General features: G+C 42.6%; 3 protein-coding genes and 1 long non-coding RNA gene across 4 annotated transcripts; 1 reads left to right on the top strand and 3 right to left on the bottom strand.

Annotated features, from left to right (window-relative positions):
• Positions 1-5,038: 5,038 nt before the first annotated feature.
• On the top strand, positions 5,039-9,361 carry zgc:112970 (uncharacterized protein LOC541543 homolog). Its single transcript, XM_040012628.1, has 15 exons — positions 5,039-5,409; positions 5,576-5,715; positions 5,923-6,148; positions 6,261-6,336; positions 6,459-6,739; positions 6,819-6,857; positions 6,964-7,037; positions 7,143-7,220; positions 7,489-7,694; positions 7,776-7,875; positions 7,973-8,135; positions 8,238-8,344; positions 8,439-8,583; positions 8,721-8,847; positions 8,997-9,361. Exons 1-15 carry the CDS (start codon positions 5,362-5,364, stop codon positions 9,332-9,334), a joined length of 2,148 nt encoding a protein of 715 aa, XP_039868562.1. The 5' UTR covers positions 5,039-5,361; the 3' UTR covers positions 9,335-9,361.
• Positions 9,362-9,547: 186 nt separating this feature from the next.
• On the bottom strand, positions 9,548-13,039 carry LOC120721968. The gene is made up of 7 exons (XM_040012643.1): positions 12,552-13,039; positions 11,681-12,357; positions 11,143-11,188; positions 10,696-10,787; positions 10,496-10,606; positions 10,105-10,378; positions 9,548-9,784 (listed from the first exon to the last, which is right to left on the bottom strand). The coding sequence occupies exons 1-7, from the start codon at positions 12,564-12,566 to the stop codon at positions 9,578-9,580; spliced, it is 1,422 nt and encodes a 473-aa protein (XP_039868577.1). The 5' UTR covers positions 12,567-13,039; the 3' UTR covers positions 9,548-9,577.
• A 7,357-nt stretch (positions 13,040-20,396) lies between these two features.
• zgc:171929 (uncharacterized protein LOC100124596 homolog) lies at positions 20,397-29,771 on the bottom strand. The gene is made up of 4 exons (XM_040012656.1): positions 27,324-29,771; positions 26,962-27,191; positions 22,382-22,571; positions 20,397-21,706 (listed from the first exon to the last, which is right to left on the bottom strand). The coding sequence occupies exons 1-4, from the start codon at positions 27,421-27,423 to the stop codon at positions 21,384-21,386; spliced, it is 843 nt and encodes a 280-aa protein (XP_039868590.1). The 5' UTR covers positions 27,424-29,771; the 3' UTR covers positions 20,397-21,383.
• A 13,411-nt stretch (positions 29,772-43,182) lies between these two features.
• On the bottom strand, positions 43,183-51,626 carry LOC120722015. The gene is made up of 3 exons (XR_005693316.1): positions 50,874-51,626; positions 50,736-50,797; positions 43,183-43,870 (listed from the first exon to the last, which is right to left on the bottom strand). It is a non-coding gene; the product is annotated as an uncharacterized LOC120722015 (long non-coding RNA).
• Positions 51,627-61,597: the final 9,971 nt, after the last annotated feature.

Genomic DNA, 61,597 nt, shown 5'->3' on the forward strand with positions numbered 1-61,597 from the left:
TTCTCCCTATATTAAAGCTGCTATACAGAATCTGCAAAACAAACTGGGTTGAAACATTTTTGACCCTCTTTAACAACATTCCAACATAACATTATAATTGATTGGGGAGATTAAAATTAAGGATGTATTTTTATGTGGTTCAGCCACAACTCTACTAAAACCTCAGCCAGTAATAGGTAGGCCAACCTTCGGACCATCTAGTTGTCTGCATGTCTGCTGCAGTACATGCACCACATTTGCGCACTATCAGAAAATGCCAAACAGGTGGAGTGAGGAACTGTAAAGAGAAGCAGAGTGCTCTGTTTATATTCTAAAAAATGTTTTAAGCTTGTTTCAAAGATTCTGTACAGCAGCTTTCCATGTTTTCCCAAAAGCACACATACACTTACCGTACCTTATCAGGGTTTCTCAAACTTTTTACAGTGTGTACCACCTGAGAAAATGTCAAGCTCTCCCAAGTACCACTATGAAAGCATGAAACTCATAAATCTTACAACACAAAATTAGTATTAGGAAATTAGAAAAATTAGTATCTGCAGTAAAGATTTTTTTCATACACTGTATACATTGTACCATAGGCAAAGTCCCCTCCATTTTTATATATTTTTTAAATTAATATTTTGTACATTTGTACATTTCAGGGACTCTTCTGATTTTGGAGTGTATTTTATCTGTATTATATTATACATGCACATTAAAAGTGAATCTCTGTCCAAAAAAAAAAAAAAAAAATGCACTCAGTTTACTTTTTACTCACTATGAGCATCATTCATTATTCTCACCCAGTAATTAAGGTTACTGTATTTTTTTTTTTATTCCAATCCATTCTTCTTTTGCAGTAGTAGTCTTTTGCAGCATTTAAATAACCTTTATCTGTCACGGTTGGCTGTGTAGCAGGCAGGCAAGCAGGAGTGGTGGATCCAAAATACAGGACTCAGACACAGAAGTACAACTTAAAGCACAGCCCTATTGCTGGGAAAAACCTCTTACTTAACTAAACTCACCAAAAGACAAACAAAAACCCTGGAGGACTAAAACACTGGAACAGAAATACTAAACAAGAGCTGGCGACAAACCACTGGAAAGGCAAAACACACAGCTAGTTGAGGGTACGACACAACAATGGGTTGAAGAAAACACAGGGTTAATATACACAGGGTGGTAATCAGGGAATGGGCAACAGGAGGGAGACACAGCTGGGAGAGATCAGGGCTAACGAGACAGGGAGAGCAAAGCTGGACACACTGACATAAGACACAGACCTTCACAATAAAACAGGAAACCACACTTTACTAAGACATGGGCTAGACAGAGAGACGGACTTGACACTGAACAAAACCTACTAATATAATAATAAACCCAGTATCACAAAGTAAAAAGCATATAAATCATAATCCTGAGAAATACCACAAACACAAGAACTAATCCCTTAAGAATAACCGAAACATAGCTCATAATAATAATCAATAAAGCACCAGAGAAGGAAGACAGTCCATCATTCAAAAATAAGCCAAAACATAACTCAAAATGCTGGGTCGAACCGACCCAGAACCGTAACATTATCAGATTTGATGGTTTTGTTACAGACTTTTCAAAAAAGCGTTTTGCTTTTCTTTCACAAATGTGGGGATTAAATTGTGTTAAAATGTACAAAACAGTGATGTCATGTTTTGTGATGAGGACCAAGGCACAGAGAGACTTGATGAATTTAAGAATCTTATGATTTAATAAAGAAATTTGCAGACTTGCACTGAGATGGTAAAATTATGATTAGGATAATAAGGGAGATGAAGACAACAGACGACGAGGACAGGGAGAAACAGGGGTTTAAATGCACCAAGGAGACAGTCAGAGAGAACTCGGGACAATTGGAGACATTTAGGAATGCAGGGACTGACAGAGACAGGGAAGAAGTCTCATCATGACGAGTAAAGTTTATCTTGCCCGGCTGGGCAGCTCTCCGGGTGCTCAGCACCCCCAAAGCTCTGATCCTAGAATCGCCCCTGCATTTAATGTATTAATACAATAAATGTAATGTCGGACATATTATTATTAAATTATATTACCAAAGTGTGACAGACATTGGTCTCTTAAAGTATATTAGCTCACTGTTGTTTATCTGTCTCTCTGCCTCAGATGTATCACATACCAATGTGAACATTCAGTAAAAGTAAAAAATAAGATAAAATTAAGATTAAGAGGGTTCCTTAGTGTTGTGAGGAAAAAAAAAAGTTCTGGATAACTGCTTTTGTTGTGTAATTGGATTGCACTTTGTTAGGCCTCTACCCTAAGACCTGACCAACTTGGCCCATCCAAAGGCTAAGCTTCTGCTGGTCTAGCTCTTAGGGACACTGAACCACAGAAAGCCCCATGACCATGTTAAGGTGGCACTTCCTCAGGGGGAAAACTGAAAAATAAAACAAGAACAAATAAAATCAAATATTCCTCATCAGATTATAACAATTATTTACAATTTTATGGTTGATATCAAATATATTCAAACCCAACAATAACACTTCCCACTATTTGCAATATTTAAAAAAGTTATTAAAAAAAACAGTAAATTCACCAAATCTTGAAAAAAAACCCCCCCGAAAAATAGAATTAAAAAAATTAAATGAAATATCCATCCAGATATTTACAAACAACAGCATAAGATTATCCTAATTGGATGACCCAATTCTCAAATAAATTTGCAAAATAAAGTAAGAATAAAATAAGATCTCTCAATATAGCCAATATTTACAAAACTAAAAAGGGTTGGCATAGTAATTTTAAAAAAACATTCACCATGTCTTTTCCTACAATTCTCAAATTAATTTGTGTAACAAAACAGATTTTGTCTTGTTTTAAGATTGTTTGTTTTGCAAGGAACTGAACTCCACTCTCCTTTCTCCTCAATCCACTCTACAACAACAGTCTCCTGCTACCGTTACAGATTCATCCATATCCAAGTTATTTGTTATGGACGTCTCATGGGCGATGATCAGCAAATTCCGTTTTCTTTTTTGTAATATAGTATGATGACAAGGGGCTAGGACCTATCACAGAGCATTAACTTTCTCTTTGTGAGCTGCTGGAAGCTGGGGTAGAAAGCGAATGAGCTTTACTAAAATCGCTGTAATTACATCAGTATATGAAATGAGGTAACTGTTGAGTGCAGAGTTGAAAGCTGGTCCTCTAGATGGCTCTATGCAGCAGACAGGCTCACATGAACAAACATTTCTCTACCAGAGACTTTTAAGGGGATATTGCCCCCTCTTGGGCATTGCCCCCTCTTGGGAAGTGGCCTGGTCAAAGTCCTGACTAGGTCACTTCCCACAGGTCTGGCCCGGATCTGGTGTCAAGCTGGCACTGCTGGCTGACCTCTGGCATGGTAAGTGGTATGTCATCCAGATATGGGCCAGCTAACTGGCATTAATGGCACTGTTTATGTGAGGGCATGGCACATCTGACCCGATTGTGGTTTGGTTTATGTGGCCCAGGCTCATAGAAAACAGATCTGGCCCGGATCCGGCATCAAGATGGCACTTCTGACTGCCTGGTGTCATGGCAGGGTGTATGTCAACCAGATTTGGGCCAGGTCTAGCAATGATGGCACTATTTATGTTCCTATTTTCCTATTTTAGTTAGAAGACCAAAACTCCATGTAGCAATGCTATGGTAGCCAACGTTTCAAATGCAGGATTCCTGGTTCTTTCAGTCTGCATGTCAGACTGAAAGAACCTACTAAATGTAGTTGGGAAGCACTCAGTTGAGAGAAAGTGTGTGAATGTGGTATGAATGTTGTATAGAGCATCCATCCATCCATCCATCTTCTTCCGCTTTTTCCGGGGCCAGGTTGCGGGGGCAGCAGCCTAAGCAGAGAAGCCCAGACCTCTCCCCAGCTACCCCCTCTAGCTTATCCGGGGGCACACCAAGGCGTTCCCAGGCCAGCCGAGAGATATAATATCTCCAGCATGTCCTGCGTCTGCCCCGGGGCCTCCTCCTGGTGGGACATGCCCAGAACACCTCGCCCAGGAGGCGCCCAGGAGTCATCCTTGTCAGATGCCCGAACCACCTCAGCTGGCTCCTTTCGATGTGGAGGAGCAGCGGCTCTACTCTGAGCCCCTCCTGGATGGCTGAACTTCTCACCCTATCTCTAAGGGAGAGGCCAGCCACCCTTCGGAGGAAGCTCATTTCTGCCGCTTGTATCCACAATCTCGTTCTTTCGGTCACTACCCACAGCTCGTGGCCATAGTTGAGGGTAGGGACGTAGATCGACCAGTAAATTGAGAGCTTCGCTTTTACACTCAGCTCTCTCTGAGAGCATCACTGCGGCCGCAGCACCAATCCGTCTGTCGATCTCCGGCTCCATTCTCCCATCACCCGTGAACAAGACCCCGAGATACTTGATCTCCTCCACTTGGACTCTCTGTGAATCGCTACCTTATTGTGGTGGAGGGGTTTGTGTGTCCCAGAGATCCCAGGGACTATGTTGTCAGGGGGGGGTTTGCCCCCTGGTAGGGTCTCCCATGGCAAATTGGTCCTGGGACCAAACAAAGAGCGATTCAGAAGACCCCTATGTTGTATAGAGCATTTTGAGTAATCTGGGAGAGTAGAAAAGCACTATATAAGAATCAGTCCATTCACTGTGCAAACAGAGTTTTGTCATGTTACTTTTGCACTATTGCATTCCGGCACATGTTGTTATTACATGGCTTGATTAAGGTACACATTAATCAATTAAATCTAATGTCTGGGGCATCTGGGGCCAGAGCTGAAACTGTTCGGGGGCCAGAACTGAAACTGTTCTGGGCCAGCAGTGTGTCTGCAACTGGCCCTTGGCTACACAAAACTTACAGATACCCACATACCGCAAAGAATGACAGCCCTCTGGTATGGCGTTATTTTTGTGCCACTATTCTGAGCGCACGTAAAAAAAAATTGAGCGCACGTAAAAAAAAATTGCAGGTGCAAGTGTTGCATTTTGAGGAGAAATTTAGTTTGAGCTTACAAAAGCTGAATTTGAGTGAACAAAATTCATTGCTGCGTGCAAAAAACGTATTTCAGTGTTTGCGCTTGTCCATATACACACACAATAGCACCCCCTCTCGCTCAGTTTTTTCATTTGCGCTTGCTCGCAATGTGTTGCTTGCGCTCACAACATTCTCTGCTTCGTACGCTCAACTCTCTGTACACCGTTATAAGTGTGCCACAAAACCAACCAATCACAGACTTGGTTTCAAAAATTCTGATTGGCTCTTACGGTCTCCAATCCGCTCGCTAGCTACTGCTTTCCGGACACCGGAAACACTGTCCACTCAGTCTCGCTTCTTGCAGATAGAGGGATTTTTGATTTACTCTGCAGCTAAAGAAGAGATGGCAGAATCAAACAATGGCTCCAATAATACTACACCACAGTATCAGGTGAGTTTAATTTTTTTTTTGTGAATTTAGTAATTTGCTGTCCTTTCTGTTTAATATGCTGTGAAATTGTAGTTACAGATGCAGCTGTAGAGTTTAAGCTAGCCTTATGGGTAATTACCAGCGTAGTTGTCTTACTGAGGCAGTATATCCTAATCATGTTTTTTAGGGTAATGGTGCAGTTGAGTCAGCAGTAAGAAATCTGGTGTCTTTGCTGCTTAACAACATATCCACAAATCCTTCAGGGAGGCCAACAGAGAGTGGGCAGCCGGAGCCTAGAAATCTGACTATCCAGCAAGAGATGACAAGGTTTTTGCTTTTTTTGTGTGTTTTTTTTATTTTAACTTTTTGCAATCTTTTCTGTTAAAGTTATTTGGTTTGTGGATTTATCAACATTGATTTTTAAATTAAAATGTGCTATTAAGGACTGATGTCATATTTAATAACTTTATTAAACAATAACCCTTATGTTATGCAACACTGCATTTTTTAAACTCATGCATTTTCATCCCACAGATCATTTCCAGGATATTTCAAATCACACTTGAGCCGTGGTAAAAAGAGATGTTTAACATCTACTAAGCAGCTTGTTAAGGCAGGCAGTAAGACCACAGGCCTCAGTTTTTATTTGCTGTCAAAAAACACATCCTACACACCTTTGCCAGCTGAGGAGCTTGAACTCCTACAAGCTGGCATGGGGAGACAAACAGTGTCTCTTCCAGAAGATGGTGACCATGCAGAGGTAAGTTTGTGTAGTCAGTATTAAAATCAGTCATTGGCAGACGCATTTAGCCTGAATCATATGCCACAGTCCATTTAGTGTTCCATTCTGCTTAACTGTGTTTTTAACTAAGATTTCTAGACTTCTGGAAGAAACCTTTCCAAAAATGGAATATCTTTGTGGAGGATGGCTCTTGCATAAGGCAACAGGTTTGTTGTTAATTCAGTTTTTATGTATTTTTTTGGCATTCTTGCGTGCTCATACTGCATTATGATTATGTAGTTGATACTTTTGCTGCTTGATTGTTTATGCTATTTTTCTGTCAATAAAGGTGGCAGTGGTCGACGAAAGCTCACTGTAATTCCACCTGAAACAGAAGGATATTCTGTCAAAACACTGAAAGCTGTGTCAGGAGGTGGCAAATCCACTTTTTACATAGTACCTCTTCAGGAAACATTAGACACATCTCCTCTACCTCCCGACTCACAGCACTTTTCAAAGATGCCAAAGAAGATATTTTACCAGTGTAATGAAGTTATGCCTCTGCAGATGCTTGCAGTACACATCAATACGTGCAAAGGAAAATTCTCTCCTGATGAGACTGATGATGAGGTGAGACAATTTTGATGAAATCAAAATGAGCAATTTTGATTAAATAATATAGTATCACAATTACTGTTTTTTGATTCAGCAGGAATCGGAGTTATGCATTGTGAGAAGCAAATGCAAGGTAAACCTAGCACATTACTAAAAACCATAGTAACTACAATGAATTTTGTATTGGTAATGATCTTTTTCCCACTATGCCTAACATGTACCCATTTTTGGAATTGTAGGTTATTTGTCCAATATGCACTAAGGATTTTCCTGAAGATGAGATCACAGTCCATGCGAGTCTGTGTGGGGATAGGTAATCTTTTTTCAGCCGTTTATGAAAAAATGTTAATCAGTAACAGTCCACGCAAACATATGTATTTTTTTTTTTTTTTTTTTTTAAACTTTGTTTTGTCATCAGCTTTCAATGCATGGTGCCTGAAGAAAATGACCAAACTACAGGGACACCAGCTCAAACTTCAGTATGCACAACAGACAGGTACTTTTTGCTCTATTATAGTTCATATACACACTATTATGCAGAACCATTTGTTAAAATTATGTGTAAGATCTTTTACACAATACCTGGGGTTTAATTTCATATAAAACATTTTGTGACCACACTACTTTAAATTATCTTTAATGGTTGTTGCACAGAACATGCTGCAATAATTTCTAATCACGTTTAATGTGGTAGCCTCTTTTAATCTAAAGATGATTATTTTTCTTTGAGAGCTTAGGATGTTTTCTACCCTGTTTTTGTTAAGCGTGGAAGATGTATTGCGTTGCCTTGAACAACAAGTCGACACCACAACAGAATTTAAGTTGTGTGTGGACAGAGAAGACCTTCCAGACAGAGGCATTCTCCAGTGGCAGAGAAAAAAAGCTGCATCTCCCACCAGTGTTCTTAGGGTGGTTTTCATTGGAGAGGCAGGCGTGGATACAGGAGCACTTAGGAAAGAGTTTTTGAGTGGTGAGTTGCCTATTACCTGTTTTGTCCTAGTATCAATAAATAATGGATAACTTAAAAATGCGGATATTTTTTGTATGAAAGACATGATTTCAGGTATTGAAAGCAGATTCTTTGAAGGACTTGAGAACAAGGGCAAAAACCCCAAGTATTCTCTGACCGATCTTGATAATGAAAACTTCAGGTTGGTTACATACGAGCTTTGTGTATTACATTTAATACGCATCCGATATTTTTGTAAATGTTACCTGAAAATGAATTATAATCATTTGTCTACACAGAACTGTTGGTGAAATAATTGCAGTCAGCCTCGCCCAAGGAGGCCCATCTCCTGCCTTTTTCAAAGAATGGTGCTACAATTTCCTCTGCTCAGGAGAGGTTGATTTCAGCTGTCTGTCTAAGGAGGATGTTGCAGATGTGGAATCTTCCCTGCTCATCTGCAAAGTGAGCACCTGGTTTAGCTCTGGCACATGATATATTATGAGTATGGTGTTTTTAAACACTTTTAACCTTCTGTATTTCCTCTTTCACATTATACATTTCCAGGTTGAAGATGCAGCAGACATACAGTCTCTGATGATGTGGGCTGATGAAATTGTCAGCTGTGGATACACAAACCAGATAAAGATGGAGAGTAAGGAAAGCATGATCCGGTAAGGGAGAAAAAAATCAGAGAGATCATTAACCCACCCCCCCATCCCCAACTAGTTTTTCATTTTGTTTTTTTTTTTGTTTGTTTTTTTTAAGTGCTATTGTCTTACACTCTACAACAAGACTGATTCCAATGCTACAGCAGCTCCGAAAGGGCATAGAACTGTATGGACTTGTGAACCTGATGGCTGTAAATCCTGAAGCTTGCCACAGTTTGTTTGTTCCTGGGAAAATCCTCAAAGTAAGTATTAACATAGCAGCTTCAGTCTGATCCAAAGACAGTCCACTTATCTGTACTGTAGTTATCCTGTATTTATTTATTAGTTTTGAATGAACAATATATCTATAATATAATCTACTTTATTTCCTTATTTACAGCCAGACGCTGATTTCATTATGATGAGCTGCCAACCACATTTCAGTGAAAAAGGGACATCTAGGGAGAGAACTGAGAGGAAGATCATAAATTTTTTGCAAGATTTCTTGCAGGAGATTGAAGTATCAGGTACTATATAGTATTAGCTGTATATACCTATAGTATTGTTTAAATACCGTATGCATCTGTTAAATATTTTTGCTTTAACATGCAGGGCACTAGAAAGTATTCTTAGTTGTTAATTTAAAACATTGTAATCCAGATTGCTTTTTATTTAGAAAAGACTTCAGAAACATTTTCAAACATCACAGATGGAAACACAGGCGGTGCAGGTGGTGAAAAATCAGAGTCTCTTGCTGTCCACCATGTGCTCCAGTGGATGACCGGCCAGTCCCATGTTCCCATCCTTCCTGATGAAAAGAGACATTTCAAAATAACATGCAAGTTTGACCATGAATGTAAGGAGCGGCTGGGAGATCACTCCATTTGTTACCCAGTTGTGAGTGCATGCACTTGTACTGTGACTTTTCCAGTGCAGCATCTGGACACTTACACAGTGTTTAAAACCATAATGAGTGCAGCAGTTAAATATGGTGGTGGATTCCACAGAGTTTAACACATTGTTGTCTTGTAATTTGGAAACTAAATGAGTAAAAATGTTTCTAAACATTAGCTGTTAAGATGTTCGTAGCCGTTTCATGAAAATGACAAGACTTCAAAACTTTGTGTAGGGTCTTACGTTGATAGATAATAAGCAAGTGCTTTGTTTGCTTGTCTACTTGTAATCTGAATGTTTTAGCAAAGAAATCCAGTATTTGAGAACTTAAAAGAACGTTGACTTTCACGTCCATGTTAAGTGTCACTGTTGGTTTGACACCTGTAGCAAGAATTGTATGTACAGGTCACGACCGTGTGACTCAGAATGTTCCAAGGGATTAATAGTTCTCTGAAGCCCCTCCAGGGTTTCCTCATCCAGTGGGCATTCAACTTCAGGAACCACAACTGTGCTGTTAGATTCTTCTTGCAGTACAGCACTCTCCCAGTCAATGCCTGGATCCCAAAGCTCCTTCAAATCCACAAACATATATAATGGTCATTATTCCAGAATAGGTACTTTTGGGAGGAATGTTATTTTGTGTAAGCGTTTTTTCCATTAAATACAACAATTTAAAAAGAATGCCTTTGTTTTCATGTTCTTCTTACTGTAATTTAGATTAGTGGTAATTGATAAGCAAGAATGTATAAAATCACCAGAAGCATCTCCCAGATGTGCTACAAGTGTTTAATTTGTTAATTTCAGAAGAGCACAGTTAACTGCTAACTAAAATTTTGAAATTCAACATTTAAATAAATAAAAAAAAAAAAAATCAGATTATGATCTGGTACCTCAAGTCTCTCGCCCTCGTCCAGCTCATGTAGATGTCCCATACACCAGAGCTGTTCAGGAGTGAGACCACCTTCTGTCCTGAGGGGATGATTATTCCATCCTCCAACAAAGGTGACAAGATCTGCTCGGAGTCGAGGGACAAAGATGTAGTGGACACCAAAAAGATGAATGACATCTGAAATGTCAAGCAGGCCATCCTCCTCGAGTGAGTGAAGAATATCATGGTACTTGCTAGTGACTGCAATCCAGACATCACGCCAAAGTCGTTCTACTCTGTAAATACATTTGAATTTGGATTTCAGGTATTTCATGCTTCAAATCAATATCAGAACTGCTACAACAATCTACCCATGCAGTCAATAATAATATAAAAAACATCAAAAGACTAACCTCTGATTGTGGACACTCTTTCCAGATATGAAACTCGCTCTCCCTGTTCCTCTTGTGGCAAACATGAAATGTGCAATGTCCAGGTTTTCTACTCCTTGATCTGCCCTAACCCTATGATAAAAATACATTTTTAAGGAGTTTTTAAAGTTTTCTTTAATGAAACTTGTTGCTAGCATATAAATTAAATCAGGACATAAAACCTTGATGGCAAGCCGTGAAGCTGGGCTGATCTCAGGAAAAATGAGAATGCAGTTTTTGCCCTGTTGTTAGTTGCTGCATCCAAGTACAGGACCTGCAGTAAAAACAAATGGAAAATTAAAGATCTGGTTTCAGATCATGTATAGTTTTTCAGTTAATAATGCAGTTTCATAATAAGTGTTCAAGGAATATTGTACGGTTCTATGTTCATAACCATAATTCAAAGCTTGAGTAGTCTATACATCAATATTGGTAGTACTTATCAAAAAATGAAAATGGCCTTTTAGTTGAACCTTTTTTTGTAAAGAACTGATTATAAATTAAAAAAAAAAAATTGCAAATTGTCCACTATGTTGGCTTGCTGAATAATTGATGTTCATAAAAAAACAACCTAATAAAGCTCTCATTTCAAAACTACCAAATATTCTACATAACAGTTAACATTTTACCTTCCTTGAGTAGCCATCCACTCCACCAAAGATCACAACATTGTACCTGTTTCAGAGGGAAAACAATCTCACTAAGGCTTGATTTGCAGAACATGTAAGACATTGAAAATACATTTTTCAGTATGCACACTTGCCACTGACTTAAACTGGACACTTGTCAGGTGTGCTAAAAATAATACCAACATTTTTATATGTTTATAAGTTCAATGAGACTAAATATTTTAGTTCTCTTGTCATGATGTTTTTTTAAAGTTTTCTGGAGCACTTAACATATTATGTGTTGATAGGCTTGTTATCATGGAAAATATCGATATACAAAGTGTAAATAATTGCTCAAGAAAATTTACAATTAACAATATTGCTGGTTTTGTTACACATCCTGTATTCCTTTTACTTAATATTACTCTATCAAGTGCTTTTTAAAATATTATAAATACACTGAAAAACCTATCAGATAAGGTTGATTAAAGCAGATTTAAAGTATAACGTGCATCTTTCTGCCCAACTTGTGTTAGAGCTATATAAGTGGGTATTTTACCTTATTAGCTTGTGATTTGTGTCTATGTGGACCAGGGAGAGAGGGCCTCGCACCGAGTAGTTTCTTCGCACAACACAGCCTAGTTCTGTGATCCGTTTGAAGATCCCTACAGCATCAACTCGATGCATGGAGGCCATCATTCTCCACCACTGAACACGGAGACCCATAGAAACCAAATGTCCTTGAACCATTCGATAGCCAGCATTTGGCATCTGATTTTTGATAGGCGATATGATGTTGTCCAGCTCTTGGTCATTCATTGTGCTGTATGTTCCTCTCACAGACAAGTCAAATTCTTGGATCCTCCTGTAGATTGTTCTTCTTGAAACACCAAGACATTTAGCAATGCAGCTGACTGGCAGCTGAATGTCCAACAAATTCTTGAGTCTTTCTCTCTCTAGTACGATTTTGGGGTGGCCAGGTCCCAGACCAAATTCTGTTTCCAGTTCAATAATGGCCACAGAGCTGATGTTAATTTCACACTGAACCAGATGATGAACGTTTTGTAGAGCCTCTGTAATCTCTGACAGACCGCCTATTTGCTGAGAGAAAGATTCAAACAGAACAAGCTCATGACGAGTCAAGAACTCCAAATAATCCAGATTTAGTGGTTGTTGGTTTAAAGCAGCTTCCAGTTTAGAGAGGAGTCTATGCATCATTTGCTGTCTCAGTATGTCCTGTTAAAAGCAGCAAAGAACATGGACAAGTAGTTAGAAAAATACAATGAAATGATGTATCTCAGACAAAAATAAACAACCCATAAAACAAACTACATGAGGTACATCATTTTTCAAGTTTGCATAGTTTGCAAATTAGCTAACGTCAGTTATCAAGCAAATAATAATTAACAAAATGATTTTATATTACTTACATGTGGCCGAGACATGCTCTTTTCGTGCTGCTATTCAGTATTCGACGACATAAAAGAGAGCTACTCAAATATAATTTGGAAAAATTAGTCAGCTGGCATGGTTGTATGATGCAACTACATTATACTACACCAACAATAGTCTTAAAAAATAATATATTTTAAAATAAAATAATTAAAGATATTATCCGCAAATTGGGGTTTAATAGAGTTTAGCTGGATTTAGCTACATTTCGGACAGTGTTTCCGGAAAGCAGTAGCTAGCAAGCTGATTGGAGACCGTAAGAGCCGATCAGAAATTTTGAAACCAAGTTTGTGATTGGTTGGTTTTGTGGCACACTTATAACGGTGTACAGAGAGTTGAGCGTACGAAGCAGAGAATGTTGTGAGCGCAAGCAACACATTGCGAGCAAGCGCAAATGAAAAAACTGAGCGAGAGGGGGTGCTATTGTGTGTGTATATGGACAAGCGCAAACACTGAAATACGTTTTTTGCACGCAGCAATGAATTTTGTTCACTCAAATGCAGCTTTTGTAAGCTCAAAATAAATTTCTCCTCAAAATGCAACACTTGCACCTGCAATTTTTTTTTACGTGCGCTCAAATTTTTTTTACGTGCGCTCAGAATAGTGGCACAAAAATAACGCCATACTCTGTTGGCTCAGATCAGGTTTGCCAGAGGTAATCCACACATGGGCCAGCACAGGACCATCAGTGAGTCTGCAACTGGCCTTGTGTTGGCCCATATGTGTTAGGTTTGGATTTTCTCCCTCTTACTAATAAACACCTATTACAAGTAAATACAAAATAAACTGCATTTTGTGTTTACTTGTTTTAGTTTTGTCTAATATTTAAATGTGTTTGATGATCTGAAACACGACGTAATGAGAAGGAAACAACAAAGTATAAATGGGACATGGCAGAAATTTGCATCATGACGAGTAATATAATTTATTTAAAGCCCAAATCATAGACAGATTACTCATGACTGCAGAATTTAGAGGCACCTAAAAGGTCCCAAAACAAAACAAGAAACCCCCATTTCATTTTCACAGTAAAGGCTACAGAGTGCGGAGCAGAGCCTGAACTTTTAAGGGGCCTTGAGGTGATAAAGCACTTGAGGTGTGGTATTATGTCGATATTGATAAATAAGAACCTATTAAAGAAGTAACATATTTAATTTCTTAAGAAACATGCCAATAGAGTTATGTTAATCCCAAAATTTCCTTGCAAATTGTCATATGCAATGTATAATGGATCTCAATGTGGAAATTATATTTGTAGCCAAACCTACGATGGTCCAGGTGAGCTCCAGTGTTTTTCCTATGCCCTCCCTGTGTTCCCCCCCTGTATCCGCCCTGGGGCAGAGCCCTCGTCATGCCACCTGCTCAGCTCACTTGTTCCTGATCCTAAAGTAATCCACAGAGGTTATTTAAGATCAGCATCCTCAGCTCTTTTTTGCCAGTTATTCAGCTAACTGCACTTGCCACATCTTCCCATCATTCTGCTAGCATGCATCTCAGGAACCTCTGGATGTTGATCTCCACGGCAAGGCACACGTTCTGTCGCCACACAGTTCACCACTCTGGTTTGCATCATTTGCCACTTCCACCTACCTGTCTTCCTGCCACCGTCTTTTGTCGATCAGTGGAAAAACAGGGTTGGCGTCAACCTACTCACTCACCACTCTAGGAGCTCACCTAGTCATCCAGTTCTCTCAGAGCTGTTTATGCTCCACCTGCCAATTCTGCCTCTTTTGCCTTCATCCCATGAATCCCTCCTTTGTTTTGCCATTAATTCCCGTGTTTAAGTCAATAAATTAGTTGAAACCTTATTGTTGTCTCCCGTATTTGAATATGCTTTTTGGTCCTAGTTTTCGCATTAGCCCCCGGATTCCCATGATAGACCCATAAAAACTAAAAAGACAATAACAAAAAATCTTAGAGTACATAAAAAAATCTAAATTCTATATAATTTTATTTAATTTTGATTTTATTTAATTTGACAATTTGTTGGTAAAGGGGTGACTTGCATTTTTATGGCAGGTATTTTTGGCCTAAGTGTAAACCATGCTCCTTGACATGTAGCACTGGGTTGGCTCTTTGTACCCCAGAGTCTGGGTACAAAAGTCAATTAAATTCAGTTTTGTTTATATAGTGTAATCACCTCAAGGTGCTTTATATTGCAAGGTATGTGTTTACGTAATTTCAAACCATCATTTAAACTGCCTGCAAACCTGAGCGTATATGTTTTTTCTTCTATTCTCATTCCGACTACGTGAAAACCTACTTCTCCTCCTCTTACTTCAAGAATAAATGCGTTAATCATTCTGATGCAAAATATTAACTGATCTCAATCAGAAAATTTGATTCAGTGGTGAAAGTCTGTATTGTGGTTACGAATGCTGTTTTCAACGAGCCAATTTTCAAATATAAATTTTAAACTCTTTTAAAAATGTTTGTCTTTTTGTTTTGTTTTTTAAGTGGCAGGTATTTCAAATTCAACATTTCTATCAGCTCAACAAAGATCAGGAAACAGACAAACTATGTGCAGTTTGTTACCCAGTGTGTTGCTAGCTAAAGGTCCAGATGCTGTATTTCACAGGAAGAGAAAAGAGTGTCAGATAAACTCACTAAGAGATGGACAAAAGTGTGAGAAAAAACAGGACTTGAGAGGAAGAATAAAGGTTAGATTTAAAGGTAAAAATGCTCAGTAACAAAAGCTTACATGTGATATAATTTCAATCAATTGTTCGGATATTCCTGGGGAAAAAAATCGTGTATTAACTTTGTGTTATGCAATGTCGCATGAAAATACTTGGTAGTTTGTATGGAATGAAAAGGTTTGCTTGTCGCACTGTGGTGACCTTATTGTAAAGCACTGCACTGGATTGGTGCGCAGTGGCTGTGGTGCCTGTGGTCAGTGTTGATTTACAGTGGGGCAAAAAAGTATTTAGTCAGCCACCGATTGTGCAAGTTCCCCCACTTAAAATGATGACAGAGGTCAGTAATTTGCACCAGAGGTACACTTCAACTGTGAGAGACAGAATGTGAAAAAAAAAATCCATGAATTCACATGGTAGGATTTGTAAAGAATTTATTCGTAAATTAGGGTGGAAAATAAGTATTTGGTCACCTCAAACAAAGAAAATCTCTGGCTCTCACAGACCTGTAACGTCTTCTCTAAGAAGCTTTTCTGTCCCCCACTCGTTACCTGTATGAATGGCACCTGTTTGAACTCATCATCTGTATAAAAGACACCTGTCCACAGCCTCAAACAGTCAGACTCCAAACTCCGCCATGGCCAAGACCAAAGAGCTTTCGAAGGACACCAGGAAAAGTATTGTAGACCTGCACCAGACTGGGAAGAGTGAATCTACAATAGGCAAGCAGCTTGGTGTGAAAAAATCAACTGTGGGAGCAATCATCAGAAAATGGAAGACATACAAGACCACTGATAATCTCCCTCGATCTGGGGCTCCACGCAAGATCTCATCCCGTGGGGTCAAAATGATCATGAGAACGGTGAGCAAAGATCCCAGAACCACACGGGGGGACCTGGTGAATGACCTGCAGAGAGCTGGGACCAAAGTAACAAAGGTCACCATCAGTAACACACTACAACGGCAGGGAATCAAATCCCGCAGTGCCAGATGTGTTCCGCTGCTGAAGCCAGTGCATGTCCAGGCCCGTCTGAAGTTTGCCAGAGAGCACATGGATGATACAGCAGAGGATTGGGAGAATGTCATGTGGTCAGATGAAACCAAAGTAGAACCTTTTGGTATAAACTCAACTCGTCGTGTTTGGAGGAAGAAGAATACTGAGTTGCATCCCAAGAACACCATACCTACTGTGAAGCATGGGGGTGGAAACATCATGCTATGGGGCTGTTTTTCTGCCAAGGGGACAGGACGACTGATCCGTGTTAAGGACAGAATGAATGGGGCCATGTATCGTGAGATTTTGAGCCAAAACCTCCTTCCATCAGTGAGAACTTTGAAGATGAAACGAGGCTGGGTCTTCCAACATGACAATGATTGGTTGTCATGTTGGAAGCATGGTTTACACTTAGGCCAAAACACACCGCCCGGGCAACAAAGGAGTGGCTCCGTAAGAAGCATTTGAAAGTCCTGGAGTGGCCTAGCCAGTCTCCAGACCTCAACCCCATAGAAAATCTGTGGCGGGAGTTGAAAGTCCGTGTTGCTCGGCGACAGCCCCAAAACATCACTGCTCTCGAGAAGATCTGCATGGAGGAATGGGCCAAAATACCAGCTACTGTGTGTGCAAACCTGGTAAAGACCTATAGTAAACGTTTGACCTCTGTTATTGCCAACAAAGGTTATGTTACAAAGTATTGAGTTGTATTTTTGTTATTGACCAAATACTTATTTTCCACCCTGATTTACAAATAAATTCTTTACAAATCCTACCATGTGGATTCATGGATTTAATTATTTTTTCACATTCTGTCTCTCACAGTTGAAGTGTACCTCTGGTGCAAATTACTGACCTCTGTCATCATTTTAGGTGGGGGAACTTGCACAATCGGTGGCTGACTAAATACTTTTTTGCCCCACTGTACATCAAGTTTAGGAGACTAATTTGCATTTAAAATGATGATGGTTAAATTAATTAACTGAAATCCACCTTTATACCAATTGTATACAGTCTAGTATAAAGACAACATAGAGTTTAATGTCAGTGTAGAGCAGGGGTGGGGAACTCCAGGCCTCAAGGGCCGGTGTCTTGCAGGTTTTAGATCTGTCCTTGATCCAACACAAATGATTTTAATGGCTAAATTACCTCCTCGACATGTCTTGAAGTTCTTTAGAGGCCTGGTGATGAACAAATCATTTGATTCAGGTGTGTTGACCTGGGGTGATATCTAAAACCTGTAGGACACCCGCTTTTGAGGCTTGGAGTTCCCCCACCTATCAATTCCCACTGTAACCCTTTACTATACTCATTTTACTTTTTGATTGTGGAGGCAAAATCCCCCTCTACAATGTAGGCAGAAACAGAGAACTGATTCAAACTGAGTGCATCATTAGAATTTACATATTTGTATCATGTACTAATATTATTTTATCATTATACTAACATAGCACAAGGTTCAGTTACCTTTGTACAAAACTGGTTAGTAGCATTGTCCTTCAAGGAACTCTGAATACATTTCAGAGCCTGTTGTAGATGTGGAAACTACAGTTAGACTTTCTTTACTTAAGTATAAGTACAGCTATCATTTTGCCTGATGTCAGGGACCAAGCAGTAAAGCATAAAGGACACAGGTGGTTTTAATTTAAAAAAAAAAAAAAAAAAAAAAAAAAGGGGGGGGGGGGGGGGGTTATTTACCCAAAAATATAAAAATATATTTAACAAAGCCAAAACTTAAACAGGCAGCCCAATAAAAGCAGTCACCTCAATAGACTAAATTCAAGATAATAATTAACAAACATATGACAAACTGACCTGCTGAAATGACACACGGGGGAACTTAAATACTGGTTTAGCTAAACCAAATGACACACATGGGGGAAAACAAAATGGCTGCCATATAAGCAACTAATACAAAACAACTAAACAAACATGAAACACCCCCCAGGCAATGAAGCATGTGGTGCAATCCAATTAGGCTGTCAGTGGTACTTCAGGTCTCCCAGCCCTTTGCCACACCTTTTGCCAGACAGGAGGAGAAGCCAACCCCCAGGTAACTCAAACAAAGAAAGATGTATTAATATAACATAAAACAGAACTTTGACTTTGCAAGGTTAATATGTGTGCACGCCATATAAACATTGGAAGGTGTGATGGAAAAATAAATACATTTAATAAAGAAACAATATTGAACAATAAGTAGAATATTTTAAAGTAGTGACTGTAAATTAAACTAAAGTGAATCAACGGGTGGTGAGGTGTGGAGCTTACCATGTGTGGCATGCCATCACACCTGATAAAGTGCGTTTCTGCCAAATGATGGCGATGTTTGTGGTGAAAGTCAGTATTGTTTTTTACTAACTGTTCTGAAGACGTAGCAGGACGTGTCATTTGCAGACCTGGCCACAAGAGGGTGGTCACAAACTTGGCTTAGTGCAGACAAACCAGTTATAACCAGTTCAGCCATATACTTCTTCTGGGTTAGGGTTAGGTTGATCAGGTTTAATGCTTATGTCCATGTGTGTTCGCCGAGGGAGCTGTAAGGTACAACGCTACAACCACAGAATATGTTAGTGTGCCTCAGTGAATTACACTTTTCTCACTCAAGTCCTGTGGAGTCATCTGAATAGGAAGAACACAATCCAGGCAGTCAACACCTATGCCGCACCATGGCATTTACTACTGTCAGATAATGGAAGTAGCTGATATTGAAAAATACTACAAATTGCTGGATAAAGCTGGACGGAAAGACAACACAGAGGTACTAAGCTGGAAGCACAGAAACAAGCTCTAAGCACAAGATCCATAGAAGCTGGGCTCTTTCATACCAGGCAAGACCCCATGTGCAGACTGTGCAAATATAGCTCTGAGACGATCCAGCACATAACAGCAAGGTGCAAGATGCTAGCACGCAGGGCATGCATGGAACGCCATAACCTTGTGGCCAGCATAGTATACGGAAACAATTAGGGCATGCATGAAACGCATGGAGGCTGAGTATGGCCTGGAAGTCAAAGGGTCAAAGGATACACTGAGAATGACCGAGCTAAGATCCAGTGGGGCTTCCAGACAAACTAGCGATGGCCAAACTACTGGAATAGTAGTGTTGGGCAAGCAGAGGAAGTCAGCTAGATGTAACATTAGCAAGTGATAGCAACATCAGGAAGAAGAAACATCAGAAACTCAAGAAAATTCAAGAGCTGAGAGAGGAGCTAGAGAAGATATGGAGGGTGAAGGTAACAGAGCCCCCCGCCCAGGAGAAATAAAGATACTGCACAGGCCCCTCAAGCTCCAAGGCCTCTGGTAGAGGACAAATGCATGAAGGATAAGAGACCATCTGAAGGGGTGAGTGGGGAATTATACATACACACACACTTATTTCTCACTAATTCCCTAGATCTAGTCAAAGGAGCTTGCAAAGAAAAGCGTCTGGACTTCTTTAAGTTGCTTGAAGACGTTTCACCTCTCATCCGAGAAGCTTCTTCAGTTCTAAGGTCAAATGGTGGAGAGTCCCAGATATAAACCTAGTGGGAGTAACCCCCCACAGAGGGACAAAAGGACCCCCTGATGATCCTCTAATCGCCTGAGCCAAGGTGTGAAACTGGGTGTGGGTCCCAATCAGCCAGAGTTTCGGGTGAGTTCATTGTGAAACCTGGCCCCACCTTATCATGCAAATTCCTGAGATCAGATGGCCCAGGATGTGAGTGGGTGTTAAGGCGTCTGGGAAGGGATCTCAAAACTGGATTATAGATGGCAGAGAGTTGGTGTCGTAAACCCCCGCCTCTGTTCAAAGATGGTCGCTCACAGTGGACATAGATGGCTTCTTTCAAACCATCTGTCCTCTCTGTCCAAAATGTGAACATTGGCATCCTCGAAAGAGTGTCCTTTATCCTTAAGATGCAGATGGACTGCCTAGATCTAGATTACTAAACTAGTAATCTGGCATACTGGGTGCCCGATGCCTGATGGACTGACACACGTGTGGGCTGATGGGTATATATATATATATAATGTTTTAAATATAATTTGATATAGGGGCAGCATGGTGGCACGGTAATTAGCACTGTTGCCTCACAGCCTGAGTTCAATTCCCCCATCAGGCCAGGGTCTTTCTGTGTGGAGTTTGGATGTTCTCACTGTGTTTGTGTGGCTTCTCCCAGGTACTCCCACAGTCCAAAGACATGCAGTTAGTGTGGATGGGTTAATTGGAAACGCTAAATTGCCCACAGGTGTGAATGTGGTAGTGAATGTGAGTGCGACTGGTTGTCTCCTGTTTATATGTTAGCTCTGCGACAGACTGGCAACCTGTCCAGGGTGTACCCTGCCTCTTGCCCTAAGACAGCTGGGATAGGCTCCAGCGCCCCCCACGGCCCTAAAAAGGATAAGTGGAAGTGAATGGATGGATAATTTTATATAATTATATAGGCTATGTGCCAGCTTGAAGGGCTGTTGTGCACCAGCACTGACAGCAACCCGTTCTTTACTTTTCATTAGTAATGCTGAATTGCCCAACCAAATCACTTAAAGCAACCAGCCCCATCCCTACTGTTCTTTTCACAGAGAGAAAAAAATAAAGTAAAAATAGACACAGCAAAGTCCTCACTGCTGGTAGCATTAACTATAGAGAAGTGCAGGATAAGGGACAGCAGAAAACAACCCACAAGCACAGGTGCATATTAGATTTATCCAAGTAGTAGTAGTAAAAAGAACTTTGCACCACCTTAAGGTAAGGGTAAATTTAGTTTTATTTCCAAAATATATATAAGTTCAGTGGTTCTTCCTATTACAAAAATATAAATGACAAAATCAGTTTTGCAAGGCTGCTTTTCTAATAACTGAAAGAAAACACAACATAAAGTACCTACCTAACTGTTAATGAAAAGTATTTATTTTTTCCGAGCAAACATTTGGAATTTCTTTATTAGTACTGCTAACTTAACAGGTCAGGCTTAGTAGATTACAGATAGATTAAAAACATTAAGAATAATGTACAAACCTTCATTTTTATTTTAAGGTTTTGATTAAAAGCATTTGCTAAAAGCAAAAAAAGTAAATAAGCACAAAAGGGTATTAGCGCAAGTATACTGACACACATGGCCTACATATTACACAAGGGAATACTTACTTCTGAATAGTTTTGTAATATCTATGAAATAATGTAGCATGTAGCATTAGAATAAAACCTACATGTAGTATGCAGAGGCTGGGTAGAGCAAATAGGGACTGAGTTTACGATCTTCTGATGGAAAGGTGCTGTTCTCATGAGCCTGACGACGGTAGTACCTGCGGAGAGCAGGGCTGCCAGGGTGGCATTGTCTCACATGGAGGAAGTACTCATCAGGCCGGCTTGATGTATAACCACAATCCTCACATACAAAGATCTTGGAGCGTCTCTGGCGGTAAGCATACTGCTGATGTACGCCATGAATCTTTCTCATATGAGACTCCAGAGAGCAACGCTGTGTGAAAGCTTTCTCACACAGCTCACACTTGTAGGGACGGATACCTGTAGCAGTGAGAGACAAAAGACAGTTTCTCCTTTAAGCTTTCCACCAAGGCTGACATTGTCAGAGAGCTCATGTAATGACTGAACGCAGATTTTCCATTTATTTAAATTTTTTGTTGTTGATTTCCGTTAATGCCAGTCACTTTAAAGTTACTGTAAATCCCACAAAGGAATTCTTGCAGATTTCAACCAATTGTAAAAAGCTTGGAAAGAAAGTGACTGGACTTCTTAAAGTTTTTTTTAAGACGTTTCATCTGTCATCCACAAAGCTTCTTTAGGTTTAAAACCAAATGATGGAGACTCCCAGGTATTTAAACCCTAGCGCAGGGGTGGGGAACTCCAGGCCTCAAGGGCCGGTGTCCTGCAGGTTTTAGATGTGTCCTTGAACCAACACAGCTAATTTAAATGGATGAGAGGTGAACGGTCTTTAAAAATCTTGAAGATGTCCAGTCACTTTTCTTTCCAAGCTTCTTAGATTACCATGAACTGGATGACTAAGAACCTACATTTCAATCAAGTGCAACTAATGATACAGAGCAAACCCATTAATCCCTTAATTACATTATCAATAACATATATAATAAAATGTACTCCCTTGTAATAAAATTGATTGTGATTCTTTTAATTTGATAAAGATTAGTGGATTCAACAAAATACATTTAGAACATTCCTAACCTGTGTGTGTTCGCATATGTCTCTTTAGGTCGAAGGTATCATTGAATCCTTTGCCACAGAACCGACAAGGATGCCTCTTCACCAAGCTGTGGCACTTCAAGTGGCGGGTCAACATGCGTTGTAGAGGGAAGATCTTGTGGCACACTGAGCAAACAAAGTCACCTGAGACAGGGGAAGTACGGGGACGTGGCTGATGGGAAGAGAACTACTGAATAAATATGACAAAACTTCACTGTAACAATCATCTTTTCTCTGCTCTGTTTAGCTTACAAGTAACAAACAGGATTACAAATTGCTAATACATGGTACAGTGTACCAAGACACCAGTACACCTTCCATGCAAATAGTTCCTTTATAAGCCATTAAATCATAACGAGTGGGTACGGAGTTCTTGAATTGATCCTATATATACACATTTTATCTGTGCAGATAAAATATTGCAGCCCCAATAATTAGTCTAGTGCATCACCTCTAGCTTTTTCCATCTTTCAGCAAGCATGGCATAAAAAAGCACAGTTTTTTTTAAAATAGATATATTTTCTTAAATAGAGCTAAATTAATCTCACTGTATAATATTAGCCTTAAAGGTTTAATAATATTATCAAGAATGCATCAAGAATTTTATTTTTATCCTTTCCACAGCAGTTCAAAAGCAGATATGTACAATGCAATCAACAGACCTATATGAATAATTAATTTCTTGGCCACTAAAGGGAGCACAAATGTCAGTCTACTGAACTCAAACTTGATTGCACAGAAGACCAGTGAATAAGAAATGGATAGTTTTACAATTTGATTTGCATAATATGGCACCTTTTTCTTGATAGATTATGTTCACAGTATGAGCATCTATGAAAGCAGATGAAATTGCCAGCCATGTGTCCGTGTTCAGTAGTTAGGGTGTACTGAGAATAGCTCTAGTAAAAATCACAAAGTCAGCTGTTCTACTAATTGTCACAAATGCTTAACAGATTTTCTGTTAACAAAATAAATGGGAAGTTCAAAAGGGTCCTGTGTTTGAGTTTCTTTCCCCCTTTTTTAGTGGTTATGACCTCATAGGGCAGTATTTTTCTCACATGTAAAGTAGTTCTGTCCCTCTCCAACATATCTGCCTATGTGTATATTTCTGGACTTACCTACTGCCTTAGAGTTGTATGAAAAATATGATTTTTAATCTTAATAACTAATTTAAAGAACTTGAAATAAATGGTTGTTTTTTAGTTAAATGGAAAATGTATCAGACGTGTTACATAAACTTGGAGCATTCCACATTGTAGGTCAAATAATGAGCACATCTAAAATGACCTGAAAGTCCTCTACCAGAGGCCTGAGAGCTTCAGGATCCTGCACAGCATCTTATCTACAGTGGGGCAAAAAAGTATTTAGTCAGCCACCGATTGTGCAAGTTCCCCCACCTAAAATGATGACAGAGGTCAGTAATTTGCACCAGAGGTACACTTCAACTATGAGAGACAGAATGTGAAAAAAAAAAAATCCATGAATCCACATGGTAGGATTTGTAAAGAATTTATTCGTAAATCAGGGTGGAAAATAAGTATTTGGTCAATAACAAAAATACAACTCAATACTTTGTAACATAACCTTTGTTGGCAATAACAGAGGTCAAACGTTTACTATAGGTCTTTACCAGGTTTACACACACAGTAGCTGGTATTTTGGCCCATTCCTCCATGCAGATCTTCTCGAGAGCAGTGATGTTTTGGGGCTGTCGCCGAGCAACACGGACTTTCAACTCCCGCCACAGATTTTCTATGGGGTTGAGGTCTGGAGACTGGCTAGGCCACTCCAGGACTTTCAAATGCTTCTTACGGAGCCACTCCTTTGTTGCCCGGGCGGTGTGTTTTGGATCATTGTCATGTTGGAAGACCCAGCCTCGTTTCATCTTCAAAGTTCTCACTGATGGAAGGAGGTTTTGGCTCAAAATCTCACGATACATGGCCCCATTCATTCTGTCCTTAACACGGATCAGTCGTCCTGTCCCCTTGGCAGAAAAACAGCCCCATAGCATAATGTTTCCACCCCCATGCTTCACAGTAGGTATGGTGTTCTTGGGATGCAACTCAGTATTCTTCTTCCTCCAAACACGACGAGTTGAGTTTATACCAAAAGGTTCTACTTTGGTTTCATCTGACCACATGACATTCTCCCAATCCTCTGCTGTATCATCCATGTGCTCTCTGGCAAACTTCAGACGGGCCTGGACATGCACTGGCTTCAGCAGCGGAACACATCTGGCACTGCGGGATTTGATTCCCTGCCGTTGTAGTGTGTTACTGATGGTGACCTTTGTTACTTTGGTCCCAGCTCTCTGCAGGTCATTCACCAGGTCCCCCCTTGTGGTTCTGGGATCTTTGCTCACCGTTCTCATGATCATTTTGACCCCACGGGATGAGATCTTGCGTGGAGCCCCAGATCGAGGGAGATTATCAGTGGTCTTGTATGTCTTCCATTTTCTGATGATTGCTCCCACAGTTGATTTTTTCACACCAAGCTGCTTGCCTATTGTAGATTCACTCTTCCCAGTCTGGTGCAGGTCTACAATACTTTTCCTGGTGTCCTTCGAAAGCTCTTTGGTCTTGGCCATGGCGGAGTTTGGAGTCTGACTGTTTGAGGCTGTGGACAGGTGTCTTTTATACAGATGATGAGTTCAAACAGGTGCCATTCATACAGGTAACGAGTGGGGGACAGAAAAGCTTCTTAGAGAAGACATTACAGATCTGTGAGAGCCAGAGATTTTCCTTGTTTGAGGTGACCAAATACTTATTTTCCACCTTAATTTACGAATAAATTCTTTACAAATCCTACCATGTGAATTCATGGATTTTTTTTTCACATTCTGTCTCTCACAGTTGAAGTGTACCTCTGGTGCAAATTACTGACCTCTGTCATCATTTTAAGTGGGGGAACTTGCACAATCGGTGGCTGACTAAATACTTTTTTGCCCCACTGTATTTGCATGATTGGACAGGGAACTCAAATGTCATTCCTTGAATCTCCTGGAGCCACTTGCCCAGTTTGAGGGTCACCACTCCGATTACCACTGTTGCCTATATATATGGAAAAATGAATTCTGCTGTCTACCAAAACATCCTGACGGAGAATGTCTGGTCATCTGTTTATGACCTCAAGCTGAAGCCCCCTTAGGTTCCTGACCTGAGATTCTGTGGCATGACCTTAATAAGGTGGTTCATGCTCAAAAACCCTCTAATACAGTGGTTTCCAAACTTTTTTTGCTAGGCCCCCTTTGTTTTACAAGAAAAATGTTCATGCCCCCACCATGTGCCTTTTTTCACGTCACGCTGTGTGACACGTTATTGTTTACATGAGATGAATTGCAGAATGGCGGATAGAGACAAAATATTGTTACTGTTAATCTTACTATCTTCAGGTTTTACATGCTTACATATACACACGCAGTTACTGTCCCTCCATTTAGAAAGGCAGAGGCGTCACAGTGTAATTATTTTACGTGTAGTTGATTTTTTCCTGTGTAATAATATTCAACATTGCTATTAATACATTTTTCCAAAAATGCCTCTCTGTGCAAAATGGGTTCAAAAACATAAACAACTGTGGGATCCTGTTTGTCTGTGGTTTGGACAAGGGGAACAAATTGTGGCAGGATCAGCCTGATGTTATTTGTATCTCACTGTAACTTTACTGTATAAAGAGCTAACATCTCCAAAATGTCAGGAGTAGTTAGTCATTACAACAAGTGTTTGTGAACTAAAAATCAAGAATGTGGGATACTGTTTGTCCGTGATTTGGAGAGCCCAGAGCCCTGCTCTCAACGCAGGGAAAACCAAGGCAGGGTAGACCTACCTTGGCACTTGTGTAGGTGAAGCCAAAAGGAAGATATGCTTCACCATATTTTCTAGTCTTTGACTTGGAAGGATATTGGTTTGGAAACATATTTGGTGTTTTGGAGGAAGGAAGGTTCAGGGTTTAAGTAGTCATCATCATGGGCTCATCCGATTAGAATGAGAATAAGCAGTCAATCATTTACAGGTTTTGTCATTTTATTGAATAATGGGTAAAGGAAGGAAAGACACACATGGACTGCTATCTCTCAGCTGCCGCCCCATGTGGGAGTGAAGAAAGAGTGAGGGGTAGGTGAGTGCAGTCCTTATATAACGAGTGACAGGTGAGCGCAATTAAGGCAACATACAAAGTTGTGATGAAAGCCACATATATATATCAAGTGGAAGAGAAAAAAATTACCCAGAGAATGTAATATAGGATATTACCCTTTCCCTGATTGCTGATTGAATTCACTACCATCTCATGCTTTTGAACTGTAAGCTACAACAAACACCTCTGTTAACTCTGTGTCTTACATCACAAAAAATGTGAGTCTGATGATGCATATATTCCAAAGGCAGTCGTCTGTGGTCCTGCCTAAGGCCATGTCCTAAGAATCCTTGCCCAAATTTCTAACCTCCTACTAGTCCACCACTAGTCCAACAGTCACATGATGCTAATAACTATGCACTAAACACTGGGTTAGTTGTTCACATTAAAGGAGTGATATTGTATTTTGGCAAGAAAACCTTTCTCACCTTTGCTCTGCTGACCAGTGCCATTGTACTGGGATGGTAGGAGCCCCGGAGCATCACAGTAGACCAGTCCGGCCTGGTATCAGCTCTTGGTCCTCCCAGTCCTGCTAAAGGTACTGGCACTATAATTCCTCTTGTTGCATCACGTCCTGAGGGGATTACTGGCTGAGGCATGGCGGCAGGCTCTTGGGTGCCAGGACTGCAGGATATCTGTTTTTCAATATTTTCACTCACTATGTAGATAGATAGATAGATTACATGACTAAATTACGACATTGAAGTAAATTATTGTGATACAGACTAATTGTTACGGCTTTAACATTTTGACAGCAGAAATTAAACTTGAAACCACTTGAAATTCATACCTTGTGGATTTTCTTCTTTCCACTCATGTTGTTCTGATTCTTTCCACTGCCATGCTCCACATGGCCCACGTTTCTTTTTCACAAGGAAAGACCTTGGCATCCTTTAAATCTGTCACTTCTTGGTTTTCTTTTATTTCCTGACCTCTCTCTTATCTAAACGTTGCCCCCTGATCCTGTCACAGTGCTAAGAGATTTAATTTGCTAATGTCCAGTGTTCTGCTCTTACAAGTGCAACCATCTCCTTTGACAGTCAGCAAGTAGAGTGTCCTAGTAAAATCACAGCACTCATTTTCATAACACTCTCTGGAAAGGATGGTGAATGTTTTAGCTCTGGTAAAGGATGGGCGGTTGGAGCGTCACTCTTAGCAGGAGTACACCTGTGCTGATTGTGCGTGTGTGCCATTTTAACTGGTCCTCCACCAGTTTTGCATGTCAGGTAGTGAGAATCCGGGGAGCTTCACATTCAAGTGGCCCTTGGCATGCAAATTTTTGGATCTGGACCAAGCCCTGGCCCCAGACAAAGGGCATGGCCTAAGTAACAGGAGCAAGCACAGTGGAGCCACAGCCTTAACTGCTAGGTAAATCAGCCCTTTCTCTTTTTTATGGCTTTTCTGTTGCAGTTGTTTGAAGGAATTACAGAGCTTCTTTGAACGCATACAAAGGACATTCATACTCAATAAAAAAGATGGCAAGCACTTGCAGTCTATTGACTGAATTGTTTACATAATTGCATATATGATGGCACCTTTTGTGTTGTCCCCTGGTACTTGCACAGTGAATGTAGGAATAATTTACACCCTCTGTAGCACTGAACAGAAAAGCATTATATGGAAATATATGACAGTGAAAAAAGTATCCAGTATCCAGAAGTCTGTTAGATACTGGTTAGGCAACATGAACATATAGAAAAGATTTTCCCTCAGTCTTGTGAGAACTGTAACAACAATTAATTTTGCTGATTTACAATCCCCCTTTACTGCAGATAAACAAATGGACCCAAATTATGCCAGAACCACTAGAAGGTAAAGAAGCAAACTGCCCACTCTTGTCCAATTGTCTGCAGTTGGTGTATGTTTAACAGGAAAATGAACTGCATGTATCTTATTTCACTGGGCGTGCATAACAAATTCAAACAGTCTGAGTGTAAGTCAGAGTCTAAACCTCATCATGCAAATCTCAGTAGAGGTCACTCCAAGACCATCAGGAGGATCATGTAGTATAAACTGTACAGTAGTACAAACACAGATCTGCTCTACCTATCTGCTACATTTATGTGCTGTAAGTCCCATATTTTAACTGCTTACTAAACATTTATATTGTAGATATTGGTCATTGAATATGAGGGTTCAGAAAGTGATGAATGTAATGCAAATCTGGAAAACATTTGTTAATAGCTACATAAAACACAACTGCAGAGTCTGTATTTATTTCACTTTATAAAGGAGGATAAGCGTATATTGTCCTACTTTACTCAAGATATTAATTTGTGTAAGTAAAATATCTTCAGACAGACTAATTGAATTCAGATTTTGATAATAAATCTTTTGCTGTGTAATGTTAGTGTTTGTATTGTTAGTGTATTGTTGTATTGTTAGTGTTTCCTAAATGTGCTTTAAGGCTGTTGACTATACTGTGAGGTTCCCTTCTGAAGCTGCACTCTAACTGTATGCAAAGCACACGCCTGTGTGCAGCAGCATGAAAATTAAATGGTAACAAGGCAGCTCCACATTATTTTGCAGTAAACAAAAAACTGTCCGTTTGAATAATATCTAATACCTATCACTCTGTCTACTCACTGACGTGTCAGTATAGTACAGAGTGAAAGAAAAAGCCACAGATTAAGATATTCAAACACAGCCTTCCTCAGAGGATAGTCACTGTTGCAAGTTTTGACAAATGCATATTAAACTTGAAAACATTTGAAGATTAAAAAAGGTAACCTTCATGTCAGTAACAAGAGGAGACTTGATAGCTTTCTTTCTTTCTTTACATTTAGGTGAACGGCTTGTCTGAACTTGAACATGAATGTAAAAGAGACTGAGTTTAGCTGTTCATGTGTGTCATGGTTAGCCACGCCCTTGTTTTCTTTTTCAGTTGGATGTAAAAGTGTGCTTGTGCATTTGTCTGTTGATTGATAGCAACTAATCTTTAGTAACTGAAACCACAATTTAGAGTTAGGAACATTTTATCAGCTGACATTAATGCATTGTATGAGGTACAAGGCTGCATAATTACTTCCCCAGGCTTTATATTACCTTTCACTGTATATGTATTGTGTCATAAGAGCTTTTTTAGTTTAGCCATTCAGTTAGTTTTGGACAGTTTCTCATATAGTGCTGCATATTGTATATACTCTCTCTCTCTCTCTCTCTCTCTCTCGATCACTCTAACAAACATATCGATTCAAACTGACAATAACTGAGCTACAGTTCATTTGTCATTTGTTTGTCACTGTGAAATTTATATTTTACAACAATTTCATTCATTTGCAAATTTTTTAAATGTAAAAAAAAAAAAAAGCTGTAACAATGTTTAAAAATCATACATTGTCTTTTCTGGTTATGTCATGACATCTTACCTTAAGAAAATGAAACATCTTGCATTCCTCTTTAATCAAAATTTGAGCCAAAATCACAAATATCGATCCATATGATTATGTCAAGGCCTAGCGCTGTTTAGTCTTCCTGCTTGAGACTCTTTCATGGATGTCTGCCACTATGATGGTCCCTGGATCTTGTTCAGGGAGGTTATTGTGGTCTGCTCTTAGATCCACTAACCACTGAGCAATGTTTCATCCTTCTCCCATATTCTCTTCCAGTATTGCTCTTTCTCCAGCCTTGGCAGGGCTGTTCTCATATTGTTTCCCTGGAACTGAGCCACTTTGGATGGCTCAGAGAAGAACAGCTGTTTTTTTGCCCTGGCTTCTATCTCTGTGGTATACCTCTTCAAGTGGTTAGCTAAGGATATGAGTGTTTGCTTGGCAGTTTCTAAGGCCACAGATATGGACTGCTTATTGTACTTCTTAAGCATCCCTTTCTTCATCACATCTTTTAACAGCTCTGGCAGTTAGTTGGCTGTCCTGTGTTCTGCCTTTATCTTGGCCTCTAGTTTCCTTCACCATAGAGGGTACTGCTTCTTGTGGCTGTTATCTTTTCAGTCGGTTGGTTTCAGTAACAGTAGCAGTAAGGATTGGACATAAATACTGCATTCACATCTTCTAGTTACTGCTGAAATCTCAATTTACAAAGAACCCAGAGTGGAGAACAAGTAAGACCAAATTTAATTGCTGACTATATTATGATTTTTAAAAGACAAATTAGTTGATTTAAGAAATTTTAAATGACTCTGTGTTTGGTAAGAGGGTCTGCAAATCAGGGATTATTTCTGTAAACACACTTGGTTTTGGCCTTGGTGTTGATCACCTAGTGCAGTGGTGTCCAAACCCAGTCCTCGAGAGCCGGTGTCCTGCAGGTTTTAGATGTGTCCTTGACAGTGTTGGGTAAGTTACTTTAAATGAGTAACTTAGTTACATTACTACTTACTTCTATCAAAAGTAACTCAGTTACTTCAAGTTACTCATTACTTTCAAAGTAACTAGTTACTAGGGAAAGTAACTTTGGTTTTACTCTGAATTCTCTTGTTAATGTGTTGCTGGATACCCAGCAAGATTGCCAGTCTTCAAGCTTGCTTACTTGCCACAAGTGCACTGTGCCACCTACTAATTAAAAAAGAAAAAATAATGTGCATATTTCCACGAGAGAAATCCCACACCTGGACTGTCGTTGACCGCTGCCATGATTCTAGCCTACATCACAGCGTCATGTGCGCTTTTTACATCCAACACGAAAACTGCAGTCGTGGTGCTTTCGATTGTACTCAGAACTCGGAAATTCTGCCTTCCGAATAGGAAGATGTAGGTAACACCAGACTGCAGATGAGCTGCATACAGGGCTGGACTGGGACAAAAAAAATCAGCCCAGGCAGTTTGACTAGAGAGCAGCCCGCCATTATAGGAAAAAGCCTTTGAATGAAAACAATCACTGTTGTGACAGTGATGTACACTGTTCTGATGGTATATATGTATCAATCTATCAATCGTTTGTTGTAAGACTCAGATAATTATTTTTTAAAAGCTAGATATTTTAAATGAGAATAAGAAAGAAAAGTACTTCTTTGTGCCCCCCTCTCCCTGTTAATGCCCTACCTGGCCCCCTGGCAAAACTTTGCTAGGCCCGCCCCTGCACAGTTACCAGCTGTCAGCTACGTAAAAAAAGGATCCTGGTGTTATTTGCCTCTCAGAAACGGTTTATAACTTCCCTTCAACTCATTCAAGTCACCTAAAAGGTAAACCTGTTTCTCCATCACCTGTTGAGCTCTGATGACTCAGTAAGGACATCTCCTGGTTTCATCTTCATGTTTCCCTCTCACCAGATAACCAAACCGATATCATGACCAGCAGCTTTTACAGCTGTGGCTCCAGCAAACATCAGCTGATACTAGAAGGTAATATTAAATAAATTCTAACAACAGCTGATCAAGCTTAAACGTGCTGCTGTTGTTTAACGCGACCTCCACTGGTTTCTTGTTTCTGGCACAAAGTGGGCGATAAACAAACAAGAGAGACAGGAGTTGCGACAGAAAAGCCGATCAGCTGATCATTGATCAGTTTCATGATTGAAGTAGAAACAGTTACTTTCTCTTTGTGTTTTTCTACCCCTGTATTTAAGTTCCCTCACCCTTTGTGTTCCATGCTGCGTGTCTTATGTTATCAAGTTTGCATTATTGTGTCTGTCACATTAACCTAACCCAGGTTTTATGGACTGCCTGCCTGCAGATTTAAAGAGGTTTGCTACAGCCACGATCTCCTCTGCCTCACCATCATCGTCAGAGCAGCAGCTGCCCAGTGTGCAGGCTGAATCACACCAGCCCTGCGGTGATGCAGCTCTTCCTTCACCGGCTACAGGAGTAAGAGTCGGCTTATTCAGTCTCTCACCTGTCTCCATGCCTGTGTCACCACTGCAGCAGACAAGTGCTGCATTTTCCTCACCTCAACCGGTGGCTGCTTCCAGCACTACATTCATCTCAGCCGTAGCGGCACCGGCCTCCACAACCACGGCTTCCAGGAGGAGGCGGCATCCAAGTCGTCACCACGGCTCACAGCAGCATGAGTTGGGAGATTATATTCTGAATCCACGTGTGTTTTCTAAGGAGAATATTGAAACAAACACTGCCTTAAAGGTTCATGGGCATGTTTATGAAATGACTGAAAAATCGCCAGCCAAGTCTTCCACGGAACATCTTATTCCTCTGCACAATTACCTAGCATCCTTGTGTATTGATCATGCTACGCCCCCCGAACTAATAAACTGTGGACTTTTGTGCAGTCACCCTCCAGGTCGACCCCCTGATCCGCCTGATTGCGGACTCCTATGCCCTTGTGTTTGGACTGAGTGCTTCGGATTCCTTGTTTTTTGTGGTTTTGTTTCAGTTCTGAAACATGAATCAGTTCTGATGGACACGCATGGCCAGCTATGCAGAAACCTCTGGAAGAGACTGAGCAGGGCCAGCAGGTGCGGAAACCTCTTGCTGTTGTTGAAGCTCAGGTTGAGGACTGGGCTTTGTGTCCCTTGGAACTGGAACAGGTGGTGGAATTGGCCGAACCCTAGTCGTCCCCACCCGAGGAACAGATACAGGTGCAGGGACTGGTTGGGTCCTGGCTGCCCTCAGCCGTGGTGCAGCGACAGTTGCAGGAGGAAACGTACACCACACATTTTAGTCACATGATGCAGTCATGTGACCAATTCAACTAAGATGGCAGACGACACTGTATAGCTATTGTTTTGTTTGCTCTCAATTTTGACAGTCCTATTAAAGATTAATATCAGCTTTTACATGCTCTAGATAGCTCGCTTGCTTTTGCAACTTTCACTCTTGTGTTACTTGCAGCAACAACTCCACCTCATTGTCAGTCCATTTAAAAAACTCTGTGCTTTTCCTCGACAAAGTTTCAAATAGCTGGAAAGTAAATAAACAGCAGACAGAAATGACGCAGGTTCACCCGAGGAACAGGAACAGGTGAAGAGGGAGGCAGGGTCCGAGCCACCCTGTGAGCAGGAACTGGCTGACAGAGAGGTGTTGTTATAGTGACAGCAATGTCACAGGTGTGAATGTCCTAAATAGGAGTCTGAGATGGCAGAACAGTTTTTTGGGATTCAGGCTGATAAAAAACAGTCTTAAGTTTTGACAGGCTATCGGTGTGTTGAAGAGTCACTGGATTATTAGCAGAACAAACAGGAGTCTTTTTGTGATGAGCAGGATTAAAAAACTCAGTTTCACTCAACACTGGTGAGTGCTCCGACTGCTCCAAATGATAAAAGCGGCAGCGGTGTAAGACTCGTCTCCTGTTGGCTTTGATGTATCTTCATGGCACAGGTCTTATTCTGTCATGGTCCTATTGAGGGGGTGGAGAAGAGAAGACCCAAACGGGTTAATTGAGGATGTGGACAGTGTTTTTTGTGAAGACAGAACAAACGCAGCATGGGACTGACTGAATGACTGGCTGGGACACAGCGGGATTGACATTGAGGGTTTAAATACAGCCCCCAACAGGGAACTAAGATCAACAGTCCACAGCCTATGCAGGTGGCCTTGAGGAATAGGGCAGAGAGTCAGTTCGTTCTCGTTATCATATCTCCTGGAAGAATGTTGTTGTTCTCCTCGGCGTCAACCTTCACGCAGCTGGCGCCGTTGGGGGTGGGGGTATAGTCGCATTAGAGATGGAGGTAACTGGTTTAGGTCGAACGAACTGCATCCATTTTACACTCGTTCTAATGTCCATCACTGGTCTCCAGGTGTATCTCTCTTTTAAGAGCCGTGAGCACCTCCAAGATCTTTCCCATATTTCGTTCAGTAAGAACAGTCTGAGCACTCACTGCTCTTCCCACAGTTTCGATCAGAGTGGCTAGCCTTGTGGGGTTTTGAATAGCAGTCACTGCTTTATTCAATTTCCGATAAGCCAGGGCCAAGCCAGCTCCAAACAGCAAGAACCCTGTTATCATGGTTCCGAATAAGTAGATGTCTTCAATGTCCTCGATGACGCTACCACCCTTCCATCGTGTATCCAGCAGGGAACGTCCTTCCGGGACACTCGGGCTCTCCCGAACCTAGGCTTCTCGTCGAGAATAGCGTGTCATTTGCATTAAGGGACCAGTTTATCAAATCCATAGCTCTTCTTTAGTTTTAGAGAACAAGAGCGAGAATGAGAGGCTCTCTCAGGGTTAGAGTCATCCGCTACACCCTTTTCATATCCACTCACACTAACTTGCATTAACATCTGTTTAACTTACCAGTATCATATCGCATCTTAAGTGTAATATCATAGCAAAATTTACACCGTCACTCTCCGTCAATGGCTTAATTGGAATGTTTCCGTTTTTTTTTCTTCTCGTTTATTTCCCCCTCTTGTTTTTATGCTGCTTACCCTTGTCCTTGGTTTCTTTCTTTTTTTATTTTCTTTCACTGCTTCGATCACCTGTTTCCACACTCATCCACAAACAACATCCTTTATTTCGACACATACGCACAGCACGATCGTGCACAATCATACGCTCAACGGCAGTACATTTACATCAGTCAGACAGCGCACACAGACCTATAGGATACACACACTTAAGCCAAGCGTACTGATATTAGTAAATATGCACACACATAGTCAAACTCAGGGAGCATCTCGCCACATATTTTTTCTCTCTCTCCCTCTCTTTATTTACGAACAAATGATGTATTCTCTCCACCTGTCTAAGCGACACACACAGCGCACACCCCTAGTTATACACAGACATCTATGGGCGCACTAAGGTTGTTACATGGAATATAAATGGAGCTGGCTCCAGAGAAAAGAGGTTAAAAATATTTAACCAACTGAAAAAACTACAAGCAGATGTTGTCCTTTTACAAGAGACCCACAGACCTCTTAGAGGTTCGAATGAACTTAAAACATTTGAGTTTCCCAATGTGTTCTCAGCTTGTTATAATTCTAGACAAAGGGGAGTAGCAATTTTAATACATAAAAATATTAATTTCACAGTACTTGATACAGTTATAGATCCAGAGGGCAGATTCTTAATCATTAAACTATCTATACGTGATAAAAAGCTATGTATTGTAAGTGTATATGGTCCAAATGTTGATGATCCCTCATTCTTTCACGGTTTTTTCAGTGCACTCTCTGAACACTTAGATGGCACACTTGTTCTTGGAGGCGACCTCAACCTTGGACTAAATGAAGAAATGGATAGGCTCAATACAGCTGGAACTCAGCGCAATTGGCAGTCCACAAATATAATCAAACAGTATATGAGCGACTTTGGTCTTTGCGATGCATGGCGCTCCCTTCTCCCCACCAGTAAGGAATATACTTTTTTCTCACATGTCAATCACTCCTACTCTCGTCTGGATTATTTTTTGGTCAGTAGCTCACTGCTGAGTGGCATTTCAGACACTGAGATTCACCCTATAGCTGTCAGCGATCATGCTCCTGTATCTTTAACACTAATGCACAAGAATAATACTACGCCAAGAAAAAACTGGAGATTTAATATATCACTGCTTAAAGATGAAGACTTTATTAAATATTTTTAAAAAGAGTGGACTTCATATTTAGACTATAATGATACTCCCGGAACTTCAGCATCTGTTCTATGGGAAGCAGGGAAAGCTGTGATGAGAGGTAAAATAATTTCTTTCTCATCACATAAAAAGAAAGAAGAAAACAAAAAATATTCAGAAATTAGAAAAAAAACATTAAATCACTAGAAGAAGCCTACGCGTCCCACCAAGATCAGGAAACATTGAACAAAATACGCAAAACAAAACTAGAATTAAATGAGATAATTGATAAAAAAAAAAAAAAAATTCTTAGTACAAAGACTACGCTTACAAAATTATGAACATGGTAATAAATCCGGTCAATTTCTAGCTGTTAGGATGCCTGGGTCATTGACCCAGGGTTTTGAGTTTATTTATTATCTATCATTTCTAGTCTTTGGTTTCTTAGAGTTCTGTCTTATGGTTTATGTTTTATGTGTAATCCTTAGTTGCTATATCCCCGTGTCCAGTCAGTGTCTGTGTCTGCCCTGACCCCACCTCTCTGTTCCCTCTGTTGTAGTGCCTGCCTGTGAGTCTGTGTCTGTAAGCTCAGTCTGTGTTATGTTTCCTGTTTTACTTTGAAAGTCTGTGTCTCATGTAAATGCGTCTGGTTTTGTTTCCTTTGTCTCGTTAGGCCTGATTTTGCCCCAGCTGTGTTTCCCTCCTGTTGCCCATTCCCTGATTGCTTCCTCTGTGTATTTAAGCCCTGTGTTTCAGTTTGTCGGTGTTGTGATCTACCCTCATTTATGCTGTGTGTTCTGTCTGCCTGCTTATGTAAGTTTATTTGGCCATCTATGTCCACTGTGAGCGACCATCTTTGAACAGAGGCGGTGGATTACGACACCAACTCTCTGCCATCTATAATCCAGTTTTGAGTTCCCTCCCCAGACGCCTTAATGCCCACTCACATCCTGGGCCATCTGACCTCAGGAATTCGCATGATAAGGTGGGGCCAGGTTTCACAATGAGCTCACCCGAAACCCTGGCTGATTGGGACCCACACCCAGTTTCACACCTTGGCTCAGGCGATTAGAGGATCATCAGGGGGTCCTTTTGTCCCTCTTTGGGGGGATACTCCCACTAGGTTTAAATCTGGGACTCCCCACCATTTGACCTTAGAACTGAAGAAGCTTCTCGGGTGAGAGGTGAAACATCTTCAAGCAACTTAAAGAAGTCCAGACGCTTTTCTTTGCAAGCTCCCTTTGACTACAATGACCTGGATGACTGAGAACCTTAACAGACCTAACCTTCAGCACTACTTCTTAGCCAACAGGCTTCAGTTTATCTCAGGATGGCTAAAACATATCTTCTTAGATGAAACTTGGCTAGATGTAGAACAAGCACTTTGCAATAATCTAGAGATTTCAGATCTTGTCATGATCCTGGGTCTTTTGACCCAGCGTTTTAAGTTTGAGTTTATTTTGTTCATTAGGTTATCTAAGTTCATTTGTTTATTAGATTCCCCTTGTGTATCCAACCCCTGTTAAGTCTCCCTTGTCCTTCATGTGCTTCATGTCTGTGTTTCTTATGTTGTCATGTTTGCGTTTCATTATGTTTCCCATTCTATTTTGAAAGAGGTCCTGTGTTCCTGCATTTTGTTTTACTCTTCCCCTGTGGCGTTGTTATGTTCATGTTGTGTCTACTGTGCCTTTCTGTTCCATGTTTCAGGTCCCTATGTTCGGTCTCCCCAGTCTGTTAAGTTTACATGTCTTGAGTTCCGTTAGTGTGTTTCCTGTTTTACTTTCACAGTCTGTCCTATGTTAATGTTTCTAGTTTTGCTTCCCTTGTCTCGTCCTGCCTAATTACTCCCAGCTGTGGTCTCCTCCTGTGGCTCATTCCCCCTCGTTATCCCTCAGTGTATTTAAGCCCCATGTTTCTCTTTGTCAGTGTTGCGTCCTCCCTCATAGCTGTGTGATTTTTCTCTGTGGCTCCTTGTGCTTTAGTTTTCCCAGTTTAGTTTTGTATTGTTTTTTTGTGTCCCACTCCACGCCAGCAATAAAGCTGTGTTTTTTGAGTTTACTTTTTGTCTCTGCGAGTTTGCGTTTGGGTCCTACTCTTGCCTGCACACAGCCGTATTGTGACAGATCTACCATTTATCAGCTCAAGTCTTCATTAATCCCATGCAAACGTACACCTATCTGGAACAACTCTGACATATTACAAAACAATAATATGGTAAACTTTTCAGATTGGAGTGGTAAAGGAATCAAATATTTAGAACATATATTAGAAGGAACAGAATGTATTTCATTTTACAGACTAGTTACACAATATGGGATCAACAAGAAAAGATTTTTAGAATATCAACAAATTAAATCCATAGTAAAGAATTTTTTTAAACCAGGTCAAGTTGAACTACAAACACCACCAAGTGTGGTTCAATTTCTTAGTCTTAAAACCCCCAAATTACTTTCCAAAATATACAGAATGCTTTCTAAAACAGATGAATCAATATCACGTCCTATTGCAAAATGGGAAGCGGATTTATCAGTTAACTTAGACCAAAACTTCGTCCTATTGCAAAATGGGAAGCGGATTTATCAGTTAACTTAGACCAACTTAGACCAAAACTTCTGGTCTCAGATTTGCTTAAAAACCTTTCATCTAATTAGAAATCCCAGTCTTCAATTAACTCAATACAAAATACTACATAGAGTGCACTATACAGGTCATCGGATGTCAAGATGGGTTTTACGTCTACCAACAACTACTCACACTGCCAAACCAATTCACCGGACAAGTATATCCACGCTTTCTGTTTCTGTCCACCAGTTCAGAAGTTTTGGTGTGAGATATGTGAAGACTTATCAAAGTGTCTGAAATGTAACATTCCAACTTCCTCTTTAGTGTGTTTGTTGGGCAGCTTAGATAATGTCACTACAGAAAATAATATATCCCATATGGTTTTCACTGCCCTATGCATAGCCAAGAAAACAGTCCTCATAAACTGGAAAAATAAAAATAATCTGTGGGGGAGGGTCTGTGCTGACGGACGTGGGTTACTGACCTGGTAGTCTGGCTGCCCATGGGTGGGTCCGGGACGGGCGAGATGTTCTGGGGGCGCTCTGTCTCTGGGCTGGGGCACTGGCTGGGCCTTGGGGGCTTGGGTCCTGGTTGGTGTGTTGCCGGGGTTGTGGGCGGGTGGATGTATGGGGGCCCAGTCCTGGCGCAGGGTGCCGCCGGTGCATCGAGCCACCTGGGGGGCTCTTCAACTGGTGGGAGAGGTTGTTACATCTTGCAGGAGCTCTCCTCTCTTCAGGAACTCACTCTGCAGGAGGGGGAGATGCAGGAGAGGTAGAGGAAGATCTGGCCGTCTATTGTCTTGTGTAGTCTGGAAGATGAGTGGATGGTGGGGTGGGTGCAGTTTTCTCTGAGGTGGGGTCGGGCGGGCTGTCCCGGGCTCTGTGGGGCCGGGCGGCGCTGCTGTACTGGGCCCCGGTCTGGATGGGCCTGGGCCCCCTTTCCCTGGCGGGTTGCAGAGTATGGGGGTGCCTACTGGGGTCAGCGGGGGAGCTGGCCCCAGGGAGGGGTCACTTGCCCCTCCCTTCCTTCCCTCCCCATCTCCAGCTGCCTCCCTTTTCCTGCTCCACCACAATCACCCACACATGCAGGGCCTCTCGGTAAAGATGTGTCACCAGGGTGCAGGGGAGGCATCCCCCCTCTGTCCCCTACTGGCTGCCTGTGCCTCAATTTTATCTCACAACTTAGACATTCACATTACTCACACTCTCATAACACATACATATAGGATCTTGGGGGTGGGCACGCTACACGGAATCCAAAAGACCATCAGGGTGTACAACCTCACCCCTGGCGTCGTTGCCCACCTCTCAATACACGTAGACATTGAGGGCTAGCAGGAGGGGCTATGCGCTTAGGAGGGGCGATCGTGGCTCAAGAGTTGGGAGTTCCCCTTGTAATTGGAAGGTTGCCGGTTCAAGCCCCGGCTCGGACAGTCTCGGTCGTTGTGTCCTTGGGCAAGACACTTCACCTACCGCCTACTGGTGTTGGCCAGAAGGGCCGATGGCGCGATATGGCAGCCTCGCTTCTGTCAGTCTGCCCAGGGCAGCTGTGACTACAACTGTAGCTTCCCTCCACCAGTGTGTGAATGTGTGTGTGAATGGGTGGATGACTGGGTGTGTAAAAGTGTGTAAAGCGCTTTGGGGTCCCTAGGGGGGGACTAGTAAAAGCGCTATACAAATACAGGCCATTTACCATTTACCTGCTGCTCTCTGGCAGGTAGCTCCATGCCCTCCTGGGTTTTAAAGGCACCTTAGAACACACATGCATCAACACTACATATGAGCGGGTGGAGGGAGGTTTGGAGTCTTCTCACACCCCTGTTCTCTGCGGCCTGCTGGAGCGGGGGGGCTACGAGGAGAAGTTGGCCGTCCGACTGGGGTCTGGAATGTAGGGCCTCCCTGCTGCTGCGGAGTCGGGGCGGTCTGCTTCTCCCCACCCCAGGGAAAAGGGTAACACCACCTGGGTCTGGGTGCAGTTCCCCCCTCCAAGGGCAAGGGTACCTAGACCCGGTTTGTAGAGTATGCTTGGGGAGTGTGATCGTGTGTACAGCGTCTCTCTATGTCTGTCTCCACGTTGGGTGAGTGTTGAGTAATTGCATATGAGAGCATAAGGGTGGGAATGGATGTTTGTATCTGTGTGTGCCTGTTTGTCTGTGTCCATATGTCAGGTCGGGTATCAGATGCCACCTCTCTGGGGACATCCTAGGTTCTCCAAGGTATGGAGGCCTATCTCCCCCACCACTTCCCCTACCAGTGGCAGACGCCCTCAGACATCGGTGTGTTGGTGGTTCTTTGTGTCCGGGATGGGCGTCCAGGTACACACTGGCTCACTCCTTGGTGGCTGCTTATCGGGGCCTGGAGCCTGGGGCTCGCTCGGGCCACTTCGGGGGTGGGGTGCCCTCGGCCTCTCGGCCTGGGGCTCAGTCACTCAGGCACAGCTGGCTGCCGGCAGAGCTCACGGCACGTCAGTGCAACCCCCCCTGGCTTCTGCTCCGCGGCTGCTGAGTGACCCCTCATCTGGGACTCTCCTCAGCTCTTTCTGGGACAGTGGCGCGGCTGCCCCTCTGTTGGTCTTCCTTGGTCTCTTGTGGTCTGAGGGCCTCTGGATGTCTGGAGTTTTGATCTCCTCCATACCTGCTTCATGCCCTGGTGGAAGGGGCTGTGGCTCCCCACACCCTCTAGCAGATCATTACACGAAGGAACCTTTTAAAAACAAGCACGCTCATGCTCACAGGTGTACACACGGGTGCTCACACACACAAACAACACCCTTTTTGGCTTCTACCTCAAAGCACACTGTGCGCTGTCGATCTTACGTGCTGCACAATAATGTTTAATATTTAGTATTTACAGTTATATTCCCATATATCATCGTGTGTTGTTTATTGTATTGCTCTCGTTTTCTTCTGCTTGTTTTCTTTTTTCATTCTCAACAGGTGAAATTAAAAAAGTATCTACTGTTATCTATTGTTAGCTAGTTTATTGTGATGGTATTGTTTTTATTTTGTTGCTCTTTGTTGTTTGTTTTCTCTTCTGGTTTTTTATCTCCATACAGGTGATCCAGGTGTTTTGTTTATTTTTCTTTTTTTTCTTCCCCCCTTTCTCACCATCTCTTCTCCCCTCTATTTTTCTTTCTCTCCCTCTCTTTCTTTCATTCTTTCTCCCTGTCCTATCCCCCAGTCATGTCTGTCCCGTCTTTAAAAAACGAAAATAAAATAAATACATAATTATAATAAAGGTCAATCAAATGGACCAATATGGCAAGGCCATGATGATCCACTTGGTAAAGTAAATCATCTTGCCATCTTTCTTGGCCTTCAGACAACAATTCTGATGGCTAAAGATCCAAACGGGACAGGCAAAAAAAAAAAAAAGGATAGTGAACTGGGTGAGGTTCTGATCGAGGATGTCTGGGATTATGGTGTTGAAGACCTAGCTGAATTCCACAAACAGGATCCTGGTGTACGTCCCAGGTTGACTGAAGTGAGACTCTGGAAGAGTAGACACACATCCTCGTCACAGATCTTTAGTGCAGATAGGGAGTCAGAAGGGAGGGGGGTGAGGGCTGCAGGTAGTTATTTTGTGCAGGTGTAAGTTGAGGGTGAGCATCCTTGTATGTAGGTGTGAGGTGAGGGGGAGTAGTTATATTTTTAAATCTGCAGTTCAAAGTATTAATCTGGCCATCCAGCAGGGAATTCATTTCAGGGTGGGGGTATGGACTCATGGTGATGTGCCTCTCCAATCTGATGCAGTCTTTGGCTAAGAAACTGTTTTTTATCTTCTAACTTTATCTCCTATCAGCTACTCTGATCTCCTTGTACAGTTTGTTTCTGCCCCACGGTCCACAGTTTTGACCTCAGACTAGAAAATTTATAATTTCTGTCTGTAGGTATGAGGTGAAACAGACAATGATCTGCTGTCCCCATAAAAAGAGTCTACATGGGAGACAGCTTAATAGGCGTCCTTTAATGCAGTGTAATAGGTGCCTGTAAACAGGTGCCCAGATACACCTGCATCCACACACACACCCACACACACATACCTGCAAGCAGGGAGAACGAGGGACAGCAACACCATCAGCAAAACACATGTAATATAATACAAGTCCATAACTACTCATGAACTCTGGGTCACTCAGATCCAGGTGTGCGATGTATGTGGGAAGACAGTTAAATACTATGGAAACACAACAAACCTTGTTAAAAAAAAAAGTCAATAGCTGGCTCTCACTCAATGGGAATTAGTTCTTCTGATTCACTATATAGCCCATGGTTTTGCGAATGTCATATCACTAATGGCAGTCCTGTTCGTGTATTAATCACCAGGGGATGCCACATAAAAAGAGATGATGTGTGCCATGTCAGGGGTTAAAAATGGAATGGTATTGTGTTTTTTTTCTTTTGTTTTTGCCACAACATGGGAATGACTGCAGTTGTCCATAAAGTTGTGCATGTGGTACTTCAGCATCTAGCAGGCCTATTGAAGAGGAGGGAGCATAGAGAGGGTGACTTTTTTTAAGTGGCAGGTAATTTCAAATGCAATGTTTCTATCAGCTAAAAAAACATCATTAAACATACAAACTGTTTGCGTGCAGTTTGTCACACAGTGTGATGCTAGCTAAAGGTCCAGCTGCTGTATTTCACAGAGAGAAAAGAAAGAGGATTAAATTTACTCAGAGATGGATAAACAAAAAGACAGGACAGGAGAGGAAGAGGAGAGTTTAGATTTAAAGGTAAGGACTGCTCAGTGGTACTTGATAAACTGGAAATTTAAAGCTAATGTAGCACCTCTACTCAGGACCAGTACACTCTCACTTCAAATAGAGACCCTAGACATCTTACTAGGTTCAGAAGGAGGTTTTGTTTTGGAGACTCACAAAAGGAGTTGGCTTGGAAGTGAATAACTGGGACCTTTATTGTCTCAGAACCATTTATATACATATACAACACAATAACCCAAATTGCACACTAATAGTGCATTTTAAAGGTGAATACATGTAAAACAAAACAAAATAAAGACATTCAAATGGAAGATTTATACTGAACTGTATCAGAGCTCTTTGGAATGAATGAAACAGATTAAACTGTTCCCGTTGTGAAGTTTGAATTGTCCAGTCTGAATTGTCCTTTAAAGTCGTTGAAAACCCAAACAGGTGTACTGTAGGGGAATTGTCAGTGTGCAAACCCTATTTTCCGGGTAGGAAAAGTAGTGCATAGGGCTTATCTGAAATCCAGGGTTGCTTGAATCAGTTTCTCAGGCAAATCCCACAATCCGATCGCATGGCTGGCCACACCATTTCACGATCATCCAGGATCTCATTTGGGCTGTTCTCGCCATCAGTGGTTCTCCAGAATCCTTCTAGTAGTTCAAAAAACCAATCTGCACAAACAGTGCAGAACAATCAATTTCTTTTCTCATTTTGTGTTCTTAACATGAGCTCCTTAACTTCTTTTCCAAATGTATTAATCACAAATGGCATTCCCTTTAGCTTTACCAAGTTACAAGAGTTACAGTAACTTGTTTCTACCAGTATCAACAATTTTATCAAAATTATATCACAACAAAGAACATCAGCAGCTTAAACAGTAATGTAAACAGTCATAGCAATGAAAGTGACATTCATCCTTAAGGCTTACAAGCAAATGTAACTTAATTCAGTGCAAATACTATTAAACTTGAAATATGCTCATATCTATTCAGACATAACCATTCTAATATAAACAGAGCTAGTGCTTCTACTTGAATACCTCCCCAATGGGAATATGGCTCCAGTGGGGTGGGGTGGCTAACAGCTATTAGCAGCTAGCATCGCATCTAGCATCGGCGTCGTTTAGCTCAAAGCATACAAATTCAAAATCAAATTTTTTATTTGTCACGTACACAGTCATACACAGTGCGATATGCAGTGAAATGCTTAGACAACTGCTCGTGACCTAAAGAAAAAAAAAAGGAAAAGGCTATGAATAAGATAGGAAATAAATATGAAAAATTAAAAAGTGTAAATTTAACTAGGAAGGAATAAAATATAAATTAAGGTTAAAAATGAAATAACTACAACACAAATTAGAATGAAGGGTAAATTTAACTGGGAAAGAATAAGATAAAATATATAAATTAAAGTTGAAAATAAAATAACTGTACAACAAAATACACAATACACAATATAGAACTATATAAGAATGTATGAAGAAATATAAATAAATAAATATATATATATATACACACAATAACAGCAACTGTACAAGAATTAACTGGAAATGAAGAATGTAGTGACCAGTGTTGTGCAATCCACATTATGTCTTGTGCAGTGCAAATATGCTTAAAGTGATTTAAGTGATGAAGTGAAAACAATGTCCAGAATGTCCAGTGTGTGTGTAAGAGCTATATGTGTGGGTCAGTACTGTGTGGTGGTGTGATTGAGAGACCGTATTGCCTGCGGGAAGAAGCTCCTCCTCAGTCTCTCTGTGTTGGTCTTCAGGGAGCGGAATCGCTTTCCTGACCTCAACAGAGAGAACAGTCCGTTGTTGGGATGGCTGAGGTCCTTCACGATCTTCCTGGCCTTGGTCCAGCACCGCCTGCTGTAGATTGAGTGCAGGTCAGGGAGCTCGGAGCGGATGGTGCGCTCAGCTGATCGCACAACCCTCTGTAGAGCTCGTCTGTCCTGCATGGTGCTGTTCCCGAACCAGGTTAAGATGTTTCCCGTCAGGATGCTCTCTATGGTGCACGAGTAAAAGTTCCTGAGCACCTTGGAGGGCAGTTGGAAGTCTCTCAAGCGTCTGAGGTGGTAGAGACGCTGACGGGCCTTTTTCACCACGGTGTTGATGTGACAGGACCATGACAGGTCCTGCGTGATGTGAACTCCGAGGTATTTGAAGCTGTCCACTCTCTCCACTGGGCACTCGTTGATGACAGGGGTCTGGTAGTTCTTCTCCTGCTTAGTGCTGAAGTCCACTATCAGCTCCTTTGTCTTACTGACGTTTAGAAGGAGGTTGTTCCTCTGGCACCAGTTCTCCAGATTCCTAATCTCCTTCAGGTAGGCCGTCTCGTTGTTATCAGAGATCAGGCCCACCACGACGGTGTCGTCAGCAAACTTGATGATGGTGGTGGAGCTGGTAGTAGCCACACAGTCATATGTGTACAGAGAGTACAGCAGGGGGCTCAGAACACACCCCTGGGGGGCTCCAGTGCTGAGAGTGGTGGAGGCTGAGACATGTCCGGCCATCCTTACTGCCTGTGGTCTGCCAGTTAAGAAGTTGGAGATCCACTGACACATAGATGAGCTGAGTCCCAGATGCTCCAGCTTGGTGGTGAGTGTGGAGGGAATTATGGTATTAAATGCAGAGCTGTAGTCTATGAAGAGCATTTTAACATAATTCCCCCTTCTAGTGTCCAAGTGAGTGAGTGATGTGTGGAGGAGATGAGAGATGGCATCGTCTGTGGAACGATTTGGACTGTAAGCAAACTGTAGTGGGTCCAGTGTGTCTGGTAGTGAAGAAATGATGAAGTCTCTGACCAGGCGTTCAAAGCACTTCATCACTACTGAGGTGAGGGCTACAGGGCGATAGTCATTGAGAGAAGTAGGGTGGGGTTTCTTCGGGACAGGAACAATGATGGACTCTTTGAAGCATGTGGGGATCACCGACTGAGATAAAGAGATGTTGAATATCTCAGTGAACACAGGAGCTAGCTGGTATGCGCAGTCTCTGAGGATACGACCTGGGATGCCGTCTGGTCCTGCTGCTTTCCTGGTGTTCACTCTCTTGAAGGCTCTCCTTACTTCATGCTCGGAGATGACGAGCACGTTTCCAGTGCTGGCAGTATCTTCCTGTCTGCAGCCGTTAGCGCCGCTAGCACTAGCATTGTTGGAGTCCTTAGCTGGAGCCTCGAAGCGAGCATAGAAAGTGTTCAGCTCGTCTGCCAGAGTCACGGCCGCGTTCGTCATACCGGTTGTTGGTGCTTTATAGTCCGTTATTGTCCTTAGTCCCCACCACAGGCTCCTAGAGTCACTCTGTTGGAGTTGTGACTCTAGTTTCCTCCCGTAGCGCTGCTTCGCCTCTTTCACCGCCCTCCGCACGTTATATGACGCGGCTTTGTACGGGTCCATGTCCCCCGTCGTGAGTCCCGTGCTGTAGGCAGCGGTGTGGGATCTCAGAGCGTCGCGGATGGTTTTATCCACCCACGGCTTCTGGTTGGGAAACGTTGTAAGAGTCTTTGTCTCCACGGTATCATCCGCTAGTTTCCCGATGAATCCCACAACCGCTTCCGTAAACACGTTGACATCATCATCATCATCGGAGCTGTTTCTGAACATGCCCCAGTCTGCGTCATCGAGTGCGTCCTTTAACGCGGCCACCGATTGATCAGTCCAGCGCGCGATCGTCCTCTGAACCGGAACTTCCTGTTTCAGCCTTTGTTTGTATTTTGGCATGAGGAAGATGGCGGCGTGATTGGATTTGCCAAACGGTGGGCGGGATTGTGCCTTGTAGCCGTCCTTGACCGTAGTGTAGCAGTGGTCCAGTGTCCTTTCACCTCTGGTGGGGCAGGTGATGTGTTGATAAAAGTTCGGCGCTGCGCGTTTGAGGTTGGCACTATTAAAGTCCCCCGTCACAATAAGCGCAGTGTCCCGGTGTTGTATCTGGTGCTGTGTGAGTGCCTCATGCAGCTCGCATAAGGCGGTGACAGTGTCCGCTTGTGGTGGAATATAAACGGCACTTACAATGACTGATGTAAATTCCCGAGGTAGATAAAAAGGACGACACATGATGGACAGTAGTTCCAGATTTGGTGTGCAGGAGCGTGTGAGAGGAACAACGTTCGCACTGTTGCACCAATTGTTGTTCACCATTAAACACACGCCGCCTCCCCTTGACTTCCCCGAGTCCCGTGTCCTGTCTCCATGCGGTGAACCGAGAAGAACTCGGCCGGCTGGATGGCCTGGTCTGGCACCGCTGGGTTCAGCCATGTCTCGGTGAAGCAGAGGAGATTGCAGTCCCGAATGTCTCTCTGGAACTTTATCCTGGCCCTGAGGTCATCAAGCTTGTTCTCCAGTGACTGGACATTGGCGAGCAGGATGCTAGGCAGAGGTGTGCGGTGTGCACGAGCTCTCAGCCTGTTCCTGACGCCGGCTCGCTTCCCTCTAGGCCGCCGCCGCTTCCCTTTGTTCTCCCTCAAGATCTCACTCGGCCAGCTCGGATTCGGAGTTAAAAACTTCGAATTGTGAGTACATTGTATACCAATAGAAACAAGAGTGTCACTGTCATACCTAATGTACCCAATGGTGATGATTTTGCCGATTTAGAAACGCTGAAAACTAACTTAAAAAACAAAGACAAAGAAAAAGTGGTCGGAGCAGTCGTGACGGCAGCCGACCTCACCGGCGCCATCTTCCCAAACACATACAACACTTATAACCAGTGTTGGGGAGTAACGGAATACATGTACCGCCGTTACGTATTTAAAATACAAAATATGAGTAACTGTATTCCGTTACAGTTACCGTTTAAAAAGGTGGTATTCAGAATACAGTTACTTTGTTGAAATAAATGGATTACACTGCGGTACTTTCCTGTTTCATTTTGTCGCGGGTCAGGACTGTTTGGGTTTTGTTTGACAGCTACGTTCTGTTGTTCCAGGCGGCAGCGTTACGGTTGCCATGGTTACAGGGTGACGCTCTCTCTCTCTCTGCGACTGTGTGTTTCCTGGGTGAGAGAGCGCCTTTTCGTTGTTGTTGTTGTTGTGCTAAGCTAACAGGCAGAATGCTACAAGAATAGCTCTAAAGAATGTAGCATCATGGGCAGTGCAGTCCGTGTTGCAGGGAGAATGGACTGCCATACACGTTATGGGTCTGTGAGCGCGAGGAGGGAGAAAAAGGGGAGTGGAAAGGTACGAGTTGTCATCGAGGAAAAACGGGAGCTGGAAGCATGTAAATATAATAATAACCACTTCAGCCAAGAAGAGTGCCTGACGAGCCCAGTTGTAAGTAAGCTATTAAGACTCGACTGTACACCGTGTTCGTGTTTTCCTCCGAAAACAATAAGTTCCGTTGGAGCAGTCTTTCAACGCCTCTCTCTGTCTCTCGCAAGAAAAGTTGACCCACACAACAAAGTAAAGCTATTTTTCGGCTACGAGCCGACAGGGACCCCGCCGTATTAGTCAGAGGTCCCTTTACTACAGTTCGGAGTTGCGGACCTTCAGTAATAGTAATAAATCACACAGCAATAGTACATTCACGTTGTTGTAAAAAGCATGATAATATATTAAGTAATCCAAAGTATTCAGAATACGTTACTGTCAGAGGTGGGACCAAGTCATTGTTTTGCAAGTCTCAAGTAAGTCTCAAGTCTTTATCCTCAAGTCTCAAGTCAAGTCTCAAGTAATGTCAGGCAAGTCAGAGTCGAGTCTCAAGTCACTGGTGTAAAAGTCCGAGTAAAGTCACAAGTCTGAAATTTTGAATTTCAAGTCCTTTCGAGTCTTTAAAAAAAAAAAAAAACGAAAAAAGAATGTTGCAGTTATATGCTAAATGTAAATAATTAGACCATGTAATTTTTAAATCTGTGTTTTTCTCAACACATGACAAAATAGTGAACTTAGAAAATATACACAAATTGTGAAATTGCACCTCTTTAAAATGCAGCTCAATTAAACCTAGCTCCAAGAATAATTTTCACCGACAGTTCTGAGATAAGCTGCATGTTATTCTTGGATGCGGTTGTAGGACCGGCTTTAAAATCGCATGACAAAAATATCATACATATTAAAAAAAACTGCATCACCAACGTAGCCTGGACAACATTTGCTAGTTAGATGAAGTCAGCTATCTCATCGTAGCATATTTATATGCATATTTATAATCATACGGTTCTTGGAGTGAGTGCATACACTCGTGAAGTTTAGTAACTTCAGGTCACTGCAACAAGCCCAGGTACAGTTTACCGACGGATGGGTGCAGGACCTTGAAATGCACCGTGTAGAACGAAAGACCATCGTACATATCATAAGTTTACCAGTCTCACAAATTGTCTTCATAAATACACATTCGTTAACCGTTTATTAATAGGACCTTTAAGCTCAAGGGTAATTAATTAGTAGTGGAAATAATTTCTGGTACGCGTTACAGAAATGTAGCAGTGAGAATAATATTGTATGCTGTAATCGCACTGGGCAATTAGTGATACAAAAAACCTGTTTTATCCTGTGAATAAAAGTATATGTTTTTGTCAATGTACCATAATAACAGAAGCGAAACGCAATATTGTGTCAGGACAATTCACTATTTATGCACAATAAATAAAGGAGCATAGCGCGACAATTTCTGTTCAGCGCCAGACTTGCTTGTAACCTATATCACCAATTATGTTATGAAAATGACGTATTAACTACTAAAAAACACTGACCTTCGTGTAAATGCTTGGAGCAGACTAACCTGTGAGCTGGAGTGTTCTGGGACGTTATATTGGGTCTTTGAATGGCTGCAATCCAGGCCATCCGTCGCCTCTTTGTTACTTTGGAAACATGGCTTGAACAATTTCTCTTCAACGACGTAATCCGATAACAACCGATCTCTTTACCCGTCGGCTTCCCGTGGCTGTCATGCGAACGGCTATTGCAGTTAATATTACAACAGCTTCTTGCCATTTTTTGTGTTTCTTTTTATCGCTGTGTAACTGATTTCAATTGAAAGCCTGCGTGCGCTAGTACCTCTTGCCACGGGTTCCCAGAATCCTTTGCGCTTTTACCCCTGAATGACATCACATTTTCAATCTCTATATAATATGCATGTTAAATTTTATATTTGGGATGAAATATCAAGTCTTTTCAAGTAAACCGGTTCAAGTCCAATTCAAGTCCCAGGTCATTGGTGTAAAAGTCCAAGTCAAGTCACAAGTCTTAGAACATTTTTTCAAGTCAAGTCTAAAGTCATAAAATTAATGACTCGAGTCTGACTCGAGTCCAAGTCATGTGACTCGAGTCCACACCTCTGGTTACTGTCATTGAGTAACGTAACGGAATATGTTACAGAATACATTTTGGGGCATGTATTCTGTATTCTGTAATGGAATACATTTTAAAAGTAACCTTCCCAACACTGCTTATAACACACTGTAAAAAACAACAGGAGAAGTAAAACAACATGCCAGATTCTCATAGCTCCCGATTGGTTTTTGTTCAAAGGTTTCTGAGCTGAATCGGCTAGTGAAATACATTATCTAACTTAACAGGTAGCTAACAAAAGCACGTGACTCACCGGGATTTTCAGACACAAATAACTTGACAGACGTTATTCCCTTTGTGGTAAGAGTTCGGGGCCTAATAAAAGAGTACCTTATTAGCATTTATACGTAAAACAATCTGGTCTCATTAACCGGGTTGCAGTATTGCATACCAAGATACTTTTTCCATGCGCTCCGACACGTACTTGACCGCCATCAGAGGGAAGATCTCACAGGAAGAGACAGGCAATACTTCCTGCGCACTAGACGCAAGGTCGTCAGAACACAAAACTGCATCACAGCACCCCCTTGTGACAATAACAGGCTATAGCCTTAGATTACAAAAGGGGATTTTGCAGCCCTGTATTTCACATGGGTTACACTAACATGTAACTCCTCATGTTTTTAAATCAGATATTGGGTCTGTACACGTGACATTATGTTTTTTGTGTTGTTAAATGTGCTGCAAAACAAACTGAGGTAGACTAACTGCTATTTAAAGGCAGGTTAGAGCAGGATAAACAGGTTGGTTTGCTGTACTATGATGGATTTAAAATAAAGAACAGTGTATGTGCCTCACTGGCTGTGGTTTCATGGTCAGAGTAAGGTTACATTAAGTGTAGCAGAAATTCATATGAATTTTAGATGATGATACTTAGATCCACTGACTGAATTCCACCTTCATATCTTGTTGAATTCAGTTGTGTACATTCACAAAGAGCAGCAGGTCAGCTGATCACAGCATGTACACTAAAAAAATCTACTGGAGCTCTCAACAGAAATTATTGTGAGTTATGATTTTTTTCCCCACACTGAGCCATTATAACCAACTTTGGGGGTCCCCCCACCTGCCAACCCCACTTTAACCCTGTTTAGAGCCCACTTTTTCTGTTTAGAGGCAAAGTCACCCTCTACAATGTAGGCAATATATATATATATATATATATTTTTTTTTTCCTTCTTTTTCTTTAGATTCAAGCTGAATATGATTTGAATGAATAAAGTGAGACTGAAGTTTGTATTCCCATCAACTGGTATTATTTTACCTTTATTTTAATGTAGCACAAGGTTCAGTTAGCTTTGCACAAAAATATCCTTCAAAAAACTACTTTTTACTTTCTTACTTGGAGTACATTTCAGAGCCTGTACTTTTTTCATTTACTTGAGTAAATGTGCTTCTGTTTAAGATTGGGGATATTTTTGTTGCGACTGGTTGATCATCACCACACACTCGTTTGGTTCTATGGCCTGGACGTTGTAGCCCCTTTGGTGGCTCATTCTGTCCTTTCTGCTCATTCTACCATGTACTAAGGTACTGGTGGTTCTTTTCCAGTTCAGGGGCTTCTCTGTAAGTGAATCGACTGAAAGGGAACAAGCAGTTATATCTATAACTTCTTATTTTTGTTAGCATTTTTTTTATTTTCAGTTATTACAATCAGAACAGACAGGACTAGGGATAGGAAAGAGGAAAAAAAGGAAAGAGAAGTTGGGAGAAAGTTAACAGAAGGAGAGGGAGAGAAAAATAGAACAAAAGATAGAGAGAGAGAAAAGACAAATATGCTTCACCACCTGCTGAAAAAAACAAGCAAAAAACAACACAGTAGGGTAGTAGTCTACTAGTGGGTATGGGAAGTCTTATCCCTGCCCCCCAGGATATGAAGCAAGCATGGAGGAGACCTGGGTCCCAGATATCTAGAAGCCCCTCAGAGCACAAGAGCCTAAGAAGGATTACTGCAGGGGCAATCACTCAGACACAAACATCCATTCCAACCTTCATGCACACATAAGAAAATACGCATACTCATTTGCCCAACAGTGGGACATAGAAATGAACTCTGCACTCCCACGTCCAGGCACCAGCACCACCTGAGGGGGAATCTGCCCCCAAACCCAGGAGAAGGTCCCCTTTACTCTGGGGTGAAGACAAGCAGACCGCCCTGATCCGTCAGCAGCAGGTAGAGCCACCAGCCCAGAACCCGACCAGACAGTACCCCCTCCCTGGAGCCAGCTCCCCTGCTGACCCACATACGCACCCTCGTTCCCCAATTTTGATCCAGCCCGGGGCCCACAGCAGAGGTACAACCAAGCCCCACAGAGGTCGGGGTGGCCCACCTGACCCCACCACAGAGGAAAAACCACACCCACTCAGATTACATAAGACAATAGACACCCAGGTTGAGTTCATCCTCCACCTCTGCTAGATCCTTCCCACCTGCAAAATGGACTCCTCAAGATTAAAGGATGCAATGGATGCATTACCACCTGCAAAGGATGGTTATAACCTCCCTGCCAGCTGAAGAGGACCCCAGTTTCACTGATACACCAAAGGCCCCCCTGCCAGTGATACACCAACCAGGATCCAAGGCCCCGAGGCCCAGCCAGAACTCCAGCCTGCAGGTGGCTGCAGGTGGACCACCCCTGGGTACCAGGCTGGCAACCTACATCTGCTGACATGGAACCCCGCCCCCCAGCCCTGCTGCACACAGCCACCACAAAAACACCACTCAAAAGCCACCAGAGCCCCATGCATCATCGAATCATGTCTCCCCTTTTAAGGATGTTGCCGGGACCAGAGGAGAGAGCAGTGTGGAAGGAGCAATTAATCCAGTTTATTAATGAGTTTATTAATGTAATTACCTCAGGGATAGTGGTTTGTGAATGTTAGTGAAATGTTGAATGTTGGCTGAATGTTGGTGAATGTTGAAAAGTAACATGTCATCCGTATAAAGACTGATTTTATGTTCTACATTCTTGCATTTTATGCCCTTAATCACTATAGCCTGTCTGACTGGTGCTGCTTGTGGTTCGATAAAAATTGCAAACAATGCAATGAAGACATAAAAATGGAGCATGTTTGACATGCTGTTGGGGAATTATATAATATTTTTAACCAGTTTATAAAGAGTTTCCAAAACCAAATTTGTGTAAAGTTGCAAATAAAAATTTTCAGTTAACTCTATCAAATGATTTTTCTGCATCCAGAGACTATATTGTGTTTGGGTATTGTGGTTGCAGGTGTCCCACATGAGTACTTGTTGATGAGTGCCTCCCTTTTATGAAATTAGTTTGGTCAGGATGTATTATGAGCGGCGTTATCTTCTCTAATTTTTTTTGGAGAGATTTGCATATTATTTTAAGGTCAGCATTAATAAGGGGTGTTAGATAATAGGTGGTGGGTAATACAGGGTCTTTGCCTGGTTTTAGCAGGAGAAGAAAGTCTGAAATTGCTCATGTGCTGTTTAACTATATTTCTAGACTGCCAATTCCATTCCATCAATCCCATTTTAGATTGAGCTGCTGTCATTTCTGGAAATCTGGCCAAACATAGTACATCTTTCAAAGATTGACTATACAGAGAGTGGGCCAGGAAGCAGAGTCTTACACCACTCTCTGTGGTTTCTCTCCTCCTGTTATCCCCCCAAAACCACATTGAGTCTGTGACTGCTCCCAGACCATCCTGTTTGTTTTATATTGATTTTCATTGTTTTTCAGATGTAAATAGAAGATAGACTCACACTGGGAGTCTTGCAATATCCCAGCATCTCCACCTTTAACCATCCAGTCCACATTGCAGCAAACCCTTGCAACCCCTCTTGTGGTTGATAGGCCCACAGGAGGCAAGCCCATGTGGCTCTTTCAGTCTCTGTCCCAAGAGGTATGGCCTGGCCACCAGTAAGCCATCATCATCAGCCTCATCATGTCTGATTTCTTCCAGCTGTGCTCTCCTCCTGTGTCTCATTCCCCTCGTTATTCCCCAGTGTATTTAAGCCCTGTGTTTCTCTGTGTCAGTGTCGTGTTCTCCCTCATGCTGTGTGATCCCTGGTGTGCCTCTCTGTGGAGTTTTAGGTTTTGTTTCCCCAGTCTAGTTTAATTCTGCATCATTTCCCTGAGTCTGTTAATAAAGCTGCATTTTTCTGAGTTCATTCACGTATGTTACAAGTCCTGCATTTTGGGTCCTCTTCCTGCCTGCACACAGCCGAATTGTGACAGAAGGACGTGACCAGTTATGGAGCCATGTGGTATCGGTGACCTGCAGTTTCTGCCTTCCTCAAGGAGAGGGCGAGGCAGGAGGCTGGAGGTGCCTGGGAGCACGAGTCACCCTTCGATGGGTCTCGTTTGGCTCCGGGTGGGCCCAGCAGCTTCCAAACTGCGATGGCTACCACCGTTTCATCAACTGTTCCGTCAGTGGTCCAAGGGGGCAGGTACTCTCTCTCGACAGCAGCAGCTCCTCAGTGTTCTGGCGTCACTCCTGCAGGAGGGGCAAGCGGCGGCAAAAGAAGGAATGTGTGGTGGAAGACTCTGGGCTTACTCCGCTGCAGTCCTTTGCTCTGTTTTTGGGACTTCCACATTTGGAGCTATACAAGCTCCCCACCTCTTTGTCTCAGCCCACTGGAGGATTTTTGGTCTGGCTTGCCTCCTTCTTCCCAGAGTGAGTGACGCTCATGTAGCCGTCGCTCCGTTTCCTCTGGGCAATCAGCAGTGGTGAGCAACAATGACTGTTTTTCTCATGCTGCTCCTGAACTCATTAACAAGACTTTGAAGACTTTCTGCCATGTCAGTGAATCTAAGACAGCTAATCTAGAGGTTGTTGATTCAGTGTTTATTAATTCTGCAAACTCCTGCTCTGAGGATTTATGAACCTGTTTTCATTCTGTCCCATCTGAATCCAGTGTTAAAATGACCACGACTGTTCTCCTTCAGCCAGAGAGGAGAAAGATTTGGACTGCTGTCGAATTTCCAGAGGTTGAGAGTTCTGTCTCCAAGTCAGCTGAAAGGGAAGTGGTTAATGTTTTTAAGCCAGCCTTTCAGCCATGTGTTTTTCAGTAGGGCCCAAGCAGTTGGTAGGGACGGAGGTTACAGGCAGTAACTTAGGCTCTCTGAAGGAAGAGACTGTCTGTTCCCCAAGGACATTTAAGGACTCTAGTTGCCCCTTGCTATAACCTATTAAGGCTATGGCTCCTCCTAGGGACTGTTCTGTGTCCAAGTTGGGTGTTTCTGAGGCTGTCTACTCTGCAAAGACTGTTTCCCCAGACACTATTGGTGATGTTGTGCATTCTGAGACTGTTCCTGAGCTTCTCTCTCCTCCTGTTCCTGCTGCCAGGGCAGCTCGGGCCCAGCATTCTCCTCTACCCATTTCAGTTCCTTGGGTGAGGGAGGTTGGGGTCTAGCTGGTCCCTGCTCCGGTGTCCAGGCCAGCTAAGGCACTGCCAGTCACTGCACACGTACCAGCTCCTTGGGTGGGGACAGCAGCTGCCCAGCTGTCACCAGTACCAGCCCCGGCTCCCAGGGTGAGGGCAGCCATGAACCAATTCAATTTCAATTCAATTTTATTTATATAGCGCCAAATCACAACAAAAGTCGCCTCAAGGCGCTTCATAGATACAGAGAAAAACCCAACAATCATATGACCCCCTATGAGCAAGCACTTTGGCGACAGTGGGAAGGAAAAACTCCCTTTTAACAGGAAGAAACCTCGGGCAGAACCAGGCTCAGGGAGGGGCGGCCATCTGCTGCGACCGGTTGGGGTGAGAGAAGGAAGACAGGATAAAGACATGCTGTGGAAGAGAGACAGAGATTAATAACAGGATATGATTCAATGCAGAGAGGTCTATTAATACATAGTGAGTGAGAAAGGTGACTGGAAAGGAAAAACTCAATGCATCATGGGAATCCCCCGGCAGCCTACGTCTATTGCAGCATAACTAAGGGAGGATTCAGGGTCACCTGCGTATAAATGATGACACTGGACGCAGCGTGTTCGGGTGATGTTTTCCAACTTTACTCGTAACCCGGAAGCTCCCCCCACACACAGCCTTATGGGAACAGTAGTCTACCGCTACACCTCCTCCTTTTAGCTAAAGACATACTTCATAACGTCTCAAACAGCTCACTAGAACAGAAATGGGGAACATCATGAAACGTGAAAATTATACACATCCCTCATTTGTTCACTTACATTTAAACAAAACACATTGTAAACATCTCTAACAGCTTAACCCATCTTTGAATAGGGCATGAATGGATAACTTCAGAGAATTACACATCCAGTCTTTCAGGAGGTCTCACCACTCGACCAGATCTGGTAATAGTTCCTGTTGGTCTGAGGTGGCTCCTATTTCTCCTCAGAAAACCCCTGTCTGTTTCTACCACATAGGATCTGGGAGCACTGGCAGGTCCAACTACTGCTCCGGTAGTTCCTTCAGTTGTAATCCACACTCTCTGTCCTGACGATAGTTCCGGAAGCGGTCTGACTCTATGTCTGCGGTTGTAGTGTTTTGCCTGCTCACGCCTCCCCTCCTCATCTTTTTTGCGAAAAGCCTGTAGGTCAGGCCACTTTGGCACCAGCTTTGCCACAGCTTGTGGCAGCGTGGTCCGCAGGTGTCTCCCCATAAGCAACTGCGCCGGCGAGAGCCCATGTTCCAGTGGGGTGGCCCTGTACGCTAGCAGTGCTCTGGTGTAGTCACAGTCCTTTTTCCACAAGTCTTTAATGGTACGAACAGCGCGTTCTGCCTCCCCGTTGGCTTGGGGGTACCTAGGGCTGCTCGTTTCATGTGAGAACTGGTACTCTTTGGCAAAGTGCTTGAACTGTTCTGATGAAAATTGTGGCCCGTTATCCGATACCACAGTCTCGGCAACACCATGTCTTGCAAAGGCTTCTTTTACAGCATTAATAGTGACCTCTGCAGTTGTGTGTCTCAGTTCAGCTATCTCAATGTACCTTGAGAAAAAATCAATAATCAGCAGGAAGTGTTTCTTTGACCACTCGAACAGATCCATGCCGACTTTTTGCCATGGGCAGTCGGGAACAGGAGTTGCCAGCATTGGTTCACGGCACTGTAACCTATGTTTTTGACATGTTTCGCACCTGTCTACCATTTGACGTATTTGGGTTGAGATGCCCGGCCACCACACAGACTCTTTTGCTCTGGCCCTGCATTTTGAAACGCCCTGGTGGCCTTCATGCAAACGTGACAAAACCTCCGCTCTCATCTGAGGTGGTATCACAAGTCTCTCCCCTTTCATGAGAAGACCATGGACTAAATTGAAATCCATTCTGTATTGCCAGTATCCCTTTAACTCTGGATCTAGTTTACCTTTTTCTGGCCAGCCTGTCCCACATTGATACACCACCTTTCTACACAGGTCATCCATTTCCTGCGCCAACTTAATCTCCTCCAGCCTTTTATCTGTTGCTGGGAGATGGGAAACTACACCGTCCACGAAAACCTCCACCTCTTTTTCCAGCTGAAGATCCCCAGCAGAAGGAGGCCCTGCCAGCGGTGCTCGTGAGAGAGCATCAGCAGTGACAAGGTTTTTCCCTGGAACATGGACAATGGTGAAAGTAAAGCGCAGCAGCCTGAGGCGGAATCTCAGGATGCGTGGAGGCAGGTCGTCCAGGCCTCTTGTGCTCAGAAGAGGGACCAGGGGTTTGTGATCTGTGATTAGAGTGAACCTAACCTCTTGAGATATATGTGACCGGTCGCCAGGAGTTGTCAGACTGTTTCTGAGTGAGAACAGCCCCGACACCGTATGGCGATGCATCTGCAGCGACACGTGTATCTGCTGAGTTGGAGTACTGAGCGAGCACTTCTGGAGAGCTTAATATCCCTTTTAGTCTCCTAAATGCTGTTTCCTGTGGCTCCGCCCATATCCACTCGTTTCTGTCTTTTAGCAGTTCCTTTAATGGTGTGGTGATTGTGGCTAGTTGTGGCATAAACTTGGCAAGATAGTTGGCCATGCCCATGAGACGGCGCACATCTTCCACACTCTGAGGCTGCGGCAGCTGCTGGATTGCTGTTATCTTGTTGGGATCAGCCTCAATGCCTTTTGCTGACACTTTGTGTCCCACAAAGATTATTTGACTTTTAGCAAACTCACACTTCTCATTCAGAGTGAGACCCTCCTTCTGAAACATTTGGAGCACACAGTGCAACCTCTGGTCGTGCTCCTGCCTGTCTCTGCCATATACAAGCACATCATCGGCGTGACAAATCACCCCTTCAAAATCTTCCAGCATCTGTGACATTCGCCTTTGGAAATGTTCCGGCGCCGATGCAATGCCAAAAGGAAGGCGGTTGAACTGAAACCTTCCAAAAGGCGTGATGAAGGTAGTGAGTGGCCTTGACTCTGGCGTGAGCGGAATTTGCCAGAATCCAGACCGGGCGTCGAGCTTTGTGAACACTTTAGCATCTTTCATCATCGCTAGTGTTTGATCTACTGCTGGGAGGATGTGTCTTTCTCTTTTGACTACTGTGTTCAGGGGTGTGAGGTCCACACATATTCTGGGGGGCTTTCCTGCTGGTCTGGGGACCACTACCATGCCAGAACACCACTCTGTAGGCTCAGTGACTTTGGAGATAACGCCCATTTCTTCCATTCTGTGCAGCTCATTTCTCACTGCATCTCTGAGGGGAAGAGGAACGCGTCTTGGGGCAGGTAGGGCTATTGGTACAGCTCCTTGCTCTATCTCAATGTGATAAGGCTCCCTCAGCACGCCTAAACCTTTAAAAACGTCTGGGTATGCTGCCCTGAAATCTGTCACCGATTCCGTTACTGTGCTTACTCTGTACACAAGACCCAGAGCCTCACACGCTGGCCTGCTTAGCAGTGGCTGTACTAGACCTGACACAAGGTAGACGTCTTGAGAAACACTGCGCCCTTTCACTGCTAGCTGTGCCTCGAAGCAGCCTTTAACATTGAGTGGGTTACTGCCCGGCCCTAGTAACTTCTTTCTGGGTCTCTGCAGCTTACCATCCCTGTCTGGACTGTACAAACCCTCTGGAATAGATGTAACATCCGCCCCTGTGTCAAGTTTAAAATATACATTTTCCCCATTTAACTTGACCTTTTGCACCCAGGGCTGTGACCTCCCAGTCTCTACTTCACCCAAGAACACACAGTCCTCGCTGTCTGCATCTTTCTGATTTTCTGTCACTTCGCGTAGCGCTGTAGCTTCACTACTGTGAAGCACTATCGCACTCATTTTCGACAATGTACCTCTTTGGCTGGACATTCTTTCCATGAGTGTTTGTTCTTGCGACCACAGCGGCCACATTCCTTTCCACTTTGCTTGATTGGCTTTTGTTCTTTCTTCTGCCACGTCTGCGTTTTCCCGCGTGTTGTATTTGTCCGTATTGTGTCCATGTTCAGTGTTTTCTCCACTGCTGCGCTGCTGTGAAGTATTGATTGTTGTTTCTTTACCGTTTCGCTCTGCCTAACTTTCTCAATGGCTTTAGCAAGAGTCAACTCTGAGTCCATTTGCAGCAGCTCAGACAGTCTTTTGTCTTTTATGCCAACTACAACTCTGTCCCTTATGAGTTCGTCTTTGAGTGCTCCAAATGCACAATTTTCTGCAAGTTTGTGCACAGCAGTGATGAACGACTCTGTACTTTCCCCTTCCTGTTGCCGTCTGGAGTTAAACTGTGCTCTTTCAAAAATTACGTTATGTTTTCCTACATAATGTTTGTCAAATGCCTCTTTGACAGTTGCATATTTCTTTTTATCTGCATCGCACAGTGGTAAAACTGCCAAAACATCATCAGCAGTGTCTCCCATAGCGTACAGGAGTGCATTAACTTGATACTCGTCTGATTTGTTATCAAGAGCAGTTGCAATGCGAAATCTTTCGAACCTTCTGATCCACTTTGGCCATTCGGCAGGATGAGAAAAGTCAAATGTTTCTGGGGGTGTTATTTGTACCGTGGTCGCCATCGTGACGTGTGGATCCCTGGCTTCCTCGCGTTCAGAATCCAAGCTTTCCGGTGCGCCGACCTCGTCTCCTCCTTCCGACATGTGAAGCTCGTGCTCGACCGCGCGCGCGCGCACGCGCGCCCTGTTGCTAGCGCCGGTCACAGCCTCGGCCACGCTTCACCTGCATGCCGGTCTTGTTCGGGTTACCGATGCGAAAACTTCTCTCGCAGTTAACTGCACCGTACTGTACTCGAAAAAGAAGAAGAAAAAAAAACTGTGGAGACCGCCGTTCGCACTTCTGACACCACGTATAAATGATGACACTGGACGCAGCGTGTTCGGGTGATATGTTCCAACTTTACTCGTAACCCGGAAGCTCCCCCCACACACAGCCTTATGGGAACAGTAGTCTACCGCTACAACCTGGTCCAGCCCTAACTATATGCTTTAGCAAAAAGGAAAGTTTTAAGCCTAATCTTGAAAGTAGAGATAGTGTCTGTCTCCCGAATCCAAACTGGAAGCTGGTTCCACAGAAGAGGGGCCTGAAAACTGAAGGCTCTCCCTCCCATTCTACTTTTAAATACTCTAGGAACAACAAGTAGGCCTGCAGAGCAAGAGCGAAGTGCTCTAATAGGGTGATATGGTACTACAAGGTCATTAAGATAAGATGGGGCCTGATTATTTAAGACCTTGTATGTGAGGAGCAGGATTTTGAATTCAATTCTGGATTTAACAGGAAGCCAATGAAGGGAAGCCAAAACAGGAGAAATATGCTCTCTCTTTCTAGTCCCTGTCAGGACTCTTGCTGCAGCATTTTGGATTAGCTGAAGGCTTTTCAGTGAGTTTTTTGGACATCCTGATAACAATGAATTACAGTAGTCCAGCCTGGAAGTAATAAAAGCATGAACTAGTTTTTCAGCGTCACTCTGAGACAGGATAGTTCTAATTTTAGAGATGTTGCGCAAATGGAAGAACGCAGTCTTACATATTTGTTTAATATGTGCGTTGAAGGACATATCCTGGTCAAAAATGACTCCAAGGTTCCTCACAGCATTACTGGAGGCCAAGGTAATGCCATCCAGAGTAAGAATCTGGTTAGATACCATATTTCTAAGCTTTTCAGGGCCGAGTACAATAACCTCAGTTTTATCTGAATTAAGAAGCAGAAAGTTAGCGGCCATCCAGGTCTTTATGTCTTTAAGACATT

Source organism: Simochromis diagramma, unplaced genomic scaffold (genome assembly GCF_900408965.1).
Source record: "Simochromis diagramma unplaced genomic scaffold, fSimDia1.1 OVJJ01000123.1, whole genome shotgun sequence".
NCBI lineage: Eukaryota > Metazoa > Chordata > Actinopteri > Cichliformes > Cichlidae > Simochromis > Simochromis diagramma.

Bases quoted from the DNA above. Each gene is read 5' to 3' on its own strand.
- zgc:112970 (XM_040012628.1), top strand. From the start codon at position 5,362: ATGGCAGAATCAAACAATGGCTCCAATAATACTACACCACAGTATCAG. The intron at 6,337-6,458 runs GTTTGTTGTTAA...CTGTCAATAAAG, and splicing joins GCTCTTGCATAAGGCAACAG to GTGGCAGTGGTCGACGAAAG. The intron at 8,848-8,996 runs GTACTATATAGT...CTTTTTATTTAG, and splicing joins GCAGGAGATTGAAGTATCAG to AAAAGACTTCAGAAACATTT.
- LOC120721968 (XM_040012643.1), bottom strand. The intron at 11,189-11,680 runs GTAAAATACCCA...CCTCTGAAACAG, and splicing joins ACAAATCACAAGCTAATAAG to GTACAATGTTGTGATCTTTG. The intron at 9,785-10,104 runs GTACCAGATCAT...GTGGATTTGAAG, and splicing joins ACGAGGGCGAGAGACTTGAG to GAGCTTTGGGATCCAGGCAT.
- zgc:171929 (XM_040012656.1), bottom strand. From the start codon at position 27,423: ATGCCAAGGTCTTTCCTTGTGAAAAAGAAACGTGGGCCATGTGGAGCA. The intron at 27,192-27,323 runs GTATGAATTTCA...CTATCTACATAG, and splicing joins GAAAGAAGAAAATCCACAAG to TGAGTGAAAATATTGAAAAA. The intron at 21,707-22,381 runs GTTAGGAATGTT...TCACTGCTACAG, and splicing joins ACATATGCGAACACACACAG to GTATCCGTCCCTACAAGTGT.